Raw genomic sequence first — 53,238 nt, 5'->3', positions numbered from 1 at the left:
CCAGGCCATCCTGCTCAGCTGCTTACCAGCTTTGTGACCACTTCCTGTTCCTCAGCTTCAGTTTGGCCATCTGTAAAATGGGGGAAGGCAACTCATTGAATTGTAAAGGCCCTTCCAGCTCTGGCCATCTAGGAATCTAGGACCTCTGGATTCCTTTTGCATGGTCCAAGGCCCCATGCTGGCATGGCTTCCAACGCTCCAGAGCCTGCGACGCTTCCAGGCCAATTGGCACCAACAGGAGCGCTTTCTCATTGTCCAAAGCCTAAGCAGGAGACAAGCCAAGTGAATGATGTTGGGCCCTGTGAGAGTTCTGTCACCATCCTGAGAAGTGATGAGGCTAACCCAAGAGTATACAGCTAGCAAGTAATTGAGCCAAGACTTATGCCAAATACATTTACTGCCTGCTACAATCTTAGCCTTCTTTGACCGTGAGCTATGGGCTCAGAACTCGAGAAAGATGGGGGTAGGAGCAGAAGAAGAAAGTGCAACCTGGGAAAATCTTGCAGAGGACACTTGCAAAAACAATGACACACAGAGGACTTTGAGCAGAGAGAGCCAGAGGTTGGGCTGGGAAATCGTTTGCCCTGCTTCCCATAATGCTTGTTGAGTCAAAGGGCAGGTGGCCTGACAGATCAGAGGCCCAGAATCAGAGCAGACACCCTGTCCACATTCCCTAGAGGGCCTCCAGGCCCTTACTGCTGCTTCCCCAACCCTGGGGAACAAAGTGCCCCCTTCCCCTTAGGAAATCCTAAAGAGACCAAGGGACCTCTGAACCCAGAGAGTCCTCCAAAAGGGCTTTAGGCTTAGAGACGCCCCCACAGAGGGGGCATAAGACTTTAGACTCGGTAAGCCCCCAGAGTTTGCTGGACCTTCAGAGTGATCTCCAACACCCATGCACACAGGGCCCTTACTCCCCAGCTGCATGCCTCCCCCTTTCCCCACCAGCAGTAGGAGCTTACAGATAGCACCAGTCATGCCTTCTGCATATGCCCAGACTCTCTTCTGGCCCCATCATTCCATAGCCAGAGCCAGGATCCTTCATGCCAGCGTCTATGCCTCACCCTTTCTCTCCTCCTTACCCCTGTCCACTTCATCCCAACCTTCCTCTTCTCCCTTCCCAAAAGAACATCCTGGCCTGAGGGGCCTCTCAAGATTGGTGGTGACCAGACATCCCAATCCCACTTGGAAAAGTAGGGAAGGGCCTCCAGGAAAGGTGAGGGGACTACAAGAGATGAAAGGGAGTAATGGCGTGCCTCCATTTCCTCATCTGCGAAATACGCAGTGCATGGGATTGTTAGGAGAAACTGTACAGAGTGGGTGGTAAGAGTGCCTGATTCCAGTTATGCCTCATTTAATAAATACATATGGAAAAACATAATGGGAAACCACTCCATACCCACCAGATGGGTAAAAAAATAAAATACTGACAATACCAGAATGTGGAGTAAGGGGATTCTTATATAATGCTGGTAAGAAAACAAATTTGTACAACCACTGAGAAGCAACCAGTAATTCCACCCCTAGATATATACCCAGTAGAAATGTGTATGTGTGTGTGTGTGTGTGTTCCAAAACACATGTTCAAGAGTATCATAGCAGCACTCTTCAGAATAGCCAAAAATGGAACCAATAGTACAATAGTTAAGTCTCGACTTGAATATGCTGTTGATACATCCAACAATATAGACAAATCATATGTTAGCAAAAGATTACTACTGTATCACTCTATATAAACTCAAAAACAGGCAAAACTAATGCTAAGGTTTGAATGCCTCCTCCAAAACTCGTGTTGAAATGTAATCACCGTTGTGACAGTATTAAGAAGTGGAACCTTTAAGAGATGATTAGGTCATGGGGGCTCTACTCTCATAAATGGATTCATATTGTTATCACAGGAGTGGGCTAGTTATCACAGGAGTGGGATCCTGATAAAAGCATGAAGTTTACACCATAATCTCAGCACTTTGGGAGGCCAAGACAGGAGGATCACTTGAGCCCAAGAGCTTGAGACCATCCTGGGCAACATGGCGAAACCCAGTCCCTACGAAAAATATAAAAATTAGCTGGGTGTGGTGGTGTGCACCTGTAATCCTAGCTACTCAGGAGGCTAAGGTGGGGGAATCACCACCTGAATCTGAGGAGGTGGAGGCTGTAGTGAGCTGTGATTGCACCACTGCACTCCAGCCTGGGCAACAGAGTAAGACCCCATCTCAAAAAAAAAAAAAACACAGTGCCGGGCACAGTGGCTTACACCTGTAATCCCAGCACTTTGGGAGGCTGAGGCAAGTAGATCACCTGAGGTCAGGAGTTCGAGACCAGCCTGGCCAACATGGTGAAACCCCGTCTCTACTAAAAATACAAAAATTAGCCAGGCATGGTGGCACACACCTGTAGTCCCAGCTACTCGGGAGGCTGAGGCAGGAGGATCACTTGAATCCTAGAGATGGAGGTTGCAGTGAGCCGAGATCATGCCACTGCACTCCAGCCTGGGTGACAGAGCAAGACTCTGTCTCAAAAAAAAAAAAAGGGGGTGAAGTTTGGCCTCCTTCTGTGTCTCACACACTTGCTTCTGCCCTTCTGCCTTCCACTATGGGAGGACCTTTGCCAGATCCCAGTGCAATGCTCTTGGACTTTGCAGCCTCCAAAACCATGTGCCAAATAAACTTTTATTGTTTATAAATTATCCAGTCTGTGGTATTCTGCTATAGCAGCAAAAAACAGACTAAGACAACTAATCTATGTTTTTAGAAATCAGGATAAAGTTTACATGTGGGGAGAGGAGTGAAGGTAGCCTTGTGGGATACAGGTAATATTATTTAGTTACAACCTCACTAAGTGAGTATTTATTGAGCTAGACATTTCTCATTTCTGCACTTTTCTGTATGCATGTTATACTTCCATTTTTACTGAAAAAAAAAAAAAGGCTTTTCCTGTTTATTTTTTTAAAGAGTGCTGGCTCTCAAGTCAGCCTGCCTGGGCTGGATTCCTGGCAGCAGAAACCAGGATAAGTTAGCCTGTGCCTCAGTGTCCTCATCCTTCATATTAAATGAATATTATTATAGTGTGGCTATGATGACTAAATGAATGAATCTGCATAAAACACTGAGAATGCCGCCTGCCAAACATTAAGTGCCCAGTGAGTGTTAGTTATTAGCCATGACCAGCCAAGTGAGTGAGATTAAGAGCCTGGAGCCAAAAGGCCTGCACTGAATCCTGGATTTGCCATTTACTAGCTCTGTGACTTTGGCAAAGTGGCATCCTCCCTCTTATCCTCAAATGCCCTCAGTTGTAAGAGAGATAATGCCAGCCCAGCCTGATAGGGCTGTGCAGAAACCTATTGAGGCAATTTGTGTAAAGCACTAAACACAGTGCCTGGCATGGAGTAAGGCTCAATGCCTGTGATTATGATCATTGATTACCATGGTAATCGTATAAACCCATTTTATAGATGGGGCTCCAGGTAGTAAAAACATGGGCTTAAGGTCACATGCAACTAAATGTCATTCAAACTCATTTTGGGGACAGCAGAGCCTGTGTTCCATTCACACCCAGCCTCCAATTGGCACCTCCTGCTCCCCACCTCCAGAGGCAGCACAGCCTTGGAGACTTTTCCCCAAACCCAATCAGCACCTTTTCCTCCTGCCCAGTGGCCCTGCTACCACTGAAGCCCTTGTCTTTCCAACTCCAGTTGTCAGATTCTGTGTGCCCAGAGGGGATTGTGTCTTCCCTGCTGGCCCAGCTCTAGCGCTAACCTGAGAATTCTGGTGCCCTCAGTCAGGGTGTATCCCGGGCCCCAGATCTAACCTCAGCTGCACGAAGAGAGGGTCTCAGAGAGAAGCCACAGAGCCCAGCAGGCTTTCCATGCCAGGGACCTCTTTCACTGCAGTCTCCTTTTGTCTTTGGCCTGAGAGAGGTAAAGATGACTGGTTGATGGCTGGAGAGAACTTGACGGCAGAGGAACAGGGCTGGGTAGGCCCAGCAACAAGGCCTATTACGCCTGGAACTCCTAATCCACAGAGCCTCTGTCTCCTCTCCTGAAGCCTGGATTCACTCCCTTGGCCTGCACCATTTTCAGAGACTTGATGTTTGGAGCCAGTAATCTTTGAGATCTGTGCAGGCTGTTCCTTACCCCCACCCAGTCATGATGATCTAAAGAGCAGCAGAAGCTGGGCCCCAAGCCAGGGGAAAGCCAGACAGCCTGAAATGGAAAAGAGCTTTACTCCCAGCTTAGGATGCACAAACTGTGGGGCAGTCTGCACTGGTCCTGCAGTCCGAGCCAAGGGTTCAGATCTCAGCTCTGTCCTTATTAGCTGTGGGCTTGTCTCTTCACCACTGTGAACCTCAGTTTCCTTATCTGTAAACTGGGGATGCTATTCCCTACTTCACTCTGGCAGGCTGTTAAGGAGGATCAAATGAGGCTGTCTATAAAAATGACAGGCTTGTATACCAGAAAGCAGGTTACAAATTGATGGTGTCCTTATTATGACCCTCTTGGGTCTCTTTTGATGCTAAGATTCTATGATGATTTGGAGTGAAAGGATAGAGAGAAGAGGAGGGAGTACTAGCAAGGGAAAAACTAAGAGAGGGAGGGGCTGAAACAGGGAACAGGACAGAGAGATGGAAAGGCAGAGATGGGTGAATAGATGTGATGAAATGAAAAACTTGGAGAGGTGGGAGAGATTTAGAAACAGATATGAAATCAAATATCAGTAGATATGAGTAGGTGGTGGGTGGATGACAGATGGTGGCATTATTTGGGTAGAAGAGTGGTTGAAGGTCCTGTGAATTAAGGGTCTGGGGTAAACTCTCCCTCTTCATTCATTTGTTCACTCTTCAGAGGAAAGAATGAGGTAGTAGCTGTCAAGCTAGACCAAGTCTCAGAGCCCACATCTACCCATCAGGCTTGCTCCCAGCAGCACCCAAGAGCCCTCTGAGGGCAATGGACTGGAGCATGGGTTTCTGCAGTTCCTCAAGTCAGACCCCTGGGTTCTGAGTCCACAGTCCGAGGTGGGGGGTCAGCTACCTGGAATGCTGGTCCCCTGCCCCCACTCCCCACCGTGACTTCCACTAATGAATGGGAGTTTCATTAGGCTCTTTCAGGCCACACTGACCTGTACCCCTCAGTACCTGGCTCCTACACAGGCAAACAAGTAAGCAGGCATGGGATGGGGAGGGATAGAAGGTGTAGAGCCTGAAAAGGTGAGATGGTCAGGGAAACAGATGGATGCTGGGTAGAGGCACACAGCACTCCACCCCCTCCTACTCCTCTCTTCTTGGGCCCCACCCTATTGCCTCCCAAGGACCTTATGTGCAATGTCAGAGCTAGGGAGAAAGTGACAGGTTCAGGTGACCCTATTCCCCACCACATTAGGAGGCATCATTGGTTTTCTCACCCCATCTCCCAGGTCAGCTTGCTGCCCTGTTGCAGTCATCTATGGTTACAGCTCTCTCTGGGCCTTAGTCTTCCCATTTGTACAATGGGGAGGTGGGACTTAGTAATCTAAAAGCCAGCCCGATTCTAACCTCTCTTCCAAGCCTATCTCATCCTGCTCCCAACTCACCTTCTGGATGTGCCTGCCCTGCTGGGCCCCCTGAATGTCAGATAAGTGCCACCTTGGGTGAGAAATCTCTGGGCCTTTGGGATCCTGTGGGATGGCAGTGGAGGGGAAGTGGGTGAACAAAAGGAAGACTAAGGAGCTGGAGTGAGACAGAAAACCCTCTCCTCCCTGCTTCCATCTCTACTGCACGTCGCGTGTGTTCCAGCAGGGAAAGCAGGGGCAGAGGAGTGCCCCAGGACAGAATGGGCCTCTGGCTTTCCTGGTGAAAGGGAGCTTTAGGGAGCCCAAGATCCCCACTCCTTAGGAACTCCCCAAGGGACCCCCAGACCCTCCTCAGAGACACTAGCCTCCCAGCACCATCTGTGGCTCCCGATTAGCACTGCTTTTGGAAGGAGCAGCTAGACCAGGAGTGAGGGTGGATGGTATGCAGTTGGTAGGAAGTGGGTGGTGAGTTGATGGTAGGCAGACAAATGGGTGGATGGTGAGTGGGTGGGGAGGAGAGTGAATGGTGGATGGGGCTGAATGGATGGTGGGTGGGTAATGAGTAGGTGGTGGGTGGATGACAGGTGTTGGCATTATTTGGGTAGAAGTGTGGTTGAAGATCCTGTGAATTAAGGGTCTGGGGTAAAGATGATGACAGGAGTCTCAAGCTAAGAAACTATATTGTCTCTAACTGTAGAGACAATCTCTATATTTACACCCGAGTGCTGGGATAGGACCTGGAACTCAGTAGCCCCACACCCAGGACCATCTTGGATTTCCCTAAGTGATCTCAGGGCCGTGGGCACTTTCCTATGTGCACGCTCTCCTCCCAGCAGGGTTCCCAGGCTTGGCCCCACTGACTGCCCCTGTAAGAGACTCCCGCCTTCGAATACACACCCCGACTTCTGTGGTTCACATCCACGGCTCCAGCCTCTTCTTCCAGTTGCAGGGTGGAATTGGGCCTCTGCACCTCCTGGTAGCCTAGGATCTCTATGACCCCTAGGACCTTAGGTCTACTCTGGCCATGAAGGGCCCCAGTACCACCCTGGATGCCTAGGAGTTTCTGGGCTGCCAGGAACTCTGTGGACACTGGGCCTTTCAGGGTTGCCCAGCCCAGACAAGCTCCTGGGAATCCATGGAGCTCAAGAACCAGTGAAGCCTCTGGGCCAGGGTCTCCTCGAGGACAACCAGGCCAGCCAGGTCTACAGGTGAGAAGAAGCCACCTACCCTGCCAGCCCACTCCTCTGTCCCAAGCCCTCCTGAAACCTTCCTTGACACCCCCCTTTTAACTTCTCTCAGGTGACTGCTCACTTATCACTGAGCTTTTTAGCCACCCTTTCTCTGGATGTCCAATTGCCACAACTAGAGTATGAGTTAAGAGACATTGACGGTGGGGCCAGGTGCAGTGGCTCACACCTGTAATCCCAACACTTTGGGAGGCCAAGATGAGAGGATCACGAGGTCAGGAGATCGAGACCATCCTGGCTAACACAATGAAACCCCGTCTCTACTAAAAATACAAAAAATTAGCCGGGCGTGGTGGCAGGCGCCTGTAGTCCCAGCTACTCAGGAGGCTGAGGCAGGAGAATGGCGTGAACCTGGGAGGCGGAGCTTGCAGTGAGCCGAGATGGCGCCACTGCACTCCAGCCTGGGCGACAGAGCGAGACTCCGTCTCAAAAAAAAAAAAAAAAAAAAAAAAAAAAAAGAGACATTGACGGCCAGGTGCAGTACCTCACACCTGTAATCCCAGCACTTTGGGAGGCCAAGGACGGAGGATCACGAGGTCAGGAGATCGAGTTCATCCTGGCTAACATGGTGAAACCCCATCTCTACTAAAAATACAAAAAATTGGCTGGGCATGGTAGCACGTACCTGTAGTCCCAGCTATTTGGGAGGCTGAGACATGAGAATAGCTTGAACTTGGGAGGCAGAGGTTGCAGTGAGCCAAGATCGTGCCACTGCACTCCAGCCTGGGTGACAGAGCGAGACTCCATCTCAAAAAAAAAAAAAAAGAGAGAGAGAATTGACAAATTGACAACTGCGTCTTTCTTTCTTCCCCTTCCCCTTGTTTCTTCAGTCTCTTCCTTCCTTCTCTTTCTTTAGCACCCCCTCCCCTATCCTTCCCTACATCTTTTCCTACAACAAATGCTGCTTACATGGATGACACCATGTCCTGCACATCTCTGTGTGTTCGGAAACTGACGCTTAATAGATGCTCAGTAATGCCTATTGGCTCACTAACCCTGTACCTCCCTCCCCTAGGATCTCCCCATGGGGGGCTCCCCAGGGGCTGGAGAGCTCATCTTATCCTGTATTCTACCCCACTTCCCAATACAGGGTAGAAGAGAGAGCGAGGCTTGCATAGTGGGAGAGCCTTGGAGGGGCCTCCTGGAGCCTCTAGTCCACCTAGAAAGGTGATCTATGCTCAGGTAGGTCTCCCTGAGAGAACAGAAGAGGCCTGTGTCCTCAGGCCAGGGCTCCCTTTCTTTATGGCTGCCCTTTCCTCTTTCTCTTTTACCTCCTTGTGATGGTTAGTACTGAGTGTCAACTTGATTGGATTGAAAGATGCAAAGTATTGATCCTGGGTGTGTCTGTGAGGGTGTTGCCAAAGGAGATTAACATCTGAGTCAGTGGGCTGGGAAAGGCAGACCCACCCTTAATCTGGATGGACACAACCTAATCAGCTGCCAGCATGGCTAGGATAAAAGCACGCAGAAGAATGTGAAAATACTAGAATGGCTTAGCCTCCCAGCCTACATCTTTCTCCCATGCTGGATGCTTCCTGCCCTCGAACATCAGACTCCAAGTTCTTCAGCTTTGGGACTCGAACTGGCTTCCTTGCTCCTCAGCTTGCAGATGGACTATTGTGGGACCTTGTGATCATGTGAGTTTAATATTCCTTAATAAACTCATATATATATATAAACTCAGATGTATATATAAACTCAGATATATATATATGAACTCATATATATATAATATCCTATTAGTTCTGTCCCTCTAGAGAACCCTAACTAATACACTCCTCTTCCTCCTCAAAGCAACATCCTCAAATATTCCTCTCAGATATCACCTCCTACCATTAAGGATTAATTCCCTTGGCTTTGAGGAAGCAGTGTGTACAGTAGAACATCCAATAGACCAGGAATTGTGATCTTACACATGTCAATTTTTTTTTTTTTTTTTTTGAGACGGAGTCTTGCTCTGTCACCCAGGCTGGAGTGCAGTGGTGCGATCTCGGCTCACTGCAAGCTCTGCCTCCCGGGTTCATGCCATTCTCCTGCCTCAGCCTCCTGAGTAGCTGGGACTACAGGTGCCCGCCACCACGCCTGGCTAATTTTTTGTATTTTTAGTAGAGACGGGGTTTCACCACGTTAGCCAGAATGATCTCCATCTCCTGACCTCGTGATCCACCTGCCTCAGGCTCCCAAAGTGCTAGGATTACAGGCGTGAGCCACGGCACCCAGCCACACGTGTCAATTCTTATATGTCAGTGAAGCCTATGAAAGTGTCTTTCTCGGCCGGGCGCAGTGGTTCACGCCTGTAATCCCAGCACTCTGGGAGGTCGAGGGTGAGCGGATCATGAGGTCAGGAGATCGAGACCATCCTGGCTAACACGGTGAAATCCCGTCTCTACTGAAAAATTAGCAGGGTGTGGTAGCAGGCACTTGTAGTCCCAGCTACTTGGGAGGCTGAGGCAGGAGAATGGCATGAACCTGGGAGGCAGAGCTTACAGTGAGCCGAGATTGCACCACCGCACTTCAGCCTGGGCGACAGAGCAACTCCATCTCAAAAAAAAAAGAAGAAGAAAATGTCTTTCTCTTCTCAGAATAAATAATTCCAGATGCCTCCCCTGCCCTCTCTTCTCTCACCTATCTGCTCATAATTTAAGCCATTGGCAATACCCTGCCACTCCCCCTCATTGTTTCATCTGCTCCCCTTCTCTCAAAGTTCTCTGGCAGAAATGGATGCTCTCCCTCCTCCCTACTGTCTCTAATGCCACCATCATTACCCCTAGCACCTTCTGCCTCCAGGTGTTCCCCCAGTAACAGAAGAAGGAAGGTGTCTACAGAGACACTCTGTGACTGTCCCCTGTGAGTGTTTTGTCTCCACTTCCAGAGGACAGACATAACCTGGTTCCTCAATCAGACCCCTGCTGACACTTTATTCACTTCCCAGGTAGGAGCAGGGTTCATTAGCCCTAGTGGAGAATTCCTCTCCCCTTTTACCTATGAGATGCAGCCCTACTCAAGAGAAGCTTTCTCTGAGACCCTTGCAACTGACCCCTTCTGCCCCTTCTGGGTTTTCTTTCCTGCAGCTTCCTCACTGGGTGTCTTAGTCTGTTTCATGCTGCTATAACAGAATACCTGAGATTAGATTATTTATTTAAAGCATGGATTTATTTCTTACAGTTCTAGAGACTGGGAAGTCCAAGATCAGGGGGCCTGCATCTGGTGAGGGCCTTCACGCTATGTCATCCCATGGCAGAAGGCAAAAGGACAAAAGAGCAAGAGATCAAACTTACAGCCTCAGCCTCAAGTCCTTTTATAATTGTCATTAATCCATTCATGAGGGCGGAGTTCATGACCTACAAACCTCTCGTCAGGCCCCACCTTCCAACACTGTTGTGTTGGGGATTAAGTTTCCACACATGCTTTTTGAGGGACACATTCAAACTGTAGCACTGGGTCTTTGAGTCCAAGATAGAGATGTTCCTGCATAGCCCCAGTGTCCCCAAGGACAGCCCAGCTGATACCAGCAATGAGTACTGTACCTTCCACTGAATCTGAAGAGGATGGAGCCAACTACTGGTACAGTCATCCCTGGCTTCCATGGGGGCATAAGCAGAGGCTTCTGTGGACATTTCCCTTCATTTAGGGGTTTGACAGCCCAGGCACCTGGTCAGAGACCTGGCTGTCCTGCACAAGGTGTCTGTAGCTGGGTGTGCTGCCTCCAAGTGGACAATGATAGTGCTAATAATACTATATACATAATACATTCACAGAAGGCCTCCAGTGGGTGGGCATTGTACTAGGTGAGGGTACTAAAGAAGTAAGTAAATCCCTGCCTTTAGAAGAGCTTGTGGTTTGAAGTGGGAGACCTGTGGGTAAACACACAGTGCTGTGTAATAGAGAGAAATGCACAGGAAGCCAAGAAAACAAAGACAAACCAAGGGTGGTTAGAGCAAGCTTCAAAAGAAGGTGATATTGGGTTGGGTGTGTTGGGTGGCAGAATCCCAGCTTACTCTGGAGGCTGAGGCAGGAGGATCCTTGAGCCCAGGAGTTTGAGGTAATCTTGAGCAACATAAGAAGACCCCATCTCATAAATAAGTAAATAAATTTTTTTTAAAGGAAGTGACATTGGACCTGTGTCTTGAAAGATCAGTAGAAATTCACAATCTTGGCGACATTGCCTAATGCTTGCAAGCCTGAGTTGCCTTAGTTTAAAGGATTGTTGTAAAGATTAGGGGGGAAGTTATGTGAAGTGCTTATAATTGGCATTCAACAAACTATAATCAGCAAAACTATTGTTGGAAATAGAGTGTATATCAGTCAGGATTCCCATCTTCCTGCTCCTGTAGCTTCTCTTCTTTCATGATCAGGAAGGAAGACAGAAAACCACATAAGCAGCACTTAACTCCAGGCCTTTGGGAAACACCATTATTTTCTTCAACCCTAAACAGAAGGATCTAACTTTCTATTTTCTTCAGGTGAATAATTTGCTCCTAGCACCACTCCACCCCTTTCCAACCTGCCTGGTGTCTCAGATCATCATTGAAGGGGCCCCTATAGACATAAACTGGCCTTGATTGCCTTGGAGATAGCAGCGGGGGGGACAACTGTCAGATAATGTTGGAGGGAAGACACTCCAGAGACGTACTTTATTATTCCTCTTCCGAGGTAGAGGATTCCAATGCAGAAGTTCCTCAGTGATGACCTTTCATGTTCCACAGTGACCAAGTAAAACATACTGAGGGTGATCATTCAAGTAGCCTGAGGACTATCAAGATACTCAGGCTCCCTTTCCAGGTTCTGCCTCCCTTTCCTAGTGTGAAAAGCTGAGAGAACAGAGAGGCCCAGCCCTGGCCTCTGCTGTCAGATGGGAGGGCTACTTTACCACTTCCATTCTGTGGGCTACAGAGGAAGGATGTGGGGAGCTGGAGAGTTTAGGGGTGAGGAAGCAGCAAGGGGCTCATTATGTTTGCCCAGATCTTGCTGATCAAGTCTCCAGTAGGCATGAAACTAAGGCCAAGCTTCCAGTTCCAGCAGCTGCCATCAGCAGGCACTGGTGCCAGAGAGGGGCAATTGGGGATGTCTTAGGGAGCTGGCAGAGCCCCAGCCATACCACTAGGCCACGAGATGGGGGAAAGGATGTCATATAAAGAGTGAAAAGGATCCGTGGCCCTCCTCTGCCTCCCCATACACCAGGGTTCAGCCCCAATGGGCTTGAGCTCCTCTGCAGCCCTGGCTGGGCTCTGTGGGGGGAAAGGAAGACAAAGCTGCAGGCATACCCTGATTTAAACCAACTCAATAAATGAAAAGTCATATTTGGAATTACAGTGTCAGAACTTGAAGAGCCCTTAACAGTAATTTACCCATGAATTTTAAAAATCTAAGCAGTGGAGCCCTGTGTTTAATGAAGTTTTAAACCGAACCCAAAATATGAAAAGATGAAAGTGGGACTGTTCTGGATTGGTTAACTGGGCCTCACCTCCTCCAAGTGCTTTCACTATCACCTCTCTCTTTTTTTTTTTTTTTTTTTGAGACGAAGTCTCACTCTGTCACCCAGGCTGGAGTGCAATGGCGCGATCTCGGCTCACTGTAAACTCCGCCTCCTGGGTTCGCGCCATTCTCCTGCCTCAGCCTCCCGCATAGCTGGGACTGCAGGTGCTCGCTACCATGCCTGGCAAATTTTTTTTTTTTTTTTTGTATTTTTAGTAGAGACAGGGTTTCACTGTGTTAGCCAGGATGGTCTCCATCTCCTGACCTAGTGATCCGCCTGCCTCGGCCTCCCAAAGTGCTGGGATTACAGACAGGAGCCACAGTGCCCAGCCTCACTATCATCTCTCTGAGACTGTGAGGAAGGCATTTTGCAACCCACTCCTCTAGCTGGGGTACCTCAACTTCAGTTTACAGGTGGGGAAACTGAAAACTAGAGACAGAAGGGGATTTACCCAAGCTCATGCAACTAGGGACAGCAGAGCTGGTCTGGGACTTCTCACCACAGCACGGTGTCCCTTACTTTGGTCCAAAGATTTAATTTTTCAGCAGAGTTCTTACCACTAAGTTCCCAAGTCTACTGATAATCTATCTTTATCTATAAAAATTACATTCTCACACAAACTTGTATAGACAGGTATACCAGCCTTCAATGAGGTGGGGGAAAGTGACAGGGGTGAGAAGGGTGACCATACTTTTAAATTTTCAAATAGGAGGAAAAATGTAAAAAGCAACTCTTGGCTGGGTGCAGTGGCTCACGCCTGTAATCCCAACACCTTGGGAGGCTGAATTGGGAGGACCACTTCAGCCCAGGAGTTGGAGACCAGCCTGGCAAACATAGCAAGACCTCGTCTCTACAAAAAAAAATTTTTTTTAATCAGACAGGCTTGCTGGCACAGGCCTGTAGTCCCGGCTACTTGGGAGACTGAGACAGGAGAATCACTTGAGCCCAGGAGTTTGAGGCCGCAATGAGTCATGATGGTGCCACTACACTCCAGCCTGGGCAACAGAGCTGAAACTGTGTCTCAAAAAGAAAGAAGAAAGGAAGTCTTCCTTTCCCTCCACCTGCTTACAATTCCTTCCAGATATTCTCAATCCATATATATATACATATACGTATATATATACGCATATATACGTATATACGTGTATATATACACGTATATACGTATATACATATGTATACATATACACATATGTATATACATATTTATATATGTATACATATACACATATGTATATACATATTTACATATGTATACATATACACATATGTATATACGTATTTACATATGTATACATATACACATATGTATCTACGTATTTACATATGTATACATATACACATATGTATCTACGTATTTACATATGTATACATATACACATATGTATCTACGTATTTACATATGTATACATATACACATATGTATATACGTATTTACATATGTATACATATACACATATGTATACATATATACACACATATACATATGTACATATATGTATACATATACACATATGTATACGTATACATATATACTCATGTATACATATATACATATATACTCAATCCATATATATACACATATATACACATATATACACATATATGTATATACAAATATATGTATATATAATATATACATATATACACATATATGTATATATAATATATACACATATATACACATATATGTATATACAAATATATGTATATATAATGTATATAATTTTATTTACCCAAATGGAATTATGCTCTGTACAGTATTTGCCTCACTTTTTAAAAAACTTTTTAAAAAACTTTTTAAAAAACTTAACAGTATATCTTAGAGATACCTCCATATCAGTACACTTAGACCAACGTCCATCTCTTTAATAGCTGTATATCATTTCATTCCATTAGCTTGCTGCCAGTTATTTTCTATTAAAAACAATATTGCAATAAATAGGCTGGGTGCAGTGGCTCACACCTGTAATCCCAGCACTTTGAGAGGCCGAGGCAGGTGGATCACTTGAGGTCAGGAGTTTGAGACCAGCCTGGCCAACATGGTGAAACCTTATCTCTTCTAAAAATACAAAAATTAGCTGGGCATGGTGTCATGTGCCTGTAGTCCCAGCTACTCAGGAAGCTGAGCCAGGAAAAATCACTTGAACCCGGGAGGCGGAGGTTGCAGTGAGCCGAGATTGCACCACTGCACTCCAGCCTGGGCGACACAGGGAGACTCTGTCTCAAAAAAGAAAAAAGAAAAGAAAAAGAAAACTACCAACATTGCAATAATCCTATACATACATACATACATCTTTGCACAATTCCACAACTGAATTGAATTGATTGAATTCAGTATTCCTAGAATTTAAACTGCTGAGTTACAAGGTGTGTACATTTTTAAATTTTTGATGGATAGGGAACTTCTGTGCAGACTTAGGGATTACTCATCTCTGGTCCTGAGCTGCTCCCCTCTGTAACCTCCCTTGCTCTCCTCCCAACTTTGTCCACATTTCTTTGCCAGGGGCCACCTAGAGGCTGGGCTCTATGGGACATTTTGGGTTTTCTTGGCCTCCTCCAACCGGAGGCTGGTATCCCTGGTAAAAAAATAAATAAATAAAAATAAATAAATAAATAAACTGACCAGGCTCTGCCAGTTGTCAACCTCAAGGTAAACAGAGCTTCTTGGCCCAGCCCTAACCACCTGAGTACTCTGGCGCTGGCCCAGCCTCATCCAGGAATTCCCAGTGGGCTCCAGCCTAGCCAGTTCCAAACCCCAAATCCAGAGCCACACTTTCAGTCCAGCCTCCTTCTGCTGGGAAAGCCTGCAAAAGAGAAGAAATGCTGCTCTTTCTAGGGGACCTTCCAGATCCATGAAGGGGACACTATGCCTCCAGGACCTTCCCTCCCCTTGCCAAAGAGCAGAAAGAACGGAAGCACACAACCCAGGAGAAAACAACCAAAGAATACTTATAAAAGGAATTCATCTGCATATGCAAATATACCTCAAAAGACTTGAGGAGGTTCAATGAAAAAGACTGTCAGAGAAGGCTCCCTGGGTAGGAGAATTTTGAGCTGGTTTTGGAGAAGGAATTGGTGGGACTAGCAGGGAAGGAAGATCCTGGAAAGGAGCAGAGGTAGTCATTGCTAACATGTCTTGAGCACTTATTACTTGCCAGACAATGCACTAAGAATTTTGTGTAAGAATTTTGCAGAGTGGGGTAGGGTGGGTGGATAATGAGGATAGCTCACCCTGTGAGGAGCAGGAGAAGATACTCCCGTTATCCCCATTTTAGATTGTTAAAAATTATAGGCCAGGCACGGTGGCTCACGCCTATAATCCCAGCACTTTGGGAGGCCGAGGCGGGTGGATCACGAGGTCAGGGGTTCGAGACTAGCCTGACCAACATGGTGAAACCCCATCTCTACTAAAAATACAAAAATTAGCTGGGCGTGGTGGTGGGCACCTGTAATCCCAGCTACTCAGGAAGCTGAGGCAGGAGAATTGCTTGAACCCAGGAGGTAGAGGTTGCAGTGAGCCGAGATTGCACCACTGCACTCCAGCCTGGGCGACAGAGTGAGACTCCGTCTCAAAAAAAAAAAAAAAAAAAAATATGGGAGGTTGGCTGGGCGCCGTGGCTCACGCCTGTAATCTTAGCACTTTGGGAGGCCAAGGCAGGCGGATCACTTGAGGTCAGGAGTTCAAGACCAGCCTGGCCAACATGGCGAAACCCCGCCTCTACAAAAATTAGCTGGGTGTGGTGGTGCACGCCAGTAATCTCAGCTGCTGCAGAGGCTGAAGCAGGAGAATTGCTTGAGCCCAGGAGACGGAGGTTGCAGTGAGCCAAGATCGCACCCCTGCACTCCAGCCTGGGCAATAGAGTGAGACTCCGTCTAAAAAAAAAAAGTTATGGAGGCCATTGTTTTCAACTGAGCTCCTACACTAGGCCCCAAAAGACTAGACCAAACCAAGATGGAGTCATTCACGCTAAATGCCATGTAATCCAACTGAAACCTTAAAGAAGCAGACAGATTCCAAAACAGACCACTTTTTCCTGAAAACAGGAGAGTCCAATCTACCTAAGTCAGTTTAATAAGGAAGTCCCCTCTGCTTTAACTCCACAAAAAAGTAACCTGAAGTACCTGATGTTAACCAATCAGGTTTTTTCCTGTTGCTGTTTCCTGGTTCCCACCTTACAAAACCCACTGTTCTGCTATTGCCCAGTAGAAGCTTTCATTCTATTTTGTAGAATGGGGGCTGCCCCAATTCATGAATCACAAATAAAAGTCAATTTGATCTACAACTGAACTTGTAAGGGAGACTGAGTGACTTGCCCAAAGTCATATACGCAGCAAATACCCCAGTCAGGGGTCTGCCTTAAGTACTCAACCACATATTCAAGTACAGGTTGGGGGAGGGAGGGGGTAATGTCCAGGTAGCTACTTTGGGCCCCTGCAGAGTGGGGGCAGGGTGGGTGGATAATGAGGATGGCATATTTCCCCTCCCCCCACCACAGCTCCCTGGAACTACCCCCAACCCCTTCTTGCCTCCCAGGACTGGCAGGCACCTGCAGTTCCCTCTTTGTGTGCAATGCCTTCCAGGCCCAACCATCTCAGACCTCCACCCACTTCTTTCTTCAATAGTCCCCACAAGTCCTGCAGGGCCCCCTGCAGTAGGCTCTGGGAAGAGGGAGGGACTGGCAGAGAAATAGCTTGTACCCAGAAGAGAAGGGGGGTGGGCCAGAGCAAGACCACCTTGTGCTAGAGAGCTGGAAAAGGATTGTCCCAGACACTTGCATATCTCATTTTGCCCTCTGTGTCTTTGATAAAGGATAATGGCATGGGGAAACCAAGAGACCCAGGAAGAATTCTAACTTAGGTGTGTGTGGCCCCAAAGTCCTTTTGTGTTTTTGTTGTTGTTGTTTGTTTTTTTGAGACGGGGTCTTGCTCTGTCGCCCAGGCTGGAGTGCAATGGCACAATCTCGGCTCACTGCAACCTCCGTCTCCCGGATTCAAGCTATTCTCCCACCTCAGCCTCCTGAGCAGCTGGGATTACAGGCACCCGCCATCAGGCATGACTAATTTTTTTTTGTATTTTTGTAGAGACAAGGTTTCACCAAGTTGGCCAGGCTGGTCTCAAACTCCTGAACTCAGGTGATCCACCCACCTCAGCCTCCCAAAGTGCTGGGATTACAGGCATGAGCCACCATGCCCGGCCCCCAAAGTCCTTTTGACTCCACAGTACTGCTTCTGGGTTTTTGGAACAAAGACACACAGGATCAGGCTAAACTGCAGGACAGATTTAAAGCTGGGCCCCTAAAAAATAGGGCTGGAGCTGCTTGTTAAATTCCTGTTGCCTCATTGCCCAGTGGGTCACTGCAGGCTGGGATGAGCTACAGGGTGGAGGCCGGGAGCTGCAGAAACTGAGCTGCCATCCTTGGGGAAGCATGCCCACCATCCCCACTACCTTGGAGGTAGTGTGTTCCAGGAGGTAGAAGCCAGCATGGCTGGTTTCTGTCAGGGCCCTCGGGTGTCCTGCAGAGAGTGGCATGCTGGCCCTGGATCCCAGGGCCTGGTCAGCCTTCTGGCTGAGCAGAGGCTACTGGCCAAGCTTCCCTACCACTGCTCTGAGCCCCTGGTGGTCCTGTGCTCTCTAGCACATGTGGTGAGCAGAGCAGAGCTGGGAACACGCAGAGACTGCTGGAGGCCAGGGGGCCAAAGGTCAAGAGAGCAGAACAATGCCGAAGCACCATGCCTATGGTTTCCGAGTGCCCCTAGCCCATGGGCAACTTCCATCCTTGGCTTCCTTCCACATCATACGGCTCCCCGTTGGCCCTCCCTTGACACACTGTGGTTATGTAACAATGGTTGACCTCTGGTTTCTTTTAGAAGAAGAAAAAAAAATTACATCCACAATTGTCACACCAGCCTAAGGAAAATTCCTGCTACCTAATACTGTCAGCCCACTGTTTACCTTACACTTCTCTCATGTAACTCTCACACTACTCTGAGATCATAGTTAATTATTCTCCTTTTTAGGAGAGGAAACGGAAGCACCGAGAGGCTTCCTCCATCGAAATGACACGAATGGCAAATTGCTGAGCTGGGACTGAAACCCAGGTAGAGGAGGGAAGCAATGAATGGAAAGAGGTGGCTCAGCTGGAATTAGTAGGCACTCAAATTGTGCAGTTTTTTGGTTTTTTTTCTGGCTTCTTGTAAGGGCAATAACTTTGTTTAATCCACTCAAACATTTATATGTAAGAGTAATTTAAAAACTTCAGTCTTCGCCAGGCACAGTGACTCATACCTGTAATCCCAGCACTTTGAGAGGCTGAGGCGGGCAGATCACTTGAGGTCAGAAGTTTGAAACCAACCTGGTCAACATGGCAAAACCCTGTCTCTACTAAAAAATACAAAAATTAGCCAGGCGTGGTGGCGGGCGCCTGTAATTCTAGCTACACGGGAGGCTGAGGCAGGAGAATCGCTTGAACCCGCGAGGTGAAGGTTGCAGTGAGCCTAGATCGCGCCATTGCACTCCAGCCTGGGCGACAGAGTGAGACTCCATCTCAAAAAAAAAAAAAAAAAAAGCAACAACGAAAAAACAAACAAACAAAAAAGCTTCAGTCTTGGCATTTCCTTGTCAAATTGGAACAGCTGTTCTGGACTGCAGGGTTCACGGAGGTGAACGAAAGTAGCCAGTCGGAGGGCATCTGGCCAGCTGGCTGCGGAAAAGGTTTCAGCCCCGGATGGCTGAGCCCACCCTCAGCTCAAGAGGCTACAACCACAAGTTATCCCTTTCGATTTACCAGTTGCAGTCCAGCGCTGCTCTACTGGGGACCTGAATGCTGCCCTCCATTTTGCAAAGCCTGTCTACATCTTTCCATTATATGGAACCCCCAAACCACAACTGTAGCACTTTTAATTATTTTTATTATTTATTTATATATGTATTTATCTCTTGAGGTGGCCTCGCTCTGTCACTCAGGCTGGAGTGCATTGGAGCGATCACGGTTCAAGGCGCCTCGATCTCTGATCTCCAGGGCTCAAGTGATCCTCCCTCCTCAGCCTCCAGAGCTGGAGTTACAGGCGTGTGACGCCTCGCCCGGCTATTTTTTTTTCCTTTTTGGGTAGAGACGGGGTCTCGCTATGTTGCCCAGGCTGGTCTCCAACTCCTAGGCTCCAGCGATCCTCCCGCCTCGGCCTCCCAATGTGCTGCGAATACAGACTCCAGCCACCGCACACAGCCTACTTTTATTTCTTTGAAAAATAAATTCGAGGGTAAAGGGGGCGGGGTTGAGGCCAGAATCTGTTCGCTTCAACCAAGCAGCCAGGCTTCCTGTCCAGAAAGCCAGCACTCAGTTTCCTCAGGAAAACGAAGCTAAGGCTCCCATTCCCCTCGCTAACAACGTCAGAACAGAGGACAGTTTTTAGATTTCAGGGATCTTAAATAGATTGGCAGTTCCTGGAAAATAAACATCCTTTGCTTTTCACCTGCACACCTTTGCCTCAGGCAACCCCTTCCCGCTCCCAAAGCCCATCTCTTCCAAGCTTTCCGCAAGAGAAAACAAGTGAGCCCTTTTCATTGGCCAGACTCCCTGTCAATCTCTCAGCTATGACGCCGAGTGGTGCCTTTTGAAACCCCTCTAGTCCCGCCTCCCTAGTCTGATTGGTTTATTCAAACAAACCCCGGCCAACTCAGCCGTTCATAGGTGGATATAAAAGACAAGCTACGATTGGTTCTTCTGGACGGGGACGGTGAGAGCGAGTCAGGGATTGGCTGGTCTGCTTCGGGCGGGCTAAAGGAAGGTTCAAGTGGAGCTCTCCTAACCGACGCGCGTCTGTGGAGAAGCGGCTTGGTCGGGGGTGGTCTCGTGGGGTCCTGCCTGTTTAGTCGCTTTCAGGGTTCTCGAGCCCCTTCACGACCGTCACCATGGAAGTGTCACCATTGCAGGTACGGCTCGCGGGAGGGACTGGAGGTGGAGCCTCAGCGCGGCCCGGGCATCTCTGGCCGCCCGTGACGGGTGAAGCTCCGGGGCTGCGGTCAGGCCGGCGACCGGCTTGGGAGCCCATATTCTCCATTTCCCGGTTCCAGGGTAATCGTGGAGAGGCGGAAGCCCCTTCTGGTGCTAGTAGTGAAGTATGACCCGGCTTCCAGGGTGTCGTGCGTCGTTGCCCTGTTTCTAGGGGCAGGAGTCCGTTGGTCCCGTAGTGGATCCATGTTACAGCGGCGCGGGTGCGACGTTATTGAGTCGCGCGTACAGATGCTTTCGCCTCCTGCCCTCTGCTTGAAAACGGTCTTGAATGTCCCCGATCTTGGAAAGGGCAGAGCCTGGCACAGTGTTTCTCTAGAGCAGCTGGCCAGCTTCCAAAAGCGCCCTCTTCCTGAGTTCACAACGCTCAGGTGGCCAAGGGATTGAACGGATAGCCGCCCAAACTGCTGCTGCCCAACTAGAATTATTTACGGTGTCGTGTGCTCGGGACACCGTAAATAATTTATAATAATAGGCACTCGGTAAATAATGTATGCAGGAACTGAAAGAAGTGGGTGTATTTTATTGATGACATCTACCACATTGCTCAAGAAAAGAGGTTTCCAGACAGACCCACTTGGTGAGATAATATGTGTCTGTTTAACCTGACACCTGGGGACCTGGCCGCCGCGAATTTAAATTGTCCTGTTTGTACAAAACTGTCAACTCCACCACTGCCTACTAACAGATTGCAATGTGTGTTGACATCTCACTATGTTAGGCATTTTGTTCCTAGTTTGGGGTAAACTTATGATTAAAAACCCCCTTTCTTTCTCTCTTTTTTTTTTTAATTGCTAGCCTGTAAATGAAAATATGCAAGTCAACAAAATAAAGAAAAATGAAGATGCTAAGAAAAGACTGTCTGTTGAAAGAATCTATCAAAAGAAAACACAATTGGAACATATTTTGCTCCGCCCAGACACCTACATTGGTTCTGTGGAATTAGTGACCCAGGTAAAATCAAGCTCATCAAAGGCAGTTACCTAGTAGTTGAAATGGATACTCTTCTTTCTGTACCTTTCATGTACTGAGTGTGACCTTTCTGTACCTCTCATGTACTTAGTGTCACTGGAACTGGCCTAAATATGGAAATACTTAATATGAAGACTTTACAGTAATCATGATAACAGAACGATGAATAGAGAGTAAAAATAACAGTATTTCTTTGCCTTATTTCTAGCAAATGTGGGTTTACGATGAAGATGTTGGCATTAACTATAGGGAAGTCACTTTTGTTCCTGGTTTGTACAAAATCTTTGATGAGATTCTAGGTGAGTAAATCCTTTAATATAAAGATCTGGTCAAATCTTTCGTAAGAAGTATCATTCCAAATAAAAATTAAAAGAATATAAAAGTAAAAACAAAAAGTATCATTTCTACCAAACCTGCTGTAGCCAGGGCTCCTGTCATTTCAATTAGTTGATAAAGGTGAGGTCGTTTCCTGGAGCCCAGGAGGTTGAGCTTTCTCCTAGAAACAGTACTATGGACAAAAATTGCTAAATTAACACCTTGTTAATGCCACTCCTGTGCTGTTTGAGAACTTTTTTTTCTATATCTTACTTAGAGTTACAGAATGTTTTTTAAAACACTAATTTCTTACAAATGTATATTTTATTTTCTTTCAGTTAATGCTGCGGACAACAAACAAAGGGACCCAAAAATGTCTTGTATTAGAGTCACAATTGATCCGTACGTCTTTTGCTTAGTTTTTGTTATGTAGCTCGTTGCTATTGTTAGTTGCACGTATTTTGATTACTGGTGAAGTTGGCTTTTCCTAAACAGAATTTCACAAAAGTACACAAAAGCAGAATGCTAAAATGAAAAACCTATGGATACCCACCACCTGGATCCAACAGTTGCCAACATTTTTCCATATTTTCTCCATCTTTTTTTTAATTAGTTAATATTTTTAGAGGAAGGGGTCTCGCTATTTTGCCTGGGCTGGTCTTAGAACTCCTGGCCTGAAGCAATCCTCCAGTGTTGGCATTATGGGTGTGTGCCATGGCACACGGCCTATTTGCTCTGGATCATTTCAAAATAAATTACAGGACTTATGACACCTAATCCCTAAATATTTGAGCAAGCACCTTCAGTAATTGCTTTAAGTATTCTGGCATCTGGAGTTTTAACTTTTTCTCATGATGCTATTCAAACAGTAAACCAGTAGGTGGTGGTAGAGAATAATTTGATCTGACATTTCTGTTTATAAATGCGGGGTGTCCCTTTGTGGGTGATCAGGGTGCTTATTTCGCTTTTTTGTTAGTCTGATTGATTATGACAAAGTATAACTGGATTTTCCTAAGGACTCAATATCATAGTCTTTAAAAAATGTTGAGCTAGGGCCAGGCACAGTGGCTCACACCTGGAATCCCAGCACTTTGGGAGGCCGAGGTGGGCGGATCACAAGGTCAGGAGATCAAGACCATCCTGGCTAACACGGTGAAACCCTGTCTCCACTAAAAATACAAAAAATTAGCCGGGTGTAGTGTTGGGCACCTGTAGTCCCAGCTACTCGAGAGGCTGAGGCAGAAGAATGGCGTGAACCCGGGAGGTGGAGCTTGCGGTGAGCCGAGATTGCACCACTGCACTCCAGCCTGGGTGACACAGCAAGACTCAAAAAAAAAAAGTTGAGCTAATTTTAATTAGTTTTTTTATAGATAATAAGTACTATGTAGAATAAGAACCATAATGTATATCTAGTTATTAACTAAAATATATTACCATCCAAGAATTAACTTAAAATAACTGAAATAAGTTCAAATAAGTTTTCAGCATTTTATTTGAGAGCAAGGCAGTTTATGATTGATATTGTTTTTCTTTTTTTTTTTTTTTTTTGGAGTTTTGCTCTTGTTGCCCAGTCTGGAGTTCAGTGGCATAGTGGCATGATCTCGGCTCACCGCAACATCCACCTCCTGGGTTCAAGCAATTCTCCTGCCTCAGCCTCCAGAGTAGCTGGGATTACAGGCGCACACCACCATGCCTGGCTAATTTTGTATTTTTTTTAGTAGAGATGGGGTTTCTGCATGTTGGTCAGGCTAGTCTCAAACTCCTGACCTCAAGTGATCTGCCGGCCTTAGCCTCCCAAAGTGCTGGGATTGCTGGGATTACAGGCGTGAACCACTGCGCCCAGCCTGTTTTTATGTACTTTGTTGAGTGGGAACAAGAGATGTATAGATGATCCTCTTGAAAGGGGTATAATAGGCATGATGGCTCACTCCTGTAATCCCAGCACTTTGGGAGGCCAAGGTGGGAGGATCAGTTGAGCCCAGTAGTAGTTTGAGACCAGCCTGGGCAACATAGTGAGACCCTCAACTCTACAAAAAATTTAAAAATTAGCCAGGTGTGGTGATGGACGCCTGTAGTCCCAGCTATTCAGGAGGCTGAAATGGGAGGATTGCTTGAGCCCAGGAGGTCAAGACTGCAGTAAGCTGTGATCCTGCCATTGCACTACCGCCTGGGTGACAGAGCGAGATGCTGTCTCAAAAAAGGAGTGGGAGTGGTGTATAATAATGTTTCCAGATTGTCCTTTTCTTTCCATTGGGCATAAATCATTTCCCTCTGTTTATCCTAACATTTTAAAATTTTGTATTTTTTCAACATTATCAGTGTCTATTCAGGTGTTGGAAAAGGTTTTTTTTTCCTCTTGACTCCTATTTCAGGAATGTCAGGAACTAAGCATGGTGGGAAATGTTGTTCCTGCTGAATTTCAGAAGGTATATATGAAAAGTGCCAAAAAAATTGAGGGCTGGGCGTGGTGGCTCACATCTATAATCCCAACACTTTGAGCAATTCTCCTGCCTCAGCCTCCCAAGTAGCTGGAATCACAGGCATGCGCTACCATGCCTGGCTAATTTTTTTTATTTTTAGTAGAGACGGTTTCAACATGTTGGCCAGAACTCCTGGCCTCAAGTGATCCTCCCTCCTCAGCCTCCCAAAGTGCTGGGATTACAGGCACAGGCCACCGCGCCCAGCCTGAGTATACATATTTTAGAAATAATAGTATTTAAATATTTTTAAATGTTAAGCATTTGTTTAATCTGTTGTACAATACAATTTTCAATCTTGTTTTCTTAGGGAAAACAATTTAATTAGTATATGGAATAATGGAAAAGGTATTCCTGTTGTTGAACATAAAGTTGAAAAGATGTATGTCCCAGCTCTCATATTTGGACAGCTCCTAACTTCTAGTAACTATGATGATGATGAAAAGAAAGTGACAGGTAGAGTATTGAGGGGAAATAACATATTTGTTACTAAAAATATATGTATTTTAAATGACTGTCTGTGGCATGAGGGTTAAAGATATGGAAATAAATCTCTATAATTGAATAGCTCTGCCAGTGATTAAGAAATAAAGCTGTCAATGAGATAGTAACAATAAAATAGTGTTCCATATTTATTTGCCCAGGTGGTCGAAATGGCTATGGAGCCAAATTGTGTAACATATTCAGTACCAAATTTACGGTGGAAACAGCCAGTAGAGAATACAAGAAAATGTTCAAACAGGCAAGTAAATAAGTGTCTTGTACCTTAATGATAAATGGTAGTAGTATAGCCATTTATAATGGCATTAATGATCAGTTTAATTTAACATAATTTATAAGCTATTGAAGTATGGAAGATTATTCATAAGCATATATTAGGTTATTAGGACTCATAAATTTATGTTATTTACTTCCAGTTTGTGAGATGACTTGAATTTTTCATCTTTCCTATTCTTTACTTTCATAGACATGGATGGATAATATGGGGAGAGCTGGTGAGATGGAACTCAAGCCCTTCAATGGAGAAGATTATACATGTATCACCTTTCAGCCTGATTTGTCTAAGTTTAAAATGCAAAGCCTGGACAAAGATATTGTTGCACTAATGGTCAGAAGAGCATATGATATTGCTGGATCCACCAAAGATGTCAAAGTCTTTCTTAATGGAAATAAACTGCCAGTGAGTATTTTCCTGGATGTTAAGGATACTAAGGGATTTTGTAATCATCGTCAAGTGCAAAATTGAATTTTTTTCCCTTCCCATATTTTTTTTTTTTTTTGAGACAGAGTCTCACTGTTGCCTGGGCTGGAGTGCAGTGGCACGATCTCGGCTCACTGCAACCTCCGCCTCCCAGGTTCACGCAATTCTCCTGCCTCAGCCTCCCAAGTAGCTGGGATTACAGGTGCCTGCCACCACGCCTGGCTAATTTTTTGTATTTTTAGTAGAGACAGGGTTTCACTATGTTGGCCAGGCTGGTCTCGAACACCTGACCTCGTGATCCACCCGTCTTGGCCTCCCAAAGTGCTGGGATTACAGGCATGAGCCACCGCACCTGGCCCAACCGTATGTATTTTCTTACCACTTCTCACATATGTTCTTGAGAATGGTATGCCACATTTTTTAATCAGCTCATTTTAAACTTACTGAAGGAATTTCTTTCTCAAAGAAACACCTAAAATAAATATTTCATGTCCTTTTTTTATTTTACTTTTTTTTTTTCTTTTCTTGATAACCTCTCGTGTCACCCAGGCTGGAGTACAGTGATGCAATCACGGCTCACTACAGCCTGGACCTCCCAGGCTCAAGCAATCATCCCACCTCAGCTTCTGGAGTAGCTGGAAATGCAGGCAGCACCACCATGCCCAGCTAATTTTTTTTTTCTTTTTAATAGAGGTGGGGATCTCACTATGTTGCCCAGGCTGGTCTTGAACTCCTGGGCTCAAGTGATCCACCCACCTCGGCCTGTCCTTTAATGACCATTCCCTTATGCCTATCAGTGAACACCATTGCATTGGTTTTGGAAAGTTCTCATAGTCTATCATTGAACCTATTTTTTAATAACTTTCATAATACTATTACCTGTAATTCCTGTACAGGTAAAAGGATTTCGTAGTTATGTGGACATGTATTTGAAGGACAAGTTGGATGAAACTGGTAACTCCTTGAAAGTAATACATGAACAAGTAAACCACAGGTGGGAAGTGTGTTTAACTATGAGTGAAAAAGGCTTTCAGCAAATTAGCTTTGTCAACAGCATTGCTACATCCAAGGTAATTTTATTCTTAAATTATTAATCATGATTTATCTTTACATATATGTGTTCTTATTGTTTTTAATATATAAAGTGGACTTGAATATTGGGCTAGCTTAGTATAAAGGAGGTTAAATTAGTTTTTTAATGTTTGATTATTATAATTTTGAGGATACTGAGTTTTACGGTTTGGTATTTTTCCTTATTAGGGTGGCAGACATGTTGATTATGTAGCTGATCAGATTGTGACTAAACTTGTTGATGTTGTGAAGAAGAAGAACAAGGGTGGTGTTGCAGTAAAAGCACATCAGGTATGTGCTTTTGGCAGTTTTCTTTTTCTAAAGTCAAGGAAGAAGAGAGGCTATAAATAAAGCATGAGTACATTTTTAGTGACTTAATATCAACTTTTATTGCAGGTGAAAAATCACATGTGGATTTTTGTAAATGCCTTAATTGAAAACCCAACCTTTGACTCTCAGACAAAAGAAAACATGACTTTACAACCCAAGAGCTTTGGATCAACATGCCAATTGAGTGAAAAATTTATCAAAGCTGTGAGTACTTAGAGGGAAGTAAAAATAGAAACACCTGACTTTATTTTCCATTGCGCTTCTCAGCTCTGCAGAAACAATGATTCTTCTCATAGTGCGCTTCTCCAAGTCTTCCCAATCTGAAAAGGAAGTAAAAAGGGCTTTTCTTTAACTGATTTACCAAAGACTTAATTACCGTCTATATTTCAGTATTTCCCAATTACATTTCACCATTAAGCTTAGATCACTTTTGAATTAATCTAGCTGTTTAACAAACACCCTCACTTAAATGCCTAAGACTTGCTCTCAATCAACACATCCAAAATTAAATTCGTTACCTCCATACTCACTGATTTGCCCATACAAGCAGCCCCCCACTCTCCAACAAAAAAACAACTTCCTATCTTAGTAAAAAGCCCCAACCAACCTCTAGGTTGTATAAACAAGAAAGCTGGGAGCCTTCCTTTATTTCCCCTCCTCTCTAATCCAATCAATAAGAATCATCTCTTGGATGCCACAGTAGCTTCTCACCATTATCTCTTTTTTGGTTTACTGCAATAGGTTCTTAACCTTCATACTGGTTAAGTCCTTTCCTTGCAATGCTTTTGAGTGACTTTTGTGTTAAAACACATTTTTGTCTTCACTCTCATTTGAAATCTTTCAATGACTTCCACTCAGGGAAAGTCCAAATTCCATAATTTGGCCAACAAGAAAGATCTGCTGTAATCTAATTACACCTACTTCTCCAACTCATCTCAGTGCCAGTTTTTCCTATATTGTCCTGTTGCTTTTAAATTACTGAAAAGCACAGTGCTCTTCCCCTCCTCAGAGTTTATTCACATGCTAATCCCTCTGCATGAAATACATCCTTTTCACCTGGCTACTTTAGGTCTTGTCCTTTCCTCAGGAAAGCCTTTACTTTCTACCCTTCCCCCCACCTAAGTTGGTTCCAATATAATATTGAACATACCTTATTAGCAAACTTTTTGCTTATCCATAACACTTATAACACTGTAACTTATTTTATTTCTGTCTTTTTTTTTAGGCGGAGTCTCGCTCTGTTGCCCAGGCTGGAATGCAGTGGCACGATCTCAGCTCACTGCAACCTCCACCTCCTGGGTTTCAGTGATTCTCTTGCCTCAGCCTCCAGAGTAGCTGAGATTACAGGCGTGCATCACCATGCCTGACTAATTTGTTTGTTGTTGTATTTTCAGTAGAGACAGGGTTTCATCATGTTGATCAGGCTGGTCTCAAACTTCTGATCTCAAATGATCCACCCATCTCAGCCTTCCAAAGTGTTGGGATTACAGCCATGAGCCACTGTGCCTGGTCTTTTTTTTTTTTTTTTTGAGACAGAGTCTTGCTGTGTTGCCCAGGCTACAGTGCAGTAACGTAATTCCGGCTCGTTGCAACCTCTGCCTCCCAGGTTCAAGCGATTCTCCTTGCCTCCTGAGTAGCTGGGATTCTCCAGCCTCCTGAGTAGCTGGGATTACAGACATGCACCATCACATTCAGCTAATTTTTGTATTTTTAATAGAGATGGGGTTTTACCATGTTGGCCAGGCTGGTCTTGAACTCCTGGCCTCACTTGATCCACCATCCTCGGCCTCCTAAAGTGCTTTGGTTACAGGCGTGAGCCACTGCACCCAGCTATGTCTGTCTTCTATGTTGTGTCTTAAACTTGATGAGGACAAGTGTCTCAGTTTGTTTTATTTGTGTCTAATTTTATTTATTTATTTATTTTTAATTTTTTTTTTTTTGAGACAGCTTCTCACTGTTTCCCAGGCTGGAGTGCCGTGGCTTGATCTCAGTTCACTGCAACCCCCGCCTCCCAGGTTAAAGCAATTCTCCTGCTTCAGCCTCCCAAGCAGCTGGGATTACAGCCATCTCACCACCACCATTCCTGGCTACCTTTTGTTTGTTTTTTTTTTTGAGACGGAGTTTCACTTTTGTCACCCAGGCTGGAGTGCAGTGGTGCGATCTTGGCTCGCTGCAACCTCTACCTCCTGGGTTCAAGCGATTCTCCTGCCTCAGCCTCCCGAGTAGCTGGAATTACAGGTGCCTGCCACCACGCCAGCTAATTTTTGTATTTTTAGTAGAGATGGGGTTTCGCCATGTTGGCCAGGCTGGTCTCAAACTCCTGACCTCAGGTGTTCTGCCCACCTTGGCCTCCTAAAGTGCTGGGATTATAGGCGTGAGCCACCGTGCCTGGCCTAATTTGTTTTAACCACTATATCTCCAACAAGTAGCTCAGTGCTAGCACAATATAAGTATATAGTAAATATTTATTGAACGAATGAACCAAAAGGAGCAGCTCCCTCAGTGGTGATACCCTGACATGGGAAGATGTGCCACCCTCTATCCAGAAATTATTGTTCTACATCTTTTTAATTTTTGAATCATTTTTATTTTTATTAAGGCTCATTTGTATTCTAGATTTCTGATAGATCCCTTCTTCCCTAATATGATCCCTAATATGAATCTTCTCGTTTTCAGGCAATTGGCTGTGGTATTGTAGAAAGCATACTAAACTGGGTGAAGTTTAAGGCCCAAGTCCAGTTAAACAAGAAGTGTTCAGCTGTAAAACATAATAGAATCAAGGGAATTCCCAAACTCGATGATGCCAATGATGCAGGTATATATTTAATAATGTTTCCAAACTTTAAGTCTTATAGTTGTTATTTTATTCATTAATGGCATATCACGGATATTTATTTTTCCCTTGACAGAATAACTATATTCAACAGAATAACTTGTTAAAAATCGACCCATTTCCTATTATGGAACATTTAGGTCGTTTCCATGTTATAAATAATATTGAGGTGATTATTTTGGAGTATAAAACAAGAATGTTTATATTATGATCTGTTACCTAACAAATAATTTTACTTGTTATATAGTAAATTATTTGTGTTTTATCACAAGACTATAAACAGCATGTTCAAGTTAGTATATTTGAGGTTGAACTAAATGTGCTAATATTAATTTGTATATTTTTATTTTAGGGGGCCGAAACTCCACTGAGTGTACGCTTATCCTGACTGAGGGAGATTCAGCCAAAACTTTGGCTGTTTCAGGCCTTGGTGTGGTTGGGAGAGACAAATATGGGGTTTTCCCTCTTAGAGGAAAAATACTCAATGTTCGAGAAGCTTCTCATAAGCAGGTAGAATATAAAACTATCTTCAGAATCTAAATCTAATTTATAATACAAGACTTTATGCTTATATTTAATTCCCTCATTAGGCATTTTAAAATATATTTTAGACAATTTGTGCTTATTTTGAGAAATTAGGTACATTGTAGCCTATTTTAACAGACCTTTCTGATGTAGTAAATTATAAGCTAATAGCTCAAAATACTGGAGCTCAAGAAAATCCAAGCAACATATACTGTTAAATTTCTTTGTTCTTTTCAAATTTATAAACAAGACACTTATTTTGGTATATGTCCATTTCAGATCATGGAAAATGCTGAGATTAACAATATCATCAAGATTGTGGGTCTTCAGTATAAGAAAAACTATGAAGATGAAGATTCATTGAAGACTCTTCGTTATGGGAAGATAATGATTATGACAGATCAGGTCAGATTTTTTATTAAATTTTTAGATTGTTCAACTAAATTAAGCATGTCTTAATTTCATTGTTTTCTTGCCATGAAAATAAATTACTTAAATAGAAGCTTTATTCATCATCTCTAATCAACATCTAATCAGATATGCTTATATCATATGTATGTTGCAAATACGGGTTAAATGAGTCTGGATTTGAACAGACCTTTTTTGATTCCCATAGAAAATTTGGCAAATTGCCAGTAGGTCAGTCATAATTTTTTTTTTTATTTCTAAACAATTCTTTGTTTGTTTGAGATGGAGTTTTGCCCTTGTCACCCAGGCTGGAGTGCAATGGTGCAATCTTGGCTCACTGCAACCTCCGCCTCATGGGTTCAAGCAATTCTCCTGCCTTAGCCTCCCGAGTAGCTGGGATTGCAGGCGGATGCCACCACACCCAACTAATTTTTGTATTTTTAGTAGAGACAGGGTTTCACCATGTTGGCCAGGCTGGTCTCGAATGCCTGACCTCAGGTGATCCGCCCACCTCGGCCTCCTAAAGTTGTGGGATTACAGGTGTTAGCTACCACGCCCAGCCTAACAATTCTTTTGAACTTTGGCTTTCAAATCTTTCTAGGACCAAGATGGTTCCCACATCAAAGGCTTGCTGATTAATTTTATCCATCACAACTGGCCCTCTCTTCTGCGACATCGTTTTCTGGAGGAATTTATCACTCCCATTGTAAAGGTACGCTAATTTCTAAGATACCGTCATGGATATTTTAAGACCCTACTCCTCAAACCTGGATATACATATAAACCCAGTCACATGTAGTGGTATACAGGGGACCCCACAGTGTACAAAGCCACAGTCATTGTTTTTTATCACAGGTGTCTAAAAACAAGCAAGAAATGGCATTTTATAGCCTTCCTGAATTTGAAGAATGGAAGAGTTCTACTCCAAATCATAAAAAATGGAAAGTCAAATATTACAAAGGTTTGTAATGAAACCCATACAGAACTTCTCATTTTATTATACACCCTGTACAAGACTATATGAGGGAACTTGGTATTTTTGGCTTTATAGGTTTGGGCACCAGCACATCAAAGGAAGCTAAAGAATACTTTGCAGATATGAAAAGACATCGTATCCAGTTCAAATATTCTGGTCCTGAAGATGATGCTGCTATCAGCCTGGTAGGTTTGAGTTGTATTTTATATATACATTCTAATTTTAGAAATCACTACTTTAGTCAGTTGAAACATTTACATTTTTGTATAAGACTCCGTATCAAAACAAAAAGAATGTTTTATAGAATAGAATGTTTCCAGTAAGCATATCCCAGAAAAGGAATCAGATATTTTAGAAAATTTTGATTTTTGGCTGGGCTTGGTGGCTCATGCCTATAATTCTAGGACTTTGGGAGGCCAAGGCGGATGGATCACCTGAGGTCAAGAGTTGGAGACCAACCTGTCCAACATGGTGAAACCCCCTCTGTACTAAAAATACGAAAATTGGCCGAGCGTAGTGGCTCATGCCTGTGATCACAGCACTTTGGGAGGCTGAGGCGGGCGGATCACAAGGTCAGGAGATCAAAACCATCCTGGCTAACAAGGTGAAACCCCATCTCTGCTAAAAAATAACAGGGCGTGGTGGCACGCGGCTGTAGTCCCAGCTACTTGGGAAGCTGAGGCAGGAGAATCGCTTGAACCTGAGAGGCAGAGGTTGCAGTGAGCTGAGATCAGGCCACTGCTCTCCAGCCTGGGCAACAGAGTGAGACTCCATCTCAAAAAAAAAAAGAAAAAGGCCAGGCATGGTGGCTCACGCCTGTAATGCCAGCACTTTGGAAGACTAAGTTGGGCAGATCACAACATCAGGAGATGGAGACCATCCTGGCTAACACGGTGAAACCCCGTCTCTACTAAAAATACAAAAAAAAAAAAATTAGCTGGGCGTGGTGACATGCGCCTGTAATCCTAGCTACTCCGGAGGCTGAGGCAGGAGAATGGCGTGAACCCGGGAGGCGGAGCTTGCAGTGAGCCGAGATGGTGCCACTGCACTCCAGCCTGGGCGACAGAGCGAGACTCTGTCTCAAAAAAAAAAAAAAAAAAGAAAAAATGTCGGGCGCAGTGGCTCACACCAGTAATCACAGCACTTTGGGAGGCCGAGGCGGGTGGATCACCTGAGCTCGGGAGTTCAAGACCAGCCTGACCAACATGGTGAAACTCCGTCTCTACTAAAAATACAAAATATTAGCCAGGCGTGGTGGCGCGTGCCTGTAATCTCAGTTACACGGGAGGCTGAGGCAGGAGAATCACTTGAACTTGGGAAGTGGAGGTTGTGGGAGCCGAAATCGTGCCATCGCATTCCACAAGAGTGAAACTCCATTTCAAAAAAAAAAATACAAAAATTAGCTGGGCGTGGTGGCGGGCGCCTTTAATCCCAGGGGCTCGGGAGGCTGAGGCAGGAGAATCGCTTGAACCTAGGAGGCAGAGGTTGCAGTGTGCCAAGATGACACCATTGCACTCCAGGCTGGGCAAGAGAGCAGTAACTCCCGTCTCAAAAAAAAAGAAGGAAAACAGGATTTTTGTTGTTTTTCTGTTGTTTGTTCTTTGTAGGAGGATATTTTGGAACCTATTAGTACCAGTGACATCTTTTTCATCCTTTAATTTATAGGCCTTTAGCAAAAAACAGATAGATGATCGAAAGGAATGGTTAACCAATTTCATGGAGGATAGAAGACAACGAAAGTTACTTGGGCTTCCTGAGGTAAAAGTTTTAAATATATCCCACAAAATGGATTGTTAGACTGACCTTTTGGTATTGATACTATAGCAAATTAAACATACTGAATAGTTATTTTAGTAAAAAATTTGATATGATAGAGTTGTGCAGCAGTTAAATTTGCTTTATCTTTAAAACATAAAATATTTCTGTATTATCCAATATTTTTTAAAGACTTAAGAATTACAGAAATAATTCTTAGTTCTGAAAGGTTTGTGTTTGATTTTTGTGTTGAGCATTGTGTAGACCGGTAGTCTCATGTAATACTATTTGGTCCTTCAGGATTACTTGTATGGACAAACTACCACATATCTGACATATAATGACTTCATCAACAAGGAACTTATCTTGTTCTCAAATTCTGATAACGAGAGATCTATCCCTTCTATGGTGGATGGTGAGTTCCAATTTGTTAGTCTGTTTTCATTGTAAGATGGAAATCAAATTCCAAAAATGGTTAAATTGAGGATACTTATGTTTGCTCTTATTTCATTTTAAAGGTTTGAAACCAGGTCAGAGAAAGGTTTTGTTTACTTGCTTCAAACGGAATGACAAGCGAGAGGTAAAGGTTGCCCAATTAGCTGGATCAGTGGCTGAAATGTCTTCTTATCATCATGGTGAGGTAAACATACAATCCATGTTTCCAGAAAGCATTATATCAGAAATCCCTGCAGAGTCATTCTCAAAACAGATTTGGTGAAAGTATAAGCTCATATATTCATAGTAAAGAACAAGTTGGTAAAACCTGTGAAAGAATAAAACTGCTTGCCCTTTGATTTCTGAAAGTAATATTCCTGCAGGGATACTCATAAGTCTGCAAAGGTCTACATTAAAAAATACTTAGTATGTTTATTATAACTTTGTGATGTCAAAATTTAGACCTCCACTGATTTGAAAATTGTTATAATAAATTGTGACACATGTATGCATGGAATCAGTGCTGTAACTTCAGTAAAACTGTGTGCACTGACACTGAGGAATATCCAGGATCTATTCTCAGGTGAGGAAAAAAAGAGACAGAACAATAACGAAAAATGTCTACAAGGATATGTTCCAAACTGTTCACTTTAGTTACCCCTGAGAATTGGAAAGGGCAACTTTCACTTTTTATATGTGTCTGAATTGTTTGACTTTACACCAATGTTTTGTGATTGCTTTTTGCATTAATTATGTAAAACAGTTTTAAAGAACTAGATTGCCTACAGGTTTCTAGAATTTTAAATATAATGGTTGTCTTGTTGCTTTCAATCAAAATATAGTAGGGGTACAATAAATTTTCACCCAACGAACATTTGTTGCATGACTACCAGGTACCAGGTATACAAAAATAAATAAAAATATGTTCCTTATCCCCAAGAAATAATAACAATTTAGCCAGAGGGCCAATACACACACAGCTATAGAATAAAGTGATACATGCTAGAATAGAAATGAACACAGCACTGTAACACAAAGGAGGAAATGTTTCATTTTGCTGAGGATAAGGAGAGGACCTATGCCTTCAAAGTTGAGTGGGATTTAATAGAAATTGTTGGACGGCAGCCCTAAACTTGGAGCCAGAAGTTGTAGGTTCAAGTACTATTTCTGCCATCTATTAATCTAAGGAAAGTCACTAAACAACTAAACCTCACAAAATGTTATAGGATTATAGTGAGGTTAAGTCATAATAATGTATTTGTATTAGTAAAAGCCTCAGCTTAATGAATCTTTTTTCCCCACAGATGTCACTAATGATGACCATTATCAATTTGGCTCAGAATTTTGTGGGTAGCAATAATCTGAACCTCTTGCAGCCCATTGGTCAGTTTGGTACCAGGCTACATGGTGGCAAGGATTCCGCTAGTCCACGATACATCTTTACAATGCTCAGGTAGGTATGCTTTGACTTTCTAGTGACTTGCCATTTCCAGTTTTGAAACAATGTGAGATTTAGTTGACCAAAAATACAAAAACTCAGTTAATCAGAAGATACTGGCATCTAGTGGCAGAGGCCAGGGGTGAGGCTTATACAGGAAAGCCCCCCCATAACAATTATCCAGTGCAACATGTCAATTATGCTAAGGTTGAGAAATCCTGATGTAGAGCTTAGGACTGAGTAAAGGAGACTTTGATTCTTCCTAAATATCACAATTGAAATTTTACTCCTTTTACAAGCCTATGGAAAGTATATTATGAATGGTCAATTTTCAGCTGTCATCCCAGTCACCCTTTCAGTGGCATTCAAACAGTTACTAATTGCTCCATCCTTCTTGAAACTCTTTATTTAGCCTCTATGACTATAGACTCTTCTGGTTCTCTTCTACCTTATTAGCTTTCTCTGCTGGGTCCTTCTCACCTTCCCAACCTCTAAATACTGGCCCATTCCAGGGCTCCTTCATCAGATCTCTTTCCAATGCCTACACTCAATTCCCAAATGATCTCCCATTCATCCGTTCTATACCTTTAAATCTCCAGTCTTGGTCTCTCCCCTGAACTTCCAACTTTTATGCCTGACTGCCATCTCAACATTTCCCACTTGGATATCTAGTTAAGTATCTCAAACATAAGTCTAAAACCAAATCCTTAGTTTTCCTGTCTCAGTAAATGGAATGCCATCCTTCTAATTGCTCAGGCTAAAAACCTTGTCACCCTTGACTCCTTTGCTTCATACTTAACATCCAGTTCCTCAGCCAATCCTATAGGATCTGCCTTGGAAAAATACTAAGCCACCCCAATCTCATCTAAACTATTGTAACATAATATGTCATCTTTTCTTAAAGCAGCCAATTATTTTTTAAAAAATAAGTCACCCTGATTCAGAACCTTCAACTGCTCAGAGTAAAATCTAAAGACCTATTTTAGCTAGCCAGACATTATGTGATCCGTGTCCCCACCTTCCATATCTTTTGATTCCTTCTCATACCATCTCCTCTCCAGCCACACTGTCCTCGACCTATACTCAAATATACCGAGCACATTTCCTCTTCAGGGCCTTTTACTTACTGGTTCTTTTGCCTGCAACACTCTTTCTCTAGATATCCACATGGCTCAGTCCCTCAGTTTCTTTTTTTTTTTTTTCTTTTGAGACGGAGTTTCGCTCTTTTTGCCCAGGCTGGAGTGCAGTGGCACAATTTCAGCTCACTGCAACCTCTGCCTCCTGGGTTCAAGTGATTCTCCTGCCTCAGCCTCCCGTGTTGCTGGTATTACAGGCACGTGCCACCATGCTCGGCTAATTTTATATTTTTAGTAGAGATGAGGTTTCACCATGTTGGCCAGGCTGGTCTTGAACTCCTGACCTCAGGTGATCTGCCTGCCTCAGCCTCCCAAAGTGCTGGGATTACAGGCGCGAGTTACTGCACCTGGCGCCCTCAGTGTCTTTTCTCTGCTCAAATATTATCCTATCAGAAACGGCTTAACTTTCCTTAGCACCTCTTCAGTCACTTTCCTACTTTTTCTTCTCTTGTTTATCCCACCACCTAACAAAATGTGTGTTAATTGCAAACCTCTACTGGAATGTGAGCTCCTTGAGGATTGAGACTTTATGTCCATGTGCGTGACACATAGAAAGTGCTCAATAAATATTGTTAAATGAATATTAGTCAGCAAGTAAAACCAAGATAATTTTCATGTATAACACATGTCCTTTCCATAAAAGTTAAGTGTCAAATTCAGTATTTTTGTAAAATAACATTCTTTGTTTCTTTTCTTTAGCTCTTTGGCTCGATTGTTATTTCCACCAAAAGATGATCACACATTGAAGTTTTTATATGATGACAACCAGCGTGTTGAGCCTGAATGGTACATTCCTATTATTCCCATGGTGCTGATAAATGGTGCTGAAGGAATTGGTACTGGGTGGTCCTGCAAAATCCCCAACTTTGATGTGCGTGAAATTGTAAATAACATCAGGCGTTTGATGGATGGAGAAGAACCTTTGCCAATGGTAAGTATTCTGTGTGTGTTAAGAGCCTTAACTTTTCCTTGGGTTTCAGTTGAATAGATTGTATGATTAAAGATGATGCAAACATAAAATTTAATTTCATACTTTATATTTAGATTTATTGTTAAACGCTATTGTGATTTCCGTCTAGTATCACATTTAGAAAACATACTGTTTTTTAAAATGCCAATTTAGCTTCCAAGTTACAAGAACTTCAAGGGTACTATTGAAGAACTGGCTCCAAATCAATATGTGATTAGTGGTGAAGTAGCTATTCTTAATTCTACAACCATTGAAATCTCAGAGCTTCCCATCAGAACATGGACCCAGGTAAATAATCGTGGATTTCTTTTTTAGTTTTGTGATCAAAAGAAACACTTTTTGTACTATTGCTGTTGACTATTCAGAAGCCTATATTTTAGAAACTTCAGGATTATTTCTTTCTTTAGACATACAAAGAACAAGTTCTAGAACCCATGTTAAATGGCACCGAGAAGACACCTCCTCTCATAACAGACTATAGGGAATACCATACAGATACCACTGTGAAATTTGTTGTGAAGATGACTGAAGAAAAACTGGCAGAGGCAGAGAGAGTTGGACTACACAAAGTCTTCAAACTCCAAACTAGTCTCACATGCAACTCTATGGTATGTATTTGTTTTGTGAGATGTACACGTTTCAATTTATATTAAAGATTAATATCAATTTTAAAAGTATATCTTAGTCTACCTTTATAAAGTTTAGCCAATTTGTCTATTCTTGGCTCTAATCTTGTTTTCCTTTTTCAGGTGCTTTTTGACCATGTAGGCTGTTTAAAGAAATATGACACGGTGTTGGATATTCTAAGAGACTTTTTTGAACTCAGACTTAAATATTATGGATTAAGAAAAGAATGGCTCCTAGGAATGCTTGGTGCTGAATCTGCTAAATTGAATAATCAGGCTCGCTTTATCTTAGAGAAAATAGATGGCAAAATAATCATTGGTATGTTTTGGGAATAATAACTGCTTACTAAAACTCTAGTTACGCCAAACTTTCTTTAAACATTTTTGGTGAGAGTGGTGGTGGAGAAAGAGGCAAAATCATTTAATTCACCTGGTCACTTATACACGCATTTCTTTAAAATATCTGATTAGGTATTTATAGTTTGAAAGAGATGATGTTTCCTTGACTGAGGATCTTGAGAAATCAAGATTTAGTAGACAATTAGACATGAGGAGAATAAAGAGCTAGAAGACCTTGCATAAACTGATTGACCAAGAGAATAGATACACTAATCATGTCTACAGGAACAGAAAATAAAAGAGACAGAGAAGAGATAATAAATCTGATGGTTAAAAAAAAAAAAAAAGGCAGGAAGATTACAAATGGCTTATACTGTCTGGGTGCGGTGATGCATGCCTGTAATCCCAGCACTTGAGCTGGGGAGGTCAAGGCTGCAGTGAGCCTAGGTAGTGCCACTGCACTCCAGCCTGGACGCAAGAGTGAGAGAGACCCTGTCTCCAAAAAAAAAAATTATAATAAATGATTTGATCATAGCCTCATATATGATTTGACTGCCCCCTTGTGGTAATTTACATTTGTCAATGGTTTAGGGAGACTTGCGACTTGCCTGTATACTGGGATATACAAATTTATGCAAGCACCAAGACAGTTTAATTTCCAGTTTTAAACTTTCGACTTGTGGTAAAACCTTATCCCTTTCCTAAAATATTACTCAAAATCATTATCTCTGTTTACTTTTTTAAAAATAGAAAATAAGCCTAAGAAAGAATTAATTAAAGTTCTGATTCAGAGGGGATATGATTCGGATCCTGTGAAGGCCTGGAAAGAAGCCCAGCAAAAGGTAATCTTGGGTGGCACTTTTCTATATTGTTAAAGACTATGTATTGTATAATGTTTATGTTTCACATTTTCTAATAAAACTAGATTTTAATTAATCCTTTAGGTTCCAGATGAAGAAGAAAATGAAGAGAGTGACAATGAAAAGGAAACTGAAAAGAGTGACTCCGTAACAGATTCTGGACCAACCTTCAACTATCTTCTTGATATGCCCCTTTGGTATTTAACCAAGGAAAAGAAAGATGAACTCTGCAGGCTAAGAAATGAAAAAGTGAGTTGATGGTAGGATGGTACATGCTGCTTAGTTTTGTTCTATTCTAATGGTAAAAGTAAAATTGTGTGTTGCATGAAAATGCTGCTTGTATACATATATTAACTCAATTTTGTAATTATGAAGGAACAAGAGCTGGACACATTAAAGAGAAAGAGTCCATCAGATTTGTGGAAAGAAGACTTGGCTACATTTATTGAAGAATTGGAGGTTTGTAGTTTATAATGCCCATGTTAGAATTTTTATTAAATAATATATTCCAGCAGTATACCTTTGTCAAGATAGTTCACAATTGGCAATAAAAAGAAAATAAGAGGCATAAGGATAAATTCAAAATAGCGTATAAAAGAACAGATTATTAGCCAGGTGCAGTGGCTCACGCTGGTAATCCCAGCATTTTGGAAGGCTGAGTTGGGTGGATCACTTGAGGTCAGGGGTTCAAGACCAGCCTGGCCAACATGGTGAAACCCCATTTCTACTAAAAACAAAAATTAGCCAGGCGTGATGGCGCATACCAGTTACTCAGGAGGCTGAGGCAGGAGAATTGCTTGAACCGGGAGGCAGAGGTTGCAGTGAACCGAGATCACACCACTGCACTCCAGCCTAGGCAACACAGCAAGACTCCGTCTCAAAAAAAAAAAAAAAAGGGACAGATTATTAAATACTACTTAGAATACAAGGCCAGGTGCGGTGGCTCACACCTACAATCCCAGCACTTTGGGAGGCCAAAGCGGGCAGATCACCTGAAGTTGGGAGTTCGAGACCCGCCTGACCAACATGGAGAAACCCTGTCTCTACTAAAATTGCAAAATTAGCCAGGCGTAGTGGCACAGGCCTGTAATCGCAGCTACTTGGGAGGCTGAGGCAGGAGAATCACTTGAACTCAGGAGGCAGATGTTGCTGTGAGCTGAGATCACACCATTGCACCCCAGCCTGGGCAACAAGAGTGGAACTCTGTCTCAAAAAAAAAAAAAAAATACTATTTAGAATACAGTAAATGATACCAGGAGACTGCCCAGACATTCAGACATTTTTGGACAAAAAAAGAAAAGAGCAGGAGTTGATTTTTGATAAAGGGAAGAACATATTAGGACTGAGAAGATAAAAAGAGCTTAAATGTGGAAGAAGACCACCAACCCAGTCCCCCAAGTCAACTTAAAAGGACAAAGCCACAGGGCATGGTGTCTCATGCCTGTAATCCCAGCACTCTGGGAGGCTGAGGTGGGCAGATAACTTGAGGTCAGGAGTTCAAGACCAGCCTGGACAACATGGTGAAACCCTGTCTCTACTAAAAATACAAAAATTAGTTGGGTGTGGTGGCATCCGCCTGTAATCCCAGCTACTCAGGAGGTTGAGGCACGAAAATTGCTTGAACCCAGAAGACAGAAGTTGCAGTGAGCCGAGATCACGCCACTGTACTCCAGCCTGGGTGACAGAGCAAGACTCCATCTAAAAAAAAAGGAGAAAGCAGGGCTATCCAGATGGTTTCAGAAGGTTATTTGTTACTTAAATCTTCCTAATAACATTTGTTTCTCAACATTATTTTAACATAAGAAAAAAGGCCAGCACTGTGGCTCACACCTGTAATCCCAATGTGCTTTGGGAGGCTGAGGCAGGAGGATCACTTGAGATTAGGAGTTCAAAACCAGCTTGGGTAACATAGCAAGACCTCATCTCTACAAAATGTTTTTTTTAAATAGCCAGGCATGGTGGTGTGGGCCTATAGTCTCAGCTACTCCAGAGGCCAAGGTGGGAGGATCACTTGAGACCAGGAGTTCAAGGCTGCAGTGAACTATGATCATGTACCATTGTACTCAGCCTGGGTGTCTCTTAAAAAAACAACAACAACAACAACAACAAAAAACACCAAAAGCTTTATTTCTTAAATTTAACATGCAAATTTGTATTACTGCACTTCAGTATAGATGCCTAGCTCATTGTAATCAGTCGGTTGGATAAGTGTGCATCACTTCCTTTCATATTTTGTATGTGAGTTTACAAATACATATGTATATACATGTTTTATTTTTAGTTTCTCCCTTGTTTTCCTCAAAAAGATTAAGTGGTAGAATCAGGAATAAAACCCAGTCTTCTGTCTCCACACCTTCCTTTTCAAGGTGTGTTTTAATTACATCTTCACTATTGTTGATAGTATACTAGGTCATGGAGCAATTTATCACGAGTTTTTAAGATGTAACAAAATGAAATCAGTTTAACTGTTGGATGTTTAGATATTGTAATGTTTTTGTTAACATTTAAACTTGCTTTCTTATATCCCTTCTGTAGGCTGTTGAAGCCAAGGAAAAACAAGATGAACAAGTCGGACTTCCTGGGAAAGGAGGGAAGGCCAAGGGGAAAAAAACACAAATGGCTGAAGTTTTGCCTTCTCCATGTGGTCAAAGAGTCATTCCACGAATAACCATAGAAATGAAAGCAGAGGCAGAAAAGAAAAATAAAAAGAAAATTAAGGTAATACTCTTGTGGTGGCTCACGCCTGTAATCCCAGCACTTTGGGGGCCAAGGTGGGTGGATCACTTGAGGTCAGTGGTTCAAGACCAGCCTGGCCAACATGGTGAAACCCTGTCTCTACTAAAAATTTAAAAAATTAGGCGGGCATGGTGGCGGGCACCTGTAATCCCAGCTACTCGGTAGACTGAGGCAGGAGAATCGCTTGAACCTGGGAGGCAGAGGTTGCAGTGAGCCAAGGTCACACCACTGCACTCCAGCCTGGCCAACAGAGCAAAACTCCATCTCAAAAAAAAAAGAGGTAATACTCTTAAAAATATTATGCATAAAATATTGATGCATATCTCCACTTAAAATTGAAGAAAAAAATGTATAAAATTTTGTTGTTGTTGTTGTTGAGATGGAGTCTCGCTGTGTTACCCAGGCTGGAGTGCAATGGCAGGATCTCAGCTCACAGCAACCTCCGCCTCCTGTATTCAAGCGATTCTCGTGCCTCAGCCTCCCAAGTAGTTGGGGGCACATCATCACACCCAGCTAATTTTTGTATTTTTAGTAGAGATGGGGTTTCACCATCTTGACCAGGCTGGTCTCGAACTCCTGACCTCAAGAGATCCGCCCACCACGGCCTCCCAAAGTGCTGGGATTACAGGCATGAGCCACCACTCCCGGCCAAAAATGTATAAAATCTCTAATCCCATAGTTCAGAATTTATTCTATATCCAACCTTAACTTTGCTGTCTTTTAGAATGAAAATACTGAAGGAAGCCCTCAAGAAGATGGTATGGAACTAGAAGGCCTAAAACAAAGATTAGAAAAGAAACAGAAAAGAGAACCAGGTATTACAACATTTTTAGGAAAGTGGTATAAAGTGAAGATTAAATTGTGTTTGTTACCTAGTGTATTCCACATAGATGTTCAAAACCTCTTTGTTGAATTGAGAAACGTGAAAGAGGACTGTATCTGAATTCTACTTGGACCTCTTTTTTTTTTTTTTGAGACAGAGTTTCACTCTTGTTGCCCAGGCTGGAGTGCAATAGCACAATCCCGGCTCACTGCAACCTTCACCTCCTGGGTTCAAGCGATTCTCCTGCCTCAGCCTCCTGAGTAGCTGGGATTACAGGTGCATGCCACCATGCCTGGCTGATTTTTGTATTTTTAGTAGAGACGGGGTTTCACCATGTTACTCAGGCTGGTCTCAAACTCCTGACCTTGTGATTTGCCCGCCTTGGCCTCCCAAAGTGCTGGGATTACAGGCGTGAGCCACTGCCCCCGGCCTGGACCTCTTTAATATTGTCCTTGGGATTTGATTCATTATAGAAAATATTTTGTAATGAAGTAGTTTGTTAATCCGAATTCCTTAATTGGGATCTAAGAAAATACCCAGTTTATTAGATTTCATTTTCTAACCACTTAACGAGGTTCTAGTATACAAAGTTTCTTAAGAAAGGTGACCACATATTAGTCATGTTTGTATTATCTCTATAGTTCAACATCATGCTTCGGATATAGGTAATGTCCACTCAATGAACTAAATAGAATTAATAATTCTGTTAATCATTTGATAATGCCTTTACTGTCTACTTTTTTTGAAACTTCTTTATTGAGATATTCACATGCCAAATTTGCCCATTTAACGTATACCATTTGGCTGGGCGCCATGGCTTATGCCTGTAATCCCAGCACTTTGGGAGGGTGAGGCTGTAGGATCACTTGAGGTCAGGAGTTCAAGACCAGCCTGGCCAACATGGTGAAGCCCCATCTCTACTAAAAATACAAAAATTAGTTGAGTGTGGTGGTGTGTGCCTGTAGTCCCAGCTACTCGAGAGACTGAGGCACGAGTATCGCTTGAACCCAGGAGGCAGAGGTTGCAGAGAGCCAAGACTGCCATTGCACTCCAGCCTGGGTGACAGAGCAAGACTCCAACTCAAAAATAAAAATGAAGTATGCCATTCAGTGGTTTTAGTATAGACAAACAGTTTTAATACAATTTATTACCCCCAAGAAAACTGAACTCATTAACAATCATTTGCCATTTGCCACCAACTCCTCTCCACTAGGCAACCACTAAAAAATCTACTGTCTCTAGATTTTCCTGTTCGGGGCATTTCCTATAAATTGAATCATATAATATGTGGTCTTTTGGAGCTGACTTCTTTACTTAACATATTTTCAAGGGTAACCCAGGTAGCAGCCCATGTATTAGTACTTCATTTTTTTTGTTTGTTTTTTTTTGAGGCAGAGTTTCGCTCTGTCGCCCAGGCTGGCATGCAGTATGCAGTAGTAGTGAGATCTCGGCTCACTGCAACTTCCGCCTGCTAGGTTCAGGCAATTCTCCTGCCTCAGCCTCCCGAGTAGCTGGGATTACAGGCACGCACCACCATGCCCAACTAATTTTTGTATTTTTAGTAGAAACAGCGTTTCACCATGTTGGCCAGGATGGTCTCAAACTCCTGACCTCAAGCGATCTGCCCACCTCAGCCTCCCATTTTGCTAAGCCTATGAAAGTAGGCCTCTGTGTTTTCTTCTAAGCATTTTATAGTTTTAGCTCTTACATTTAGGTCTGTGATCCACTTTGAATTAGGTTTTGTATATGGTGTAAGGAAGGTGTCCAACCTGATTCTTTGCAGGTAGATATCCAATTATTTCAGTACCATATGTTAAAAAGATTTCTTTCCACAATGTTTGTCTTCACCCTTGTCAAAAATCAATTGACTATAAATGTTAAGGTTTATGTATGGACTCTCAATTCTGTTCCACTGATTGAGCTATATATCTGTCCTTGAGTATCTACTTTTTTTGAGACAGGGTTTCACTCTGTTGCCCAGGCTGGTCTTGAAATCCTGGCTCAAGCAATCCTTCTATCTCAGCCTCCCAAGTAGCTGGGACTATAGGCACTCGCCACCATGACTGGCTAATTTCTAAAAGTTTTTTGTATTTTGTAGAGACAGTCCTTTTTTCTTTTTTTGAGACAAGATCTCACTCTGTCTCCCAGGCTGGAGTATAGTGGCATGATCACAGCCCACTGCAGCCTTGACCTCCTAGGCTCAAACAATCCTCCCGCCTCTGCCTCCCTAGTGGCTGGAACCACAGACGCACTCCACCATGCCCATTAATTTCTGTATTTTTTGTAGAGATGGGGTTTTGCCATGTTGTCCAGGCTGGTCTTTAGTTCCTGAGCTCAAGCAATCCGCCTACCTCACCCTCCCAAAGTGCTGAGATTACAGGTGTGAGCCACCGCACCCAGCCAAGACAGGGTCTTATATCTTACCCCAGCTGATCTCAAACCCCTGGGCTCAAGTAATCCTCCTGCCCCAGCCTCCCAAAGTGCTGGGATTACAGGCATGAGCCACTGTGCCCGGCCACATTTATTTATGAGATTAAGTGACCAAGCTATATGCACCACAAAAACAGGGACCATATCTGTCTCTTTTCACGATTGTATTCTCAGAACTATCACAGGAGTTAATAAATTTGAAGGATGGATGGATGATAGATGGAGAAAAGTGGGTCTAAGAATATATACAGGTGGTTAATTTCTATCTCCCCTCTAGGTACGAAGACAAAGAAACAAACTACATTGCCATTTAAGCCAATCAAAAAAGGAAAGAAGAGAAATCCCTGGTCTGATTCAGAATCAGATAGGAGCAGTGACGAAAGTAATTTTGATGTCCCTCCACGAGAAACAGAGCCACGGAGAGCAGCAAGTAAGGAAAACTAAAGAACATTATAGATAAGCTGTAAGAGTGGAATGGCCAGTATACTTCAGGGTACTTTGCCCCAGAAATTACTGTGTCTTAATAGAGCAGTAAATTATGTTAAAGCTTTGAAACTGAAGCATCTTTCAGGAGATTAAAAACTAAAATATTCATGAAATGTTACGTCAACCTATGAATTGTTTCTCCTACTACCCTCTTTGATTTTTTTGTATGTGGTTTTTTTACTAGCAAAAACCAAATTCACAATGGATTTGGATTCAGATGAAGATTTCTCAGATTTTGATGAAAAAACTGATGATGAAGATTTTGTCCCATCAGATGCTAGTCCACCTAAGACCAAAACTTCCCCAAAGCAAGTATCTTATCTAATATGGGTTTTGTCATGATTGTTTCTAATATATTCTTTTTTGCTTAACACATTTAGAATTGGTTGTCAGGATATTTTTTTTTTAATTCTAGACTTACTAACAAAGAACTGAAACCACAGAAAAGTGCTGTGTCAGGTATGTATTTAAGTAAAAGTAGTGAGACATCTGCCTTACTGGGACACTCAGATCCAACTGGGTTCTAATCCTGGCTACATTATCCAAGTACTTCCTTTGGAAATAAATTTGAGTTCTTATTAACATTACGTTGATACTGTTCACTGGGTTTAGTTTCACATGTAAATAGGTACTGCATTCAGTATACTCAAAGTAATCATAGTGCTTGCCAGGTACTTTGCTAGGTGCTAGAGATACAAAAAATAAAAACTGTTCTTGCTGATGAAAAAATCAAAAATTAGAACAAAGTTTTAAGAGTGTTTTAAATATTCCAGAAAAGTCACATATTTGGTGTTTAAATAGGAATTCATACCAGGGACAAAGCAGAAAATGGATTTTCATGTGTTGCTTAAATGTACTATTTTCCTTTCCATTTGAAATAATAGACCTTGAAGCTGATGATGCTAAGGACAGTATACCACTGTCTTCAAGCCCTCCTGCTACACGTTTCCCAGATGAAACTGAAATTACAAACCCAGTTCCTAAAAAGAATGTGACAGTGAAGAAGACAGCAGCAAAAAGTAAGCCTAAATCTTTGAGATGAGTTAATGTTGCAATTAACTAACTGGTTTCCACGTGTCGATTTCAATTTTTTATTGCCAAAACTTACTATTGATATTCAAATTAAACGTTTTCCAATTGGAAGCAATTTCTTCTAGATCTTTATAATCAAAATTAGTAGTCAAGGCTGTTCCAAAACAGTAAGTTATCTCTATTGATTGTTCAGTTACAGATCAAACTCCTTGTTCTACTCTTTTCCCTCCTTCTCACTACTGCACTTGACTAATCAAAAAACAAAACAAAAGCCAGGCAGAGTGGCTCATGCCTGTAATCCCAGCACTTTGGGAGGCTAAAACAAGAGGATTGCTTGAGGCCAGGAGTTCAAGGCTGCAGTGAGCTATGATCAAGCCACTGCACTCCAACCTGAGTTGAGAGAGCAAGACCCTGTCTCCAAAAATAAGGTAGTCCAAATGTTTAAAATCAGTGTGTTTCTCTCAGTACCAGGCTTCATCTAGTTCATTTCTATGACAAGGATAGGATTTATAAGCAATTGCAAATGTTCAACGTAAAACGTATTCTTGAAATTGAATTAAGTTTAAGGCTGGGTGCAGTGGCTCATGCCTGTAATCCCAGCACTTTGGGAGGCCAAGGTGGGTGGATCACCTGAGGTCAGGAGTTCGAGACTAGCCTGGCCAACATAGTGAAACCTCATCTCTACTAAAAATACAAAATTAGCCAGGTGTGGTGGCACATGCCTGTCGTCAGCTACTCGGGAGGCTGAAACGGGAGAATCACTTGAACCCAGGAGGCAGAGGCTACAGTGAGCCGAGATCGTGCCACTGCACTCCAGCCTGGGCGAGATACAACAAGATGCTGTCTCAAAAAAAAAAAAAAAGAAAAAAAAATGGAATGTTTAAGAATACTTTGATTCTCTATTTTCACCTCTCTTAGATTGTCTTTTCCTATGTTAAATATACATAGTCATCACATTGCTGAAGAAAGTTCTCAATGAGAACAATTCATCTAAGAGTAGCTGTGACTAGGTCACGCGCGGTTGCTCATGCCTGTAATCCCAGCACTTTGGGAGGCCGAGGCGAGTGGATCACCTGAGGTCAGGAGTCTGAGACCAGCTTGACCAACATGGTGGAATCCCATCTCTACTAAAAATACAAAAAATTAGCCGAGTGTGGTGGCACGCGCCTGTAATCCCAGCTACTCAGGAGGCTGAGGCAGGAGAATCGCTTGAACCCAGGAGGCAGAGGTTGCAGTGAGCCAAGATAACGCCACTGCACTCCAGCCTGGGCGATAGAGTGAGACCCCATCTCAAAAAAAGAGCAGCTGTGACAAATGCCTGTATTGAATTGCAGGTCAGTCTTCCACCTCCACTACCGGTGCCAAAAAAAGGGCTGCCCCAAAAGGAACTAAAAGGGATCCAGCTTTGAATTCTGGTGTCTCTCAAAAGCCTGATCCTGCCAAAACCAAGAATCGCCGCAAAAGGAAGCCATCCACTTCTGATGATTCTGACTCTAATTTTGAGAAAATTGTTTCAAAAGCAGTCACAAGCAAGGTGAGTGTTGATCCTAGTCAGTCCTTTTGCTGTAGATGTTCTGAAACATGTAACTAAGCCATTGCTCTTAAAAATTTGGCATATCTTTATTAACTCATAATCTGTTAGCTTTTACTGTACATATTTAGTTTTAACAAAGTTAAATATGCCACTTATTTGGGCAATGGAAGAGTTGGCCTTAGATCTGCTGCTTATTACTTGGTAGAAAGCAGAAAACTCCTTGAATATAGTGTCTTGATACATTTTTTTACATTACAATTATGTTGTCAGATTTACAATGTGCAAGTTACCTGGGCTTTTCTCTTTTAGAAATCCAAGGGGGAGAGTGATGACTTCCATATGGACTTTGACTCAGCTGTGGCTCCTCGGGCAAAATCTGTACGGGCAAAGAAACCTATAAAGTACCTGGAAGAGTCAGATGAAGATGATCTGTTTTAAAATGTGAGGTGATTATTTTAAGTAATTATCATACCAAGCCCAAGACTGGTTTTAAAGTTAACCTGAAGCTCTTAACTTCCTCCCCTCTGAATTTAGTTTGGGGAAGGTGTTTTTAGTACAAGACCATCGAAGTGAAGTAAAGCCCAAGTGTTCTTTAGCTTTTTATAATACTGTCTAAATAGTGACCATCTCATGGGCATTGTTTTCTTCTCTGCTTTGTCTGTGTTTTGAGTCTGCATTCTTTTGTCTTTAAAACCTGATTTTTAAGTTCTTCTGAACTGTAGAAATAGCTATCTGGTCACTTCAGCATAAAGCAGTGTGTTTATTAACCATCCACTAAGCTAAAACTAGAGCAGTTTGATTTAAAAGTGTCACTCTTCCTCCTTTCCTACTTTCAGTAAATATGAGATAGAGCATAATTATCTGTTTTATCTTAGTTTTATACATAATTTACCATCAGATAGAACTTTATGGTTCTAGTACAGATACTCTACACTCAGCCTCTTATGTGCTAAGTTTTTCTTTAAGCAATGAGAAATTACTCATGTTCTTCATCTTCTCAAATCATCAGAGGCTGAAGAAAAACACTTTGGCTGTGTCTATAACTTGACACAGTCAATAGAATGAAGAAAATTAGACTAGTTATGTGATTATTTCAGCTCTTGACCTGTCCCCTCTGGCTGCCTCTGAGTCTGAATCTCCCAAAGAGAGAAACCAGTTTCTAAGAGGCACTGGATTGCAGAAGACTCGGGGACAACATTTGATCCAAGATCTTAAATGTTATATTGATAACCTCGCTCAGCAATGAGCTATTAGATTCATTTTGGGAAATCTCCATAATTTCAATTTGTAAACTTTGTTAAGACCTGTCTACATTGTTATATGTGTCTGACTTGAGTAATGTTATCAACGTTTTTGTAAATATTTACTATGTTTTTCTATTAGCTAAATTCCAACAATTTTGTACTTTAATAAAATGTTCTAAACATTGCAACCCATAGAATGCCTCTTTTAAAACACACACTACACCCTTTTCCTTATTCTAAAATATAGTCTTCACTTCCCTTTCAGAAGCATTCCAATCATATTCTGACAGACTTTATAGCCTCTGGCTAAGGTGATAGGTCCAAGAGATAGGCATTATGACCTAATTAAGGCCAAAGGCTCTTTATTGAGATTTTATACATGAGGACTAAGTTCTTCATCTCCACCACACTTGATCAGTAAATATGCATGTATCTTTTTTTTTTTTAATGATACCTTCCTTTAACAACTATTTTGATAACCTAGTCAACTACTTGATGGTATCAGTAAGATATATTGAGGCAACTGGCTAATCCATTTAGAAAAAAAATCAGATAAATCTCTTTCTTCACACCTTACACCAAAATTAAGTTCAAATAGATGAAATATTTAAATGTCAAAAACTATTTAAAAAGTAACTATAAGAAAAGTAATCTTGAGTTACAGAGGGATAAACTGAACAAAACCCAAAAGTAGTGCTGACAAAGATATGGAGGAATTAGCCCTTTCAAAGAAATCTGGGCCAGGCGTAGTGGCTCACACCCGTAATCCCAGCAGTTTGGGAGGCCAAGGAGGGAAGATTGCTTGAGCCCAGGAGGCAGAGGTTACAGTGACCAGAGATTGTGCCACTGCACTCTAGCCTGGGCAACAGAGCAAGTCCCTGTCTCAAAAAAAAAAAAAAAAAGGAATTTCATTTGACAGAAGAATCAGATGTGCAAAAAACTATGTAAACACACACAAATATGAGTACAAGTAAATCTGAGTAAGATCAATGGGTTGTTTCAATGTAAATATTCTGGTTACTATATAATTTTGCAAAATTGGGAAATGGGCAAAGTATACGATGGATCTCCATTCTTTTTTTTTCCTTTCAGAAAGAGTCCTTGTTTCTGATCCATTTCTTTTTTTTTTTTTTTTTTTTCTGAGACAGAGTCTTGCTCTGTCACCCAGGCTGGAGTGCAACGGGGCCATCTTGACTCATTGCAACTTCTGCCTCCCGGGTTCAAACGATTCTCCTGCCTCAGCCTCCTGAGTAGCTGGCATTATAGGTGCATGCCACCACACCCAGCTAATTTTTTTATTTTTAGTAGAGACAGGGTTTCACCATGTTGGCCAGGCTGGTCTCAAACTCCTGACCTCGTGATCCACCCGCCTCAGCCTCCCAAAGTGCTGGGATTACAGGCGTGAGCCACCATGCCCGGCCTGATCCATTTCTTAAAACTATGTGAATGTACAATTATATCAAAACAAAGCCATATGTAAAGATGCTTATTGAAGTTGCTGTAATAATAAAATGGAAAATAACCTAAATGTCCAAAAGGTTAAAATGGTAAATATGGAATACCAGGTGCCTATTAGGAATGATCATGTAGGCCAGGCGCAGTGGGTCATGCCTGTAATCCCAGCACTTTGGGAGCCCAAGGCAAGCAGACCATGAGGTCAGGAGTTCGAGACCAGCCTGACCAACATGGTGAAACCCCGTCTATACTAAAAATACAAAAATTAGCCAGGTGTGGTGGCGTGCACCTGTAATCCCAACTACTCAGGAGGCTGAGGCAGGAGAATCGCTTGAACCCAGGAGGTGGAGGTTGCAGTGAGCCAAGATCGTGCTATTGCACTCCATCCTGGGCAACAAGAGTGAAACTCCATCAAGAAAAAAAAAAATGATCAGGTAGGCCAGGCACAGTGGCTCATACCTGTATTCCCAGCACTTTGGGAGGCTGAAGTGGGAAGATTGCTTGAGTCCAGGAGTTTGAGACCAGCCTGGGCAACGTAGTGAGACCCCCATCTCTACAAAAATAAAAATAAAAATCAGCTGGACATGGTGGTGTGTGCCTGTGGTCCCAGCTACTTGGAAGGCTGAGGCAAGAGTATTGCTTGACCCCAGGAGGCTGCAATGAGCCATGATGGCACTGCACTCCAGCCTGGGCAACAGAGCAAGACTGTCTCAAAAAAAAAAAAAAGGATGATCATCTATACTATTTATTGACATGAAAAGATAGATAGATGTTCACGACATTGCCAAGTGGAAAAAAGCAGATTACAAATCAAAGATGAAATCCCCATCTGGTAAATATGCATTTGTTTACAAAATAGATAGTGGGAGGAAAGTATGTAAACCCTTTTTAGAAAGTTAAAGAATCAAATATTTTTCCTTTTTTTTTTTTTTTTTTTGGAGATAGACTCTCGTTTTGTCACCCAGGCTGGAGTGCAGTGGTACGATCTTGGCTCACTGCAATTCTCTGCTTTCTGCCTCCCAAGGTCAAGCAATTCTCATGCCTCAGCCTCCCAAGTAGCTGGGACTACAGGCGCCTACCGCCATGCCTGGCTAATTCTTTGTGTTTTTATTTGTGGGATTTTCTGGGGTTTTTTGTTTTTGGGGGGATAAAGTCTTGTCTTGCTCTATCACCCAGGCTGGAGTGCAGTGGCACGATCTTGGCTCACTATAACCTCTGCCTGCCTGGTTCAAGTGATTCTCATGCCTCAGCCTCCCAAGTGGCTGGGATTACAGGGAATACAAAAACTACAGTTATTTTTTGTATTTTTAGTAGAGATGGGGTTTCACCATGTTGTCTAGGCTGGTCTCGAATTCCTGACCTCAAGTGATGGTCCCACTTCAGACACCCAAAGTGCTGGGATTACAGGCATGAGCCACCACACCCAGCTTAAATTTTTTGTATTTTTAGTAGAGATGGGGTTTCACCATGTTGCCCAGGCTGGTCTCCTGAGCTCAGGCAATCCGCCTGCCTCAGCGTCCCAAAGTGCTGGGATTACAGGCCTGAGCCACCGCGCCCGGCCAATAGTTCTTTTTTAAAAGTAGAAATTTTACATTTCCTGATGAGTAAAGATCTTGCTAACTGAAAACGGATAACGTTTCCTTGACTCTATTTTTTTTTTCTTTTTTTGAGACAAGGTCTCACTCTACCGTCCAGGCTGGAGTGCAGTGGCTCAATCTCGGCCCACTGCAACCTCTGCCTCCTGGGCTCAAGCGATCCTCCTGCCTCAGCCTCCCAAATAGCTGGGACCACAGGTATGCACCACCACACCTGGCTAATTTTTGTATTTTTTGTAGAGACAGGGTCTCACTATGTTGCCCAGGCTGTTCTGGAACTCCTGGGCTCAAGTGATCCACCTGCCTCAACCTCCCAAAGAGCTGGGATTACAGGCGTGAGCCACCATGCCAGGCCTATTCATTATTCCTTTTTTTTATTTTAATGGAATCTGACTCTGCCACCCAGGCTGGAGTGCAGTGGCACAATCTCAGCTCACTGCAACCTCTGCCTCCAGGTTCAAGTGACTCTCATCCCTCAGCCTCCCGAGTAGCTGAGATTACAGGCACACGCGACCATGTCCTAATTTTTGTATTTTTAGGAAAAACAGGTTTCACCATGTTGGCCAGGCTGGTCTGAAACTCCTGACCTCAAGACATCTGCCCGCCTCAGCCTACCAAAGGGCTCAGATTACAGGTGTGAGCCGCCGTGTCCAGCCTTCATTATTTCTTTCTTTTTTTTTTTTTTGAGACAGAGTCTTGCTCTCTTGCCCAGGCTGGAGTGCAGTGGCGTGATCTCAGCTGACTGCAACCTCCGCCTCCCAGGTTCAAGCGATTCTCCTGCCTCAGCCTCCCGAGTACCTGGGATTACAGGCACGCGCCACCACATTTTTTTTTTTTTTTTTTTTTTTTTTTTTAGTATTTTTAGTAGAGGCAGAGTTTTACCAGTTTGGCCAGGCTGGTCTCGAACTCCTGACCTCAGGTGATCCACCCATCTCAGCCTCCCAAAAAAAAAACAAAAAGC

At 43.1% G+C, this 53,238-nt stretch overlaps 1 protein-coding gene across 1 annotated transcript; it reads left to right on the top strand.

The window, feature by feature from the left end:
- The first annotated feature begins 20,020 nt into the window (after positions 1 to 20,020).
- On the top strand, positions 20,021 to 49,415 carry TOP2A (DNA topoisomerase II alpha). Its single transcript, XM_054457438.2, has 35 exons — positions 20,021 to 20,196; positions 21,074 to 21,229; positions 21,456 to 21,546; positions 21,901 to 21,964; positions 24,350 to 24,495; positions 24,684 to 24,781; positions 25,007 to 25,219; positions 26,137 to 26,310; positions 26,501 to 26,602; positions 26,708 to 26,845; positions 29,318 to 29,456; positions 29,827 to 29,984; positions 30,279 to 30,404; positions 31,009 to 31,119; positions 31,263 to 31,368; positions 31,459 to 31,568; positions 33,049 to 33,141; positions 33,439 to 33,553; positions 33,657 to 33,778; positions 34,878 to 35,026; positions 36,847 to 37,078; positions 37,271 to 37,405; positions 37,525 to 37,725; positions 37,867 to 38,062; positions 38,833 to 38,924; positions 39,027 to 39,191; positions 39,318 to 39,401; positions 41,478 to 41,660; positions 42,403 to 42,493; positions 45,209 to 45,361; positions 45,602 to 45,725; positions 45,833 to 45,876; positions 46,302 to 46,436; positions 47,784 to 47,983; positions 48,293 to 49,415. The coding sequence occupies exons 1-35, from the start codon at positions 20,176 to 20,178 to the stop codon at positions 48,419 to 48,421; spliced, it is 4,596 nt and encodes a 1,531-aa protein (XP_054313413.2). The 5' UTR covers positions 20,021 to 20,175; the 3' UTR covers positions 48,422 to 49,415.
- The last annotated feature ends 3,823 nt before the right edge of the window (positions 49,416 to 53,238 follow it).

This window comes from Pongo pygmaeus, chromosome 19, assembly GCF_028885625.2.
Source record: "Pongo pygmaeus isolate AG05252 chromosome 19, NHGRI_mPonPyg2-v2.0_pri, whole genome shotgun sequence".
NCBI lineage: Eukaryota > Metazoa > Chordata > Mammalia > Primates > Hominidae > Pongo > Pongo pygmaeus.
Note: the sequence above shows the minus strand (reverse complement) of the source record. Positions and strands in the feature narration are given on the sequence as shown.

Coding starts and splice junctions, on each gene's coding strand:
- TOP2A (XM_054457438.2), top strand. CDS start 20,176: ATGGAAGTGTCACCATTGCAG. Junction 26,846..29,317: donor GTGAAAAATTTATCAAAGCT/GTGAGTACTTAG, acceptor TCTCGTTTTCAG/GCAATTGGCTGTGGTATTGT. Junction 39,402..41,477: donor CATTTATTGAAGAATTGGAG/GTTTGTAGTTTA, acceptor TCCCTTCTGTAG/GCTGTTGAAGCCAAGGAAAA.